Here is a 72,089-nt window from a genome sequence, read left to right on the forward strand (position 1 = left end):
ATCAGGTTTCTAACATCACCATATCCTTATGCAAAGTCCTTAGAAAGTGAAAATTCTGTCACAGGCTCTCAATGTCTTATTTGAGTAATTGTGGTCACTGGTTCTCTAATAGTGCAGATGTTCCCAGCACATCTGCCGTGGAGAGGCTGCTGATCGGGTAGAGAGTTTGAGCCTGGAAATAAGGAGACCCGAATTCTAGTCCTGGCTTTGCGACTGATTTTCAGAGTACCCTTGGGAAAGTCACAGATCCTCTAAAAATTAGCAATTTGGACTAGGTTAAGGCTCTTTCCTGCCCTCTACAGTTTATGGGTTTTCATCTGCAAAATGAGGCAACAGATACACCTCCCTACCTTTCTGCCAAAGCCTTGCATCCCTAAGCAATTCAACCAGAAACAATAGAGTTCCTTAGGGGCTCTACAGCACCCAGAACACCCAGAGAGCAAGTAATCCTCATTTAGAGAACATCTAAATCCTGTGCCCTACATTCGAATTCAGTTGTTAGGGATGTAGCAACTGTGTAACATGATCTGAACAGGCCCTTGGCAACAGAAAGTCTACCTCAGCCTCTCACGGATCACAGGCCCTCAGACTGGCAGAGTGGCTTCTAGCAGTGTGCTGGGCCCTCTGCTCTCCCATGGGTTGGCAGGTTGCCCTATTCCTTATCTCTTGAGCCAGAATGGGAGTGTTTCCAAGACAGTTATCATTCACAGCAGAAAGCCACGACTTGACATCAAAGCCAGGATCCTAAAAAGTCAACACCAACTCGATTTGGCTGAGGTCCAGATGGGAGATTCCCAAGTGAAGAACGGCACCAAGAGGTTTTAAGAAAGCCCCAGTGCACTGAGTACTAGAACCATTCAAGGGAATCAAATCCAGACCCTTTCCTCTGGAGTTAATCCCAGGTTCATTTCTTCTAAGATGATGGGAGTCAACAGTCTTTTCCATGTTTGCTTCAAATTTAAAGCCTAACGGTGCCTTCTCAATGTCTTTAGCATCATCACACTAATTCAGTAATAAATGAGAGGTGTCTGGATTCTGAAACCCAAGCAGCAAACCAGAACTTCTCACGCCTACTCTCAGATGCAGCCCTTCCAAGGTCAGAAAGTGCCTTTCTGCTTGGATTAGCACAATTCCTTTGAATTCCAGTGCAAAGTTCATTACTGATCAATAGGCTAGGTCCACAAACAAAAAGCCTCATTTGGGGGCTTAAAAAAAATCAATTTCTAAATGAGTAATCTATGGCTGCTTCCACTATATAAAGACAACTGTTAAGTGACAAAGTAAGAGTAGAGCCCTTTGAGGAGACATAGCATTAACCATTGAAGTTCTCTATGGACTGTTAAAAGTTGACGTTTAAGTTTAATCAGAGACATCACAACTATTGTCTCACAAATGACTAGATCAGTTTTTTTTTTTTTCCCCTCCACACGAACACTTCAGAACATCAGACACCATATGCTCTGGGGAAAATAATAAAAAGCTAATATTTATTAAATATTCATTATGTGCCAGTTGCTATGCTAAGCACTTTACACTTAGGTAATGCTCATAACATCCTATACTTGATAGGATTACATGCTCCTAACATGTAATCCTATTAAGTGGGGCTGTCATTTTGCAGATGGCAAAACTGAGGCACAGGTAAATAAGTTGCCTAAGATCACACAACCATTATACAGCAGAAAGATTTGAAGACAGGCTGCTGAACTCTAAAGCCCGTACTTTGCTGCACTGTTGGTCAAGCTGTAAAATTATGTGTAAAGTTAGACCCAGCTTATACTGACTCTTGGGCCACTGTAAAAATGGAAGAAGCAGTAGCTCATCACTCAGCCACTGGAAATGCTTGGCTGTGAACACATGGAGCATGTCTGTGTGCCATGGATCTCTCTGGCACTGGGCATCATGAGGTAGGGAGAGGGTCTGACTTGGAAAAAGCAAAAAGAAAAGCAATCCTTATTTTGCAGTAAAACAGTATTTGCTCAGAAAATCATCAAAGGATGATGGAGGAAAAGGCATGATCCAGTCCCCACTTGGATAGGTAGTTCCAGTCCACCACTCCAGAGATGGGAAGTGAAGCCTGCACTGAGGCTTGACGCGTGCCAAGTCATATGCTAGAAGGGGTTTAGTATATGACAATAAGGGAGAGGACCACTGGCAAACTGGGAAGCATGTGACACCAAAGGCACTCAAAAACTGTTTTAGAGTTCAAACACTTATGAGTGCTTTGCTAAGCACATCACATTTGCGGGTCAAAGTGACCCATGGGCCACAGCTTTGTCGCTCTTGGTCCCGAGTTGACTTCCTACAGTTCTCTGAAAAAGAGGTTGTGAGCAAATTCACAGCATGAAAAAGCCTGGTTTACTAAAAATACCCAGCTCTTAAGTTCAGTTAATTAATGGGGTGGTGGATAAAAACACAATATATTCAACTTAGTCAAACTACTTCACCCCATTTGGGTAATCAGTTTACTTTAGGCAAGATGGGCTTTAACGCCAACTGCTTCACAAGGGTTGCTGAGGATAAAGAGCAAGCATGTAAACAGCCTGGCACGGCCCCTAGAGTACAGTATTAAGGTGAATTTATTGGCTCACTTCTACTGTGCGAAGACAGTGGTGGATTTGGCCTGAGGGATGACTGAATCCGGGCACCAGTGCCACCGTTAAGCTTTCTCCATCTCTTGGCTTTTGCTCCTATGTTAGATTCTCTTGATCTGTCTTCTCTGAATGGCAGGAGTACATGACACTTTAGGTTTCATGCCTTACAGCATATGGCCAGTGAAGCAAAGGGCTACTTTTCCTAATTCCAGTATGAACAATACCGGATAAAGACAATTAGTCTGGCTTGGCTCAAATTCCATCTCTTAGGCAAGTGGTTCTCAAAGAGCGGTCCTTGATCAGCAGCATTAGCATCCCCTGGGAACTTGTTAGCTATACAGATTCTCAGATCCCACCTTGACCTAAAAACTGTAGGTTTGAGGCCCAGCTATCTGAGGTTTTTTTTGAGACACAGTCTCCCTCTGTCGTCCAGGCTGGATTGCAGTGACACAGTCTTGGCTCACTGCAACCTCCACCTCCCAAGTTCAAGCAATTCTCCTGTCTCAGCTTCTGGAGTAGCTGGGATTACAGGCGCCTGCCACCATGCTCAGCTAATTTTGTATTTTTAGCAAAGATGTGGTTTCACTATGTTGGTCAGGTCTCAAACTCCTGACCTCAGGTGATCCTGAGATGACATGAGCCACCATGCCCGACCACAGTCTGAGTTTTGAAAGACCGGTAGGTGGCTGGGTACAGTGGCTCATGCTTGTAATCTCAGCACTTTGGGAGGCTGAGTTGGGCGGATCACCTGAGGTCAGGAGTTTGAGACTAGCCTGGCCAACATGATGAAACCCCATCTCTACTAAAAATACAAAAATTAGCCAGGTGTGGTGGCGGGTGCCTGTAATCCCAGCTACTCGGGAGGCTGAGGCATGAGAATTGCTTGAGTCTGAGAGGCGGAGGTTGCAATGAGCCAAGATTGTGCCACTGCACTCCAGCCTGGGTGACAGAGGGAGACTGTGTCTCAAACAAACAAAGCAGACCTGCTGATGCACACTAAAGTTTGAGACCACTACCCTAGAATGGGAGTGGTGCCACAATTGGCCTACCTTCAGACATATGCTCAGTGAGTGTATTACTAAAAGGGAAGATGATGTATTGGACACACAAAAACACCACAAATCCACTATTGTCTTTCTTTTCTTTCAAAAGTTGATATACAGAAGTATGCTTACCCCATTCCCAGGAACAGGAGAGGATGAGCACAGAGACCGTACTGGTTAGAAACAAGGCTTATCAGAAAGCTGCACGTTCAGGCCAGGTGCAGTGGCTCATGCCTATAATCCCAGCATTTTGGGAGGCAGAGATGGCAGACAGCTTGAGCCCAGCTTCAGACCAGCCTGAGCAACATGGCAAAATTCCATCTCTACCAAAACACACACACACACAGGCCAGGCGTGGTAGCATGCAGCTGTGGTCCCAGCTGTTTGGGAGGATGAGGTAGGATTGCATGAGCCTGGGAGGGGAGGTTGCAGTGAGCCAAGACTGTACCACTGCACTCCAACCTGGGTGACACAGTGAGCCCCCATCTCAAAAAGAGAGCGAGAGAGGGAGAGAAAGAGAGTTAAAGAAAAAGAGAAAGAAAGAAGGGAAGAAAGAGAAGAGAAAGAAAGAAGGACAGAAGGGAGGGAGGGAGGGAGGGAGGGAGGGAGGGCAAGCTGCATGTTCGAGGAGAGCTTTGCCTTTGTCGCCCTTCTCCTGGCCATCCTCCAAACTCTTCTTTATAAGATCCCTATTTTGCAATGGGAAACTCCTTGGGATGTTAGCTCAGATTCCGTTTCCCCATTTTTTCCTTCCCTTCATTTAATACATATCTGTTGAACAGTTGAACACCTACTGTCTCGCTTTCACAGAGCTTGTTCTGAAAGTGAAGTCATAGGAGTTAACAAAGAATTAGAGCCATGGAGTAAAAGAGTCATGTGCCACGTAATGATGTTTCAGTCAACCACAGACCATACATACAATGGTGGTTTCACAAGATTATGATGGAGTTGAAAAATTCCTATGTCCTAGTGATATAGCCGTGGTAAGGTTGTAAGGCAACACATTACTCATGTTTGTGGTGATGCTAGTGTAAATACACCTACTGCATTACCAAACGTATAGATTTTTTTTTTTTTTTGAGATGGAGTTTCTCTCGTCCAGGCTGGAGTGCAGTGGCATGATCTCAGCTCACTGCAACTTCTGCCTCCCGAGTTCAAGGGATTCTTCTGCCTCTGCTTCCTGAGTAGCTGGGATTACAGGCATGCGCCACCATGCCAGCTAATTTTTTGTATTTTTAGTAGAGACAGGGTTTCACCATGTTGGCCAGGCTGGACTCGAACTCCCAACCTCAGGTGATCTGCCTGCCTTGGCCTCCCAAAGTGCTCCGATTAAAGGCATGAGCCACCATGCCTGGCCAAGTCATATAAAATTATAGCACATACAATTATATATGGTACATATTACAAAAGTTTAAAAGTTAAAAAAATTAGAAAGTTTATAAAGTTACAGTAAGCTGTTTATTATTATTATTATTTTTTGAAGTGGAGTTTTGCTCTTGTTGCCCAGGCTGGAGTGTAATGGTGTGATCTTGGCACACTGCAGCCTCCACCTTCTGGGTTCAAAGGATTCTCCTGCCTCAGCTTCCTGAGTAGCTGGAATTATAGGTGCCCGCTAGCACACTCAGCTAGTTATTTTCTATTTTTAGTAGAGATGGGGTTTCACCATGTTGGCCAGGCTGGTCTTGAACTCCTGACCTCAGGTGATCCGCCCGCCTCAGCCTCCCAAAGTGCTGGGATTACAGGCGTGAGCCACCTTGCGGGGCAGCTGTTATTGAAAAAAGAACATTTTAAATAATAAACAACGTAGCCCAAGTGTGGTGTTTATAAAGTCTACAGTAGTGTAATGTCCTTAGTCTTCACATTCATGTACCACTCACTCACTGATTCACTCAGAGCAACCTCCAGTCCTGCAAGCTCCCTTCATGCTAAGTACAGGTATACTGTTTTTATCTTTTACACTGTTTTCTATGTTTAGATGCACAAATACAAGCACTGTTACAATTGCCCGTGGTATTCAACACAGTAACATGCTCTCCAGGTCTGTAGCCTAGGAACAACAATACCATCTAGGTTTGTGCAAGTACATTCTACAATATCCCTGTGAGGACAAAATTGCCTAATACATGCTTATAAATGGGATGTATTGGTCTAGAGGATAAGAAGTCACCTATCTGAACAATGTGGAGAAGAGAGCTGCAGGGCAGAAATGGTAGCACAAAAAGACTTGCGACAGGAAAGAACTTGGCATTTTAGAAGGCACAAAAAGACGGTCCATGAGGCTAAACTGTTGATTCAAATGTAGAGGCAGAAAGTCAACTCATCCCTGTTAAGGAGTCTGGGTTTTATGCTCTGCATTATGGGAAGCTATTGAAATTTTAAGTAGGTAAATGACATCAACTTCTTTATTCACCTAAAATTATTTTAACTGCTGTGTGAAGAATGGATTATATAGGGTTAAACATGGAAGTCAGTCCCCAGCACCAATTGCTTCTGGTTTGTCTGAACCATAAAACCGCTGTATCCTTCCCTCACCAGCTACTAGACTTGAGGAAAAAAGAACGTTTCTGGCTGGGCATGGTGGCTTACACCTGTAATCCCAGCACTTTTGGACGCCTACACAGGCAGATCACTTGAGGTCAGGCGTTCGAGACCAGACTGGCCAGCATGGCAAAACCCTGTCTCTACAAAAAATACAAACTTTAACTGAGCATGGTGACAGGCACCTGTAGTCCCAGTTACTCGGGAGGCTGAGGCATGAAAATCATTTGAACCCAAGAGGCAGAGGTTACAGTGGGCCTAGGTTGTACTACTGCACTCCATCCTGGGCAACAGAGTGAGACTGTCTCAAAAAAAAAAAAAAAAAATGCTTTCAATATGCTGAGTTATAATTAGACTCAATATGAGTAGGTATTTCATGTTCTTCACAAAAAATCAGAAATCCAGTTTATTAAAATCCATGCCCAGGAACAGGATTTCAGGTAAACCTTCAAAGCCATTAACTCAAAGTTTAAGAGAGATGTGAGAGCAGAACTTGCAGAAACAGCCCATCTGAAAATCCTTACTAGAACAGCACCTGTCTCACAACCAGAAATCAGAATGCCCACAAATTCTACTTCCTCATGGCAGGATACCAGTACAGTAGTGATTATAAGCAAGCAGCCCAATCAAATCTCTTCCCTTCCCTACACCTTGCACACTGTAAAGTTGCAGTTGTTGATTTTCAATCTGTTTACAAAGTTCAGCTAAGCTTTGGATAGAGGATCATCATTCTGCATTGTTTCAAGGCTGAAGGACTGGCTGTAATTCTGGGGTTGGCAGAATGCAGTCTATTCCTGTACCTCATTTGGATAATGCTGGAAGCCAATCTCAGGGTCTTTCTGATAGCATAGTACAGGCTTTTCAAATCACACACAATGCTTAAAACTTGCTTTTGGGTCTTAACTGAGCAGATTAGCTCCTATGGTGGCCCCCAGCAAGAAGTTTTTTGCATAGCCAACCAAATCTTCTCACAGGCGTTCAGAGTACACACTGCAATGCCAAGACTATTAGGGATGCCCTTTAGTTATCTTCATCAACTTATTTTTCTTAGTGTCAAGAAATGTGGAGCCCACAAGCACTAATATTAGAGAAGGGGTTCAAAGCAACTAGGCGCTGCTCCTTCCTTTTATCACCATCAGTTTTAGATGCCCAAAACATGTACCTTATTGCTAACACTCCTTCATTCAAAGAGAAAAACTTTCTGGAAAGCAGCCAAAGATGACCAAATGTGCCAATGAACAGTAATTTTTCTCAAGAAAGAGAAATGTAATGAAAAGGTAATCTTGACCATACTTTTACTAAAAAACCGTACGTGAAGAAATGATAAATGGCTTTACTCAGTTAATATTAATCAGATGCACCCAGCTATTGTCTTAAAGCAGTGCCAGGCTGGAAGCAGTGACTCAAATCTACAGCCCCAACATGTTGGGAGGCTAAGGCAGGACAATCTCGAGGCCAGGAGTTTCAGGCCAGCCTGGGCTAGCAAGATTCTGCCTCTACAAAAAAACCCAAAACATTAGCTGGGTGTGGTAGAGCGCACCTACAGTCAGTCCTACCTACTCGGGAGGATGAGGTGGGAAAATCACCTGAGCCCAGGTGTTTGAGCTTACAGTAAGCCATGACCAAACCACTGCACTCCAGCCCAGGGGACAAAGTGAGACCCTGTCTCCAAAACAAAAGCCTGTGCCTACTGCTCAGTGTGATAAAGCAAACAAAAACAGTGTGGACAATTAAAATGTACAGATAAATCTCAAACCCTTTTTGTAATTCACTGGTGCCTCTGATGGAAAAAAGTTGTAAAATCAGGAAATAGATTGTAAAGGGACTCATCTGGATGTTCTGTATCCATGCTAAAAAGCAAGGAAATAGCAAAAGGACAAATGAAGAGCAAAAAGTCTGGATAATCATGCCTGGACAATTCATCTCTGAATAACCCAACCGCCCAATACTGCTTCAAATTTCTCAGGAAACAAAAAATGTACCAAATCCGTATTTCACAAGTTTAGGAAGGGACCATCTACCAATGGTTCCAAAACCTGCCAGTGCATCAGAATTACTTGGAGAACCTATTACAAATGACAGATGGCCAAGTGTGGTGACCCACACCTGTAACTCCAGCACTTTGGGAGGCTGAGGTGGGAGGACCATTTGAGCCCAGGGGTTCAAGACCAGCCTGGGTAACATGGCAAAAACCCATCTTTAAAAACAAAAAGTAGCCAGGTGCGGTGGCATGTGCATTTAGTCTCAGCAACTTGGGAGGATTGCTTGAGACTGGGAGATGGAGGTTGCAGTGAGCCATCATTGCGCCACTGCCCTCCAGCCTGGGAGATAGAGATCCTGTCTCAAAAATTTGTTTCTCCTCTCCCACTCTGGGAAGATAGGGGTCTCCAGTACTAATAAACATCCAGAGCCCTAGGTAATTGTGCTCTGGTTGTCCTGGCATCTGAGAACTACTGATATATCAACACTCCTGGTGGGGAAAATGTGTCTTGGAGACAAAATGAGTGAGCTGTGATCACATCATTGCACTACAGCCTGGGAGACAGAGATTGTCTCAAAAAAAAAGTACAGAAGGACGGGTCAAATTGTCTTCTCTCTTCCTGTCCAGTAAAAGGGCAGTTGATATTAAAAGAAAAAAAAAATGAAAAGTAAAAAAAAATATAATAAAAATTTAAAAAATAGAAGAATGATTATTTAAATTCAGATAGGTAAATTTAACATTACTTGAAGAGACACTAACCAAAAATCCAACTTTTCTTGTGTCCACAAATTTTCTTTTTTTTCTATTTTCTGACCTCCTTCTTCTCATTATACAATGTGTCCACAAATTTTAAACTTAGGTCTTAAAAAATTAGTTGAGGTTATTACACCAAGGTGCATTTACCCACAAATTTAATCAGTTGACTCCATGACTGCTACCCACTGCTTTTGTAAACAGAGATAGTCACCAAAATATTTTTGTGTATTATGCTGAAGAAATGTACTTTCTCTCATTTACCACCTCCAGTGTCAAGACCTTAGGCAGCTCTCCTTTTGACTACAGTATCCTCCACTTTATCTCTGGCGTGTATTTTCCAAGAACCTCCTTGCATGTCTGAAACTGAATAGTACCACATACATACCTACACATATATACCTATGACAATACAAATTAGGCACAGTAAGAGATTAGGAACAATATTGGTAAACAGAAAGTTGTTTTCTGTTTGTTTTTTTGGGGGGGGACAGTCTCACTCTCTCGCCCAGGCTGGGGTGCAGTGGTGGGATCTCAGCTCACTGCAACCTCTGCCTCACAGGTTCAAGCGATTCTTGTGCCTTGTGCATGCCACCATGCCCGGCTAATCTTTGTCTTTCTCACCATGTTGGCCAGGCTGGTTTCAAACTCCTGACCTCCAGTGATCCACCTGCCTTGACCTCCCAAAGTGTTGGGATTACAGGTGTGAGCCACCGTGCCAGCCAAGATTAAGTGTTTTAAAAAAATTTTATTTATAAATTGCAGAAACCATGGATAAGGGGGGTTTTACTGTACTTTTATAAGTGTTGCTACTTTTTAAAAATGAATACTTCCTTATGAAGAAGGTTTGTATGCAGGGAATCTGCTACCTCAATGCTTACTGTTCTGTGAAATCATACTGTTTTATATCACAAGATAAACACCAATAGTAGGGGGCAAGTCTTCTAGTACTGACTGAAGAGATTCCCTATAAAGAACACTCATAGAATCTTTTTAAAGTTTGTGTTAGCTAAACTGCAAATATCTGAAAGTATTTCAACTTACTGGGTTTTGCATTCAAAAGGATAAGATTCTTTTGTTTCTTCCTGGTTAGGCTTTTCAGAAATTTCAAATCCCACAGCAAGCTTGAACGTATCTTCCCCATATCTAGATAAAGAGGTTACAACTATTGTTTGGTTTTAGAAACTTTGATGCTATCAAGCCTAAGTATATGTTTAAATGATATTAAATGCCAAACAACAGAAAATACTTCCAACAAATGTGTGTGTGTACACACACACACACACACACACACACACACACACGTATATACCTAGAGCTATTTTAAAATAATTATCATACACAACTATTTTAAAATATATGGGGAATACTTATGTAATTAACTCTAGCCCTTCACAGCTGTATTATAACTTTATTTAACAACTTAGTAAAAGTCAAAATTGATGGTTCTTAACATTGTAGGTTGAGAATAATACAAAGTGCCTAAAAAAGACACATTCTGCCCAATGCTACTTCCTTCAATATTACCAAACTTCTGTGAAAGAAGACTTGCAATGAAAAGAAAGACTAACTGCAACATGAAAGATGATTTTAAAACACGTTCATTTACCAATTTTAACAATCTAGAAAAAAAGAAAGTCTGACTATAATACTTGATGACAGACATCATGTTTAAGTAGAAAACACAAGAATAAAAAAAGCAATTATCACAGAAAATATTGCACAACTTCAGTTGTTTCCTCCAAATTTTCTTTATGTAATTGGGTGGATATAAATTAATAAACAGAAGTTTAAGCAAGATACATGTAACAATTTAACAGAACCCGATAATCTAATTTCTTGCAATTTTTCTCAAATTCATCTTTAAGTCTTTCCATCATGGGGCTCATAAGGAAATTTGACCAACATATGGATACTACAGTTGAATGTCAAATTTTTACAAAGTACTTAATGACATACTACATTTCTCTATAATGCAATTATGAAGAAACTTCATGACACTGTTTTGTATGTGGGAAAGTGTTAAGAGTCCAATATTCAACTCAATATAAAATAATAAGAAACACTTCTGATGTTAGGTTGAGACCACTTTTCCTTTTGCTAATGAATGATTTTTTTAGCTGTAATATCACTGAGGTGAGTAAGTCACCTTTGAGTACATACGAAAAAAATAAACACATGCTAAATGGATAAAACATTACTACTACATCTTTACTAGACCATCTCTACCTCTAACACTTCAGAAGCTTAGAGATTTAAAGTATTCTTACATTAACTGCAAGAAACAAAGGAGAAATTCCTTCTTTTCTGAGATCACAACTATGAAGTCATGTGGTTATACAAATTCTGCATTTGTGTGCAAAACATAAAATACAATTATCTTTATTGTCCCTGCTTAGTTCTGTCAGTCAGCTAGCAGGATGTAATAGATTCCTTTCCAAGAAACAGAGACTGAGATGTGTTTTATAGAACTTCAATAACCTCAGCACTACAGTAATGAGAGATGCAGTATCCTTTTGCTATGGTTCAAGACAAGAGGGAAGAGGTCACAGGAAAGAGAAATCAAAATTGTTACAACTGAGTAACTATTTCTCATTAGGTCTCACCACAGTGCCACCTTCATTTTTACATAAATGTGGTGGCATAATTCAATCTCAATAAATCAGAATTCTTAATATTTTAAATTTTACTTGACTTTTCCATTATCACCATATTAACAACAAAAATAATCAGGTAAAACACATAGGAAAGGGTAATATCAAACCCCACTTTAATAGAGTTGGTTTCTTGACACATTAACTTATTTTTTATAGAAAAGGGATAGTGCATCTCAGTTTGCTTACAAGCTAGGAGATCACTTTGAATTCTGCATTTCCTAACTGCAAACAGAATATAGCACTTATAACAGGTTATAAATAAACTGGTTTTCAAGCATAGAGCCAGCCCCAACGATAATAATACACTATTTAAAAAGACCTAAGGCAATGAATTCCATTTCCAATGGAAAAAAAGAACTGTGCAAACAAGCTTAAAACTACTTTTTTTGTGTGCCAGTGTTATAAAATGTAGCTTTTAATAAAACCTTGACCCAAATGCCAGCAACTTCAGAAAAGAATTTGGGTAGGGAGGGGGAAGAGAGGAAAGTTATTTCATTTAGGAAAAAAACTACTATCTTTTTCCTAATCTTTAATACACACAATTTAAACAAATACAGCTGCTGTAACACTTTACACAATTCCTATGTACTGGAGCAATAACAAGATCTAAATACAATTATATTTTTAAACATTGGGTCAAGGCTTTACATAAAAATACCATCCTACTTTTCCCTCTAAGTTTCTAAAATATCACGTACTTTTCCCCCAACATCTGCAGCCATCCAGGAATTTTTAGGAAACTTTTGTGCATGATCTTAATTCCTAATCCCTGGCTCTTTGGGCTCAGTGACAAAAGATCAAAACCACCAAAAATGATGGTTCACTTGAAGTCAGATGAGAGACCCTGGCTCAATTAGTCTCATAGGATGAAAGCAGTGCTGCATCAACTGGCTCCATGCAGGAGGGGCACGTGAAGGATCTCATCAACCAGTCATCTATACAGTCCAGGTGATAGATGTGCATGCACGGCAGAAATCGAATTGGGTCCCCATAAACAAAGTCCATCATACAGATCACACACCTGTTGGGAGCAATGGAGAGATATCAGAAGGCATTTTCAGAAGTGTCCTATTCAGAAAATGCTTTAAATCCCATTAAAGACAGTGTTAATCTGAATAACACAGCTGAAGGCTTTGCCTGTCATCTTATCACCAAAGCATGCAAACTGATTTTTTTCCTAACATTGATCTATCCACAGTCTCTTATTTCAATCCCTGAGAATTTGCAGGACTTAGGAGCAATCAACAGAGCAAAGGGAAATGGATTCCATATGGATCACATCTACTGGTGTGCTTGTTAAACAGCTACATACTATAGCAGAAGGAGAATGGGATTACTTTAGGTAGAAAAGCATCAGTTGGATCAACTTTGTTTCCTTGTACTATTTAGTGTAATCCTAGAGTAAGATAATTTTCATTTTAATAACTACCTGTAAAAACAGAAACACTAGCTTCAGCCTACTTACTGGGCTGCTGTAAGTTAAAGCTGTCTTCATTAACTTTCCTCTTTTTGAGATGGAGTCTTGCTCTGTCGCCCAGGCTGTAGTGCAGTGGTGCAATCTTGGCTCATTGCAACCTCTGCCTTCTGGGTTCAAGCAATTCTCCTGCCTCAGCCTCCCAAGTAGCTGGGATTACAGGCGTTAGCCACATGCCCAGCTAATTTTTGTATTTTTAGTAGAGACACGGTTTTACCATGTTGGCCAGGATGGTCTTCATCTCTTGACCTTGTGATCCTCCCACCTTGGTCTCCCAAAGTGCTGGGATTACAAGCGTGAGCCACCGTGCCCAGCTTTTTATTTATTTTATTTTTGAGAAAGAGTTTCAAGTGATTCTCCCATCTCAGCCTCCCAAGTAGCTGGGATTATAGGCGCAGGCTACCATGCCTGGCTAATTTTCGTATTTTTAGTAGAGACAAGGTTTCACCATGTTGGCCAGGTTAGTCTCAATCTCCTGGCCTCAAGTGATCTGCCCACCTCAGTCTCCCAAAGTGCTGGGATTACAGGCGTGAGCCACTGTGCCCCGCCTGTGAAAATTCTTAATTACTACATTATAGCATTCTCTTGTTAGTAGCCAGTAATAAGAGCTATTAAAAAAAAATTAAATATATCCTTGCATTAAATGAAGTGTTTCAATATATTAAATGTCTTACTGTCTAAAGTGCAAGAGAAAACGCAAATTTTTTAAAAGTGAATTTCTGAAAATAAAACTTTGAAATGTACAAATTAAAACTTACTCTCGGATCTTTTTTTCTGATCCATCTCTTCCAGGGTCATAAACTCCTTTAGGCAGATGTTGTATAAGGCCTATTCTTTGAGCTATCCTAATTTGTTCCTCTTCAGTCAGCTGAGTTGCTAGCCGAGTCTGGCTAGGTGTTGGGTGGTAGACTGGAACTGGAACTTGTTCCTAAAATACAAAAATAGAGGGAAAAGATTTTTATGAAACCTTTTGTGGGTTTTTTTTTTATTTTTTGGTCAGAGATAGAAGAGAAAGGGAACTCTGGGAAGGGTAGGAAGCTGGGGTGATGCACAGCGGTGTGACTATGTTTCACTCTGCCTTAACAACAAAACATACACACACCAAAACATTCACATTTAGCTATCTACCTAAAGGATATAAACACAGACTTCACTGAAGAACTGGCATGGAATGCTAACTGAACTATTTCCACATAAGAGACCAGTCTGGGCAACATAGCAAGACCTCATCTCTAAAAATAATTTAAAAAAATTTTTTAATGGATTGGACTATGGCAAAAATAAATCTAAATGTTATCTAAGACCAACTCTTCCATTTTATAGGACCAAGCTTGCCTACAGTCAAATAATTGTCAGTACTGGAATTAGAATTCTGTGGCTCCTAATCCAGTGAATTTTTTACACAAAACAATTTTGCTCAAAGAAATCATGTTTATAACCCCCACTTTTTTTGAGACAGGGTCTCCCTTTGTTGCCCAGGCTTAAGTGCAGTGATAGATAAAAGAGGATGAGTTGATGTCCTTTGCAGGGACATGGATGAAGCTGGAAACCATTATTCTCAGCAAACTAACACAAGAATAGAAAACCAACCACCACGTGTCCTCACTCTTAAGTGGGAGCTGAACAATGAGAACACATGGACACAAGGAGGTGAACATCACACACCAGGGCCTGTTGGAGGGTGGGGGACTAGGGAGGGACAGCATTAAGAGAAATACCTAATGCAGATGATGGGATGATGGATGCAACAAACCACCATGGCATGTGTATACCTATGTAGCAAATGTGCACATTGTGCACAGGTACCCCAGAACTTAAAGTGTAATAATAATAACAATAAAGAGCTTCTTTGCCTTTAAAAACGAAAAAAAAAAAGCACAGTGGCAGAAACACAACTTAATGTAAACTCAACCTCCCGGGCTCAAGCAATCCTCCAACCTCAGCCTCCTGAGTAGTGGGACCACAGGGGTGTGCCATGGGGCCTGGCCTATAATGGTAATACTGAGCAATTCCGGTGGAATGAAGCTGGGATGGAGTGTGACCTAGGAGGGATGAGACTCCCCATCCGCGTGCCCTCACCTTGGTTACCTCTGCAGAATGCTCAGAATCAACAGAACAGTCTGAAAAACACTACTATCTTAGAAGGTGAGATTTTCAGTCTGAAGAATTAAATTATAAGATTTCAGTCTCAGCTCAGCTACTTACTATGGTTGCTTGAACCAAGTGTCTTAATGTCTTTGAATAAAGGAGATAACACCCACTTTTGAGAGTGGGTACAGTCATGAGATAACTAAGAGCTTTGTAAATGCCAATATTTGTGAATTATTCTAACATCTCATCATCATGATTCTCCCCATCATGACTCTCTGCTTTGCTAAGTGCTACTGTCCTTGGCTTTGGTCCTGGCTTTCTGGATTCTCTTTGAATACTAGAAACTCTTGGCCTCTGCTGTGATCTCTGCCAGCTGAGTTCTTCAACCCTTGAATTACCATTTCGAGTCTAGACTACCTTCCTGAAACTCAGCCCCAGCCCTATTTGACCAGTTTTGATGAGCTGCCATTCACATGCAAACTGGGAACAAATTGGTTTACAACTATGGATAATATAAAGGGTCTCTTAAATCCTTGAACCTAACGAAAAAAACTAAATTGTTTTAGAGCAAATAAACTCCAACTATGGGTTTTTCAAAGGCTAGATTTCTTGAGTCTTGTGGTTCCCATATGTGTAGAGAACACAAAAAGCAGAACAGAAAAGGAAAGCTCTACTTTATGGGGAAACATTAATAAACATTAAAGAATAAAAACTATCTTTTAATTCATGTTATGAGTGTATTTTCTCCTTTGGTATTTTTGTTGTTGTTGTTGTTAAAACAAAGGAACCCTCTCCGTATCTTTTAGATATTTAAAATGATTCAACAATCTAATTTCAGTTTACATGCAAATTTTCAGAGACCCAGAGAGGGAAGGAAATGACTAAGATCTCCTGATATTTTAAAGATGAATGTGGCCTCACCCTTCTTACCACAAATGCCTAATTTTAAATTTTAATTCCCATGATACTTGTTTAAAAATGGCTTGATATCTGAGTTATCAACTGTTTCATAACTAGAGAGCCACTGATTTTCTAGGCAGCAAAATGGGATCTTGATTCAATTGTTGGTTCAAAGTCACTGAGCGAGTAGAAGATTACACAGGGATATAAAAACAACAATTTAAAAAATATGTGATAGCTGGGCACGTTGGCTCACACCTGTAATCCTAGCACTTTGAGAGGCTGAAACTCCTCACCTGAGGTCAGGAGTTCAACACTAGTTTGGCCAACATGGTGAAAATACAAAATCTCTACTAAAAATACAAAAATTGTTGGACATGATGGTGCATGCCCATAATCCCAGCTACTCGAGAGGCTGAGGCAGAAGAACTGCTTGAACTCAGGAGGCGGAGACTGCAGTGAGCCGAGATCTTGCCACTGCACTCCAGCCTGGGCTACAGAGCGGAGCCAGACTCTTATCAACAACAACAAAAAATGGTGTGGATTTGGGGGTGGTTCCCACCAGTCACTATCTGCTGCCTCTCTATATAAACACTATATATATGGTTTACACAGTGTTCAACACCTGCTTTCCCTCTGGGAATCTGAAATTTTGTCACGTGTTAGGCAGTGGGTGCCTAATCAGTACCTGGAGCACTGAGATTCAAATGAGCGGCTCTGGCAGAAAACCTTTCATACATGTTGAAGGAATTAAGCATGTCCTTGTGACTCCACTAGGAGACGACTCTTGGAAGCTTATGCTTAGTTCCCTTTGGACCAAAGCACCTTTTCCCTTAGCTGATTTTGCTTTGATTCTTTGCTGTAACAAATCATAGCTGTAAATAAGATTATATACTAAGTCCCATGAGTCCTATTGAATCACCAAATCTGGGGATTGTTTTGAGGACCTCCAATGCCAGTGCTAGGTTGTGCTCCAACTTTGTATTTGCCAAGCTACTGTGTTTCATTCCCAGCTGAAAACAAATTGGAAAAAACAAAAAACAAAACCTAAATATTTTGATTAGCCTGTTTCAGGGCCTAAATATGGATCTAATGATAAAAAGTATACAAACAAATCTCACTACAACCTCCAACTCCTGGGCTCAAGTGATCCTCCCATCATGGCCCTTCCAGGAGCTGGGATTACAGGTATGCACCACCGCACCCAACAGTTTTTTTGGTTTTGATAGAGACAGTGTCTCACTGATCAGGCTGGTCTCAAACTCCTGGCCTCAAGCAATCTGCCAGCCTTGGCCTCCCAAAGTGGGGAGATTATAGGCAAGAGCCACTGTGCCCAGGCTATCTGGGTAGTTTGATAAGGGCAGGGGCTGTGTCTGTTTTGCTTACCAATGTTTACTACCTACTCAGCACGGTGTCTGGCAGGTAGTTGGGACTCAACATAATTATAGAACTGAATAATCTAAATCAAAGCACTTATGTTCTTGCAATATATATTATATACATATTAGAACTTTGTAAATATGCTATTAAAAATTGCTAATGGGCCTGGCACAGTGGCTCACACCTGTAAGCCTTGCAGTTTGGGAGGCCAAGACAGGTAGATAGCTTGAGCTTAGGAGTTTGAGACCAGCCGGGCAATATGGTGAAACCCGGTCTCTATAAAAGATACAAAAATCAGCCAGGCGTGGTGACGCACACCTCTAGTCCCAGCTAGTTGGAGGGCTGGGGCAGCAGGATTGCTTGAGCCCAGGAGGTTGAGCTATGGTGAGATGAGACTGCGCCACTGTACTCCAGCTTGGGTCACAAAGTGAAAGAAAAAAAGAAAAATTGCTAATGATTTGGATTAAAAAAAAATATAACAAAAAGAAAAAGAAAAATTGCTGTCTCAAAAAGAAAAAGGAAATGGCTAATTATTTGGATTATGTAACAATAAAAAAGAAAAACTTGATATAAATTACACCCAACATTGTCCAAAGTGAAAATACCTGGGTTGTTGCCTCTTTCAAAGTTCTACCTACCCATCCCACGGTAACTTCAACAGGTCCAAAACCAAACCAAATATACTTCCAGGTGCTTCTCAAACTCAGAATTTCTATGCCCCCTACCTAGGTTAATGAACAAAAAAGCATAATGGAAAGAGCATAGGCATTTCCTGGAATTTCTGCTCTGGCATTTAATTATGCATGTGGCCTTCGGCAAGCTTCTTAACATCTGAGCGTTAAGATTCCTCATCAGCAAAACAGACAAATACCCATCTTAAAGCACTGGAGGCCAGGTGCGGTGGTTTACCCCTGTAAATCCCAGCACTTTGGGAGGCTGAGGCAGGTGGATCATTTGAGGTCAGGAGTTTGAGACCAGCCTGACCAACATGGCAAAACCCCATCTCTACTAAAAATGCAAAAACAATTAGCCAGACGTAGTGGTACGTGCCTGTAATCCCAGCTACTCGGGAGGCTGAGACACAAGAATTGCTTGAACCTGGGAGGCAGAGGTTGCAGTGAGCTGAGATCACACCACTGCACTCCAGCCTGGGTGACAGAATAAGACTGTCTTAAAAAAAAAAGTGTTGGGCTGAGCTGGGCATGATGGCTCACTCCTGTAATCCTTTCTAACACTTTTGGGAGGCCAAGGAAGGTAGATCACTTGAGGTAGGGAGTTTGAGGCCAGCCTGGACAATATGGTGAAAGCCCATCTCTACTAAAAACACGGAAATTAGCCAGGCATGGTAATACATGCCTGTAATTCCAGCTACTAGGAAGGCTGAGGCATGAGAATCACTTGAACCTGGGAGTCAGAGGTTGCAGTGAGTGGAGATCATGCCACTGCACTCCAGCCTGGGCCACACAGCTAGAATCCATTTCAAAAAAAAAAAAAAAGAGTATTGTAAGAAATAAGCAGATAAGTAAAGCACTTACCAAGATAAAGGGCTCAATATATGGGCTCTTCTCTGACACCACCACCCCACTAGTCCCTGGAGATAGACATCATTCCTGATCCCTGACTTCCTCTCTTCCCTTTTCCATCATCATCTACTTAAATGTCTTATACAGTCTTATCTAACTACTATTTCCTCATTGTTGATTAGGAGACACACATGGGCTTGCCCTGTGAGTTTAAATTTTGAGAAAGATAGAATTCACAGAGAAGTAAATACATTTCAAATAAATTTAAACAATCTTTTTCTTAGTACTTTCTTTAGTTCTCCATATGTCTGCAGGCAAAAGAAAGAGAGAGAATCCAAAGGAAATCATCTGCCTTTAAGAAAAGGAGAGAAGGAATAATTTAAAATTAAAATATGCATTGTGGAAAAATGCAGCAGCATGTAAGGGGCTAGAATAGAAATGGAAGACAGGATTTTAAAATATGCTGAAGCAGGAGCGAAGATAGGGTCTCACTCTGTCACCCAGGCTGGAATGCAGTGGCGCGATCTTGGCTCACTGCAATCCAACCTCCCAGGTTCAAGCAATTCTCCTGCCTCAACCTCAAGTAGCTGAGAGTAAAAGCACGTGCCACCATGCCCGGCTAATTTTTGTATTTTTAGTAGAGACAGGATTTCATCATGTTGGCCAGCCTGGTCTCGAATTCCTGGCCTCAAGTGATCCACCGCTTCAGCCTTCCAAAGTGTTGGGATTACAGGTGTGAGCCACCGTGCCCAGCCAAAAGATAGGGTCAGACATCAAAAACCGCAAGGTCTGATCTGATGAGAAAAACCTCTGTAGCATTCCAGTTGTCTGTTAATATGTAAATGAAGCATCTATAAAATGATGGATATTGTCAAGAATGTATTGGGCCCTAATCTTAGGTGGTTTAACCCAAGAAGACACAAACAGATGAATGTGAAACGTGTCTGTCTGAAGGGCACTACATTAAAAGTTGGATTCAATTTAGGGAATATGATACCATTTCAGAAACTAAAACAATGCAGTGGGGAAGTGCCTAAATAATGTGCTGAGGCTGGAAATAGTAGTACAAGTCTGGTTTGTGGTAAAGGAAAAATAAAGTCACTACTAAAGAATGTAGCTTGTCACCAAAAGCTGTATCTTATACTCCAGTAGGAAATAAGAGCCAGCTCTTCTGATCTTTCTCTTTATATCCTTACAAGCTGCTGCTGGCACCACCTTCTTCCCAGCTGCAATCTCCTACTTGGAAATGTTTTCTCTGAATTTTGCCAGACTGACACTTAGGACCATAAAATGGAGGATTTAGAATAGTTCGTCTCAATGTATATTCTAGTTCTGATGTTCTATGAATCTTGACCAAAACAAAACCCCCCAGATTAGCTCTGATGAAGTTCCTGAACAATTACAGAGATTTAAAAGCCGGCATCACATCTATCATCCTGATAAATACGATTTTTTTTTTTTTAGATAGGGTCTCATTCTGTTACCCAGGCTGGAGTGCAGTGGCACAGTCTTGGCTCACTGCAGCCTTGACTGCCTGGGCTCAAGTGATTTTCCCACCTCACCCTCCTGAGTAGCTGGGACTACAGGCCCATGTCACCACGCCCAGTTAATTAAAAAAATAAATTCTGTAGAGACGGGTTTTCACTATGTTGCCTAGGCCGGTCTCAAATTCCTAGGCTCAAGGAATCCTCCTGCCTTGGCCTCCCAAACTGCTGGGATCCCAGGAGTGAGCAACTAAGCTCATCCTTAAAAATTACATCTCAGCATTGAGGAAATACAGTATCATGATAAGGTAAAAGGCTTCCATTAACTGTAACACTTTAGAGATATAATTCACACTTTATTTCCCTATTTAAAATACACACTTCAATGGTTTCCAGTGTGTTCAGAGTTATACAACCATCACTTATCAATTTTAGAACATTTTCATTACCCCTCAAAGAAAGGGTACTCACTAACAGTCACTCCCCCAAACTCCCCAGACCTAGGCTACTACTAATTTGCTTTTTGTCCCTGTAGATTTGCCTATCCTGGACATTTAACAGATAAGCATTACTCAGATGTGTGGGTTTCGTTGCAGACCACCCTAATAGAACTGATCACAGATCACCATAAAAGATCTAATAATGAAAGGGTTTGAAAGCATGAGAATAACCAAATGTGGCAGAGAAATGAAGTGAGCTCCTAGAAAAATGGTACCAATAGACTTGTTTCATACAGAGTTGCCACAAACCTTCAAGTTGTGTAAATATACACACCAACCTATGAAGTGCAATAAAACAAGGTATGCTTGTATATGGAATCATACTAATATGCAGTCTTTTGCGGCTAGCCTTTCACTTAGCATGTTTTCAGAGTTCACCCATGATGCAGCATTTATCAGAATTGCAATCCTTTTTATCACTGAATAACCCACCACCATTTTGTTTAGGCACTGATAGGTATGGGTTGTTTCCACTTTTTGGCTACTGTGAATACTGTTATGAAGATTCACATACAAGTTTTTGTACATGTTTTCATTTTATTGGGTAGATATACGAAGGAGAGGAACTCCGCAAAACCTTTTGCACAACTGCCAAACTTTTCCAAAGCACCTGCACCATCTTACAATCCCACTGGGAGCTGTATTGATAAGTGATGGTTGCGTAACTCTCAACACACTGGAAACCACAGAAGTGTGTATTTTAAATAGTGAAATAGAATGTTCCAGTTTCTCTACATCATTGCTTAAACTTATTTTTATTATAAGCATTCAAGTGGATAAGATGTGCTATCTCATTTGTAATTTTCATTTGCATTTCCCTGACAGCAAATTATCTTTTTGTTGTCTTCTGGACACAAGTCCTTTATCAGACAAATGATTTACAAATATTTTGAGGCTGAGGCGGGCAGATCACCTGAGGTGAGGAGTTCAAGATCAGCCTGATCAACATGGTGAAATCTCCTCTACTGAAAAAAAAAAAAAAAAAAAAAAAAAAAATTGGGCAGGGCGTGGTGGTGCATACCTGTAATCCCAGCTGCTGTACTTGGGAGGCTAAGGCACAAGAATTGCTTGAACCTGGGAGGGAGGGTTGCAATAAGCCAAGACTGTGCTGCTGCACTCCAGCCTGGATGACAGAGGGAAGACTCTGTCTCAACAAACAAACAAACAAACAAATGAACAACCCCAAATATTTTCTTGCATCCTATGGATTATCTTTTCACTTTCTTGATGGTGTTCTTTCAAAAACAAATTTTAAATTTTAATGAAATTCAACTTTGGTTACTTTTACTTTCAGTATCCTAAGAAGTTTCTACCAAACCAAAGGTCATGAGTACTTGGTCCTTTACTAAGAGGTTTACAAAGTTTTAGCTCTTACATTTTAGGCGTATAAACCACTCTGAGTTAGTTTTTGCATATAGTAAGAAAGGGGTCTAACTTCACTTTAACTATGTGGTTATATGTAGGCATCCCAGTATCATCGATTAAAAACCGTTTTGGGGCCAAGTGCAGTGGGTCACACATGTAATCCAAGCCTGGGCAATATGGCGAAACCTCATCTCTACAAAAATTTGCCAGGAGTGGTAGTACGTACGTGCCTGTAGCCTCAGCTACTTGGGAAGCCAAGGCAGGTGGATCACCTGAGGCCAGGAGTTTGAGACCAGCTTGGCCAACATAAGTGAAACGCCATCTCTACTGAAAAATAGGAAAAAAGGTAGTTGGGGGTGGCGGTGCATGCCTGTAATCCCACCTACTCAGGAGGCTAAGGCAGGAGAATCACTTGAACTGAAGAGACAATGGTTGCAGTGAGCCAGGACTGATGAGATTACAGGCATGAGCCACAGTGACAAACCATGAAATTTTTATTTAAAAATCTTATCACAGACAGGGCATGGTGGGAGACTGAGGCAGGAGAATCGCTTGAACCTGGGAGGCAGAGGCTGCAGTGAGCTAAGATCATGCCACTGCACTCCATCCTGGGCAAGAGAGCAAGACGTTGTCTCTACATAAATAAATAAATAAACAAGTAAATAAATAGGCCCATTTCACGCTGCAAATCTTAATGATGTCTGACAATTTACCTAAATGTTGGAATAGCAAAATTCAACTGAATTCCAATACCACATACCTATCAAAACTCTGTGACTCAAGAGTTCAGAGTTCAGAATTCCCAAAAGGCTTTGTGGTTTCTGGCAGCAGTGATAGGAGCTCACTCTGGGATTCTCTCATGGATTCTTAAAACTTTTTTTTTTGGGCCATAGAAACCTTATGCAATCTGATGAAAGCTATTTCAGATAACATTTTTAAATAGAACACATAAGATTACTAAGGAAATCAGTCACACTGAAAGCAGTTCTATCCCTGACCTTAAAGGGTCTATGGACCTCAATTTTAGTGCTCCTCAATCTAAAGATTACTTTGAGATTAAGAACTTATATCTTACAAGGCATTCATTAAATTATGTTTTAAGGGAGAAGCATTTTTGAGAAACAAAATCTAGGAATGTGAAAAAAGTCCAGATAATTAAACACAGAGGAGGTGGTGAGGTATATATGAAAAAGGAAACACTGATAGGCTTACATCAACATTAAAGGTTCTTTCTTTCAATTCTCAAATGCATGTGAATTTCCTGCTAAAATGGACTTTATTAAGCAAATTTGTTACAAACTTTAAAAAAAAATTTAACTTAAAAAAATGTAAGGTACCCATGTATCTAAACCCCAGAACAGAGTTGCAAGTGAAAACGCTACTTTACTCAACTGCCACTGCCTCTAGTTCTCTCTTTTGGCAGGCAATAGAAAATACTGTGATGAGCTTGAGTATCTGGTTTTCCAACATGCCAAATTATCAGAAGCAGGAAGAGGTACTTCAAGGACAGACACACTAACAGCAGATGAACTGACAATAAGAAAAAGAAAAATCAATAAAAAGTAGGTGCAAGAATCCAAAAACAGAAGACTTCGCTCACTAACACAAATAGTCCTACATAATTCAAGACTCTGGATGCACTATTCTATTACCTCCAGCATATAATAAACTTAACTGATAATAATTTTGAATCAGTAAAATAAGATGACAATTTGCTCAGAAGTCATTTCAGTGATTTCTGGGGAAGGGAGTGAAGATGAAAAGGGAGAAGCTGTGAAAGTTTAAAAGGGGGCCTAGATGAAAATCAGCCTCAGAATGAAAACACCCAAAATTGAATATTAATGCTTTACAAAACACATCCTAAAATTTTTTAATTAATGAGACAACCAGACATGAGCCTATTTAGAAAATCCCAAGGACTCTAACCAAAACCTCCCAAATGAATTCAGCAACGTTGCAGGTTAAAAGCATACACACAAATCAGTTGTACTTGTAAATACCAGCAATGAACTGGAAGCCAAAATAAGAAGTATAAACAACATTTACAATACCAAAAAATTAAAACGTTTAAAGGCATAAATTTATCTTGTACAGGATCCGTATGCTAAAAACTAATTTACAAAAAAATTAACACATCAACAATGGGCCTCAGCCAATTAACCAAACTTATAAACTCCTAATTCATAGCACCTAACACCACCTTGCAAACAGTGGTATACCATAAAAATCTAAACAATCCACAAATCTTTCACGTATGGTTTACTAGTTCTTGACAGTAATATCATTTCTTCTTTTAGGGACTTTTAAGATTACAACTATTGATGCCTTTGAAATGCTACACAAAAATAAAAGCACAAGGAGAATGGGGTAAGCTTATATCAAAACATATTTAAGAGGCAGTCTAGGAAGTTTTTGATGCTAAATACAAGAATTTCTATAACATGTAAGATTTACAGTGATAATGGATCAAAACATTTAACATGATAATTTTTGCAGGAGAATCAGGATGGATGAGAAGCTGCATTACACCACATTTTTTTAAAACCCTAATTTATTCAATCAGCAGACTGCCATTGCGTGTCAGACACTGTGCTAAATATTTCCATGCCTTAAATTCATTTATCTTTGCAACCATTTGAAAAAATACAATAACCTCCACTTTTCAGTTGAAGAAACAAACTTAAGGACCTAATTGAGGTCAGAGAGGGAAACGGTTTGCTTAGTGAAGAGTTTCTCAACCTGGGCAATGACATTTTAGTAAGACAATTCTTTGTTGTAGGGGGCTGTCCTGTATATCACAGGATGTTTGGCAGCTCTCTCTATCCACTAGATGCCAGTAGTAGCACCCTCTTCCCTGCCACGCTGTGACAACCAAAAAAAAATGTCTCTAGATTGCCAAATGTTTCCTAGAGAGCAAATTCATCCTGGTTGAGAACCACTGGCTTAGGATCTTAGAGTAAACAGGATAAAACAAGGCTGGATAGTTTCTGGCGCTTTAAGAAAGCCATAAAGGATGGGTTACACGTCCGTTTTTCTAGTTATTTTTTGAACAAGGCCTCCAGCTGTCTAACGAAAATGGGGCAGAGAGTGGTGTACAGGGCCTAGTGGACGTAATGCTAAATAAAACACAACCACATTACACTGAAATGAGCCTTAATTGATAGGAACTGGTGCCTTAGTAATCACTACACTATAAATTTAAGAGAAAGGTTAGAGAGCACAGATTTCCTATTACAGAGAATGGCAAAAGAAAGGAAATCACCACCTGAGAATAGAAAAGACATGGGGACACTGAAAACACTTTGTTAACTTGAGAAATTTGCTAAGGCAGGGCTGTTCACTTCCAAATGAAAAGAGGTGTTATACATATGGATATTTCTGATAATTTAGTGGAACGCTGTATGTGCCATATGTTGTGTCTACCTTTGGGATTTATGAAACATTTTTAGAAGACCCAATTCATTTTAAAGGAGTCTGATTACTTCAAGTATCACTATAACCTACTTCATTCCATTATCCCATTCCTCTGCTGGACTCTACTGGAAATGAAATCCTAGAGGCTCCTGTGACTGCCTTTGAGCCAAATCTAGTGTATTATGATATTTTCTGCCTCACTGTGCAGTTATCCCTATTGTCTAAATGCATTTCTCCTAGCTGCCCTGATCTACTGCCCAACCTATTTGTTCATCTTTAAAACGAAGAGGATCTCTTCTACCTAGATTTTAGAGGATGATAAAAAAAAAAAAAAAAAGAAAGAAAATGAAGAGCATCTCCAGTAGTCCCCACTTACTGCAAGGTTTCAGTTAACTGTGGTCAACCATGGTCTGAAAATATTACACAGAAAATTCCAGAAATAACTGATGTTGTAAATTTCGTGCTATTCTGAGTATCACTGATCATTAGAGAAATATAAATCAGCCGGGCATAGTGGCTCATGCCTGTAATTCCAGCACTTTGGGAGGCTGAGGCACGTGGATCACCTGAAGTCAGGATTTTGAGACCAGCCTGGCCAACAAGGTGAAACTCAGTCTCTACTATAAACACAAAAATTAGCCAGGCATGGTGGCAGGTGCCTGTAATCCCAGCTACTCAGAAGGCTAAGGCAGGAGAACTGCTTGAACCCATGAGGTGGAGCTTGCAGTGAGCTGAGATCATGCCACTACACTCCAGTCTGAGCGACAAAGCAAGACTCCGTCTCAAAAAAAAGAGAGAAATGCAAATCAAAACCACAATGAGATAACATCTCACCAGTCAGAATGGCTAATAATAATAAATAGTCAAGGCTGGGCACGGTGGTTCATGCCTGTAATTCCAGCAATTTGGGAGGCTGAGGCAGGCAGATCACTTGAGGCTAGTAGCTTGAGACCAGCCTGGGCAATGCAGCAAAACCCCATCTCCATAAAAAATACAAAATTTAGTCGGGTATGGTGGTGCACACCTGTAATCCCAGCTGCTCAAGAGAGGCTGAGTCACAAGAATGGCTTGAACCCGGCGGACAGAGGGTGAGCTGAGATTGTGCCACTATACTCCATGCTGGACCACAGAGCAAGACTCTATTTCCAAAACAAACAAACAAACAAAATAAAAAATAAATAAAATTAAAATAAAAATTTCAAGTGGATCCAATCAAATGGGGCTCCCACACTTTTGTGAATTCCACCTCCAAAACTTCTACCAGGTCCTCACATGAGGGCTTCCATGAGGTGGAGGGGAAAATAAACCATTTTAAAAATGCCAGAGTAGGCCGGGCGCGGTGGCTCAAGCCTGTAATCCCAGCACTTTGGGAGGCCGAGGCGGGTGGATCACGAGGTCAACAGATCGAGACCATCCGGTCAAGAGATCGAGACCATCCTGATCAACATGGTGAAACCCCGTCTCTACTAAAAATACAAAAAATTAGCTGGGCATGGTGGTGCGTGCCTGTAATCCCAGCTACTCAGGAGGCTGAGGCAGGAGAATTGCCTGAACCCAGGAGGCGGAGGTTGCAGTGAGCCGAGATTGCGCCATTGCACTCCAGCCTGGGTAACATGAGTGAAACTCCGTCTCAAAAAAAAAAAAAAGCCAGAGTATTCTGCTCCTAATAAGCCTATCCTTAAGCAAAACTTTTTTTTTTTTTGGCAGTTTTTAGTAGAGACAGTGGATTAAAGGCGTCAGCCACCGCGCCCAGTCAACCTTTTTAGAGTTCTGGGAGAAACTTTTACCAGAGCTTACTTAACCTACCTGGAGAAAGGGAACTACCCAACTTTAGCCCCTCAGCCATCCTATCCCAGCTAAGGTGGGTGGGAGGTGCTGAGAAGCACTGAAAACTGCAAATTAAAACAAAATACCGCTATACATCTATCAGAATGGTGAAAATTCAAAACACGGACACTAAATCCTAGCAAGGATATAGGGTAACAGAAACTCATTTACTACTACTGGTGGGAATGCAAAATGGTACGCTTGGTGGCCAGGTGTGGTGGCTCACGCCGGTAATCTCAGCACTTTGGGAGGCCAAGGCAGGTGGGTCACCTGAGATCAGGAGTTCAAAACCAGCCTGACCAACATAGTGAAACCTCATCTCTACTAAAAATGCAAAAATTAGCCGGGTGCAGTGGCACATGCTTATAATCCAAGCTACTCGGGAGGCTGAGGCATGAGAATCCCTTAAACCAGGGAGGTGGAGGTTGTGGTGAGCCGAGATCACACCACACTACACTCCAGCCTGAGTGACGGAATGAGACTCCATCTCAAAAAAACAGTAACAACAACAACAACAAAGACAAAATGGTATGCTCTGGCTGACAGTTTGCTACTTCTCTCAAAACTAAACATATTATTACCATTTAATCCAGCAATTGCATCCTTTGGTATTTACCCAAAGGAGATGAAAAATTACATCCAACCAAAACCCACAAACAAATGTTTATAGGAGCTTTATTCATAACTATCAAAATGTGGAAGCAACTATGGTGTCCTTGGGTAGGCAAATGGATAAATTATTATATCAATGCAAATGGAATATTATTCAGCACTAAGAAAGAAATGAGCCATCAAGCCATGAAAAACATGGAGGAACTTTAGATACATATTACTGCATGAAAGAAGCCAATCTGAAAAGGCTATATACTGTATGATTCCAAATATGAAACATTCTGCAAACGGCAAAACTATAGAGACAACTATCAGTGGTTGTCAGAACAGATGGAACACAGAGTTTTTAGAGCAGTGCAACTATATGTATGATACTATAATGGAGGATGCATGTCATTATACATGCCAAATCCATGTACAACACCAAGAATGAACTCTAAGGTAAACTATGGGCTTATGGTGATAATGTTTGGGCAATCGTTGAATATTTCAATGTAGGCTTATTAAAAAAAAAAAAAGTAACCCTATCAAAGTCTCAGCTGGCTCATTTACAAAAATTGACAGCTGATCCCAAATTCACATGGAAATACAAGGAACTAAGAATAGCCATAACAATCTTGAAAAGGGAGAACAAAAAGACTCACTTTCTGATTTCAAACCTTACAAAAGCTACAGTACAGTACTAGCCTAACGACAGACATACAGACCCATGGAACAGAAATGAAGAATCCAGAAATGTACTCTCACATTTATAGACAACTGATCTTTGGCAGGAATACCAAGATAATTCAATGAGAAAAGAAAAACCATTTTCACATCAGGCTAGTCACATGCAAAAGAATGAAGCTTGACCCCCTTCCTTGAAAATACCAAAAGCTCCCCCAAAGAGCCTTTATCAGCTTGGCCAACACAGTGAAATTCTGTCTCTACTAAAAATACAAAAATTAGCCGGGAGTGGTAGCTAACTGGGAGTGGTGCCATGTGCCTATATAATCCCAGCTACTTGGGAGGCAGCAGAGGCAGGCGAATCACTTGAACTCAGGGGGACAGAGCTTACAGTGAGCCAAGATCCTGCCACTGGACTCTAACCTGGATGACAGAATGAGATTCTGTCTAAAAAAAACCCCCAAAAATTAGTGGAGCATAGTGGCATGCACCAGTAGTCCCAGCTACTAGGGAGGCTGAGGCAGGAGAATTGCTTGAGCCCAGGAGGCAGAGGTTGCAGTGAGCGGAGATCACACCACTGCACTCCAGGCATGGGCAAAAGAGTGAGACTCCATTTCAAAAACAGAAAAAGAAAAGAAACTCATCCAAGGAGCTGGCAAGGGATATCTAACCCTAATCAAGGAGACCATGTTTTATTCTTTGATTCTTAAAAAAAAAAAAACCAAAAAAAAAAAAAAAAACCTATAACCTAATTAACAAAATTCTCATGAATGTGTCAACACAAAGGGGGTTAAGTTTTAGGGGGAACCCCCTCAATATTCATCAATTCCACATTTTGGTCACTAAACAGGTACGCTTTCTTGTGGAACATACTTTTCCATGGTTTAAATTATTTAGGATGATCCAATTGTTTCATTGTGTGGCTTAAAAATCCTCACATCCTCTGATTTAGCAGTTCTTTCCCTTTTTTTTAGAGATGGGATCTCACTGTGTTGTCCAAGCTAGTCTCCAAGTCCTAGGCTTAAGCAATCCTCCCGCCTCCACCTCCCAAAGTGCTAGGATTACAGGAATGAGTCACTGTGCCTGGCCAGATCCAGCAATTCCTAAGAAAATATATACTAATAAAATGTTCTAAAACAAGAAGTATTTTATCCATTAAACATTCATAGTATTATTTAAAATATCAAGAAAGCAAAAATAATGAAGTATTGAGCAAATATAGCACCCTAAACTTTCCTCTTCATAAAATTTATTGCAGTGCATTTTATATCCATTTACCTACATTCCTCTCTAGAATGTGGGTAAACTGACAACATGGAGATCATTTTATTTATCTTTGCATTCTAGGATCTAACACATTCTCTACTTTCCTTCCATTCTTTATTTCCTTTTCGTTTTTTAAGAGACAGAATTGGCCAGGCATGGTGGCTCATGCCTGTAATCCCAGCACTTTGGGAGGCTGAGGTGGGCGGATCACCTGAGGTCCAGAGTTCAAGACCAGCCTGGTCAGTATGATGGAACCCAGTCTCTACTAAAAATACAAAGCTCGGTGTGGTGGCATGCGCCTGTAATCCCAGCTACTTGGAAGGCTGAGGCAGGGAGAATTGCTTGTACCTGGGAGGCGGAAGTTGCAGTGAGCTGAGATCACGCCACTGTACTCTAGCCTGGGCAACAACAGCAAAACTCAGTCTCAACAAACAAACAAACAAAGACAGGATCTTGCTCTTGCCCAGGCTGGAGTGTAGTGGTGTGATCATATTTCACTGTAACCTTGAGCTCCTAGGCTCAAGTGACCCTCCTGCCTCACTCAGCCTTCCAAGTAGCTGGGGACTACAGGTGCACGCCACCACACCCAACATTTTTCTTATTTGTAGAGTCAGGGTCTCAGTACGCTGCCCAGACTGGTCTCAACCTCCTGGCCTTAAGGGATCCTCTCGCCTTGGCATTCCAAAGCACTGAGATTACAGGCTTGAACCACTGCACCTGGCCTTATTTTCTAAATATTATGCAGAGAACAATTACCATTCTTTTTTATTAGTAAAATACCCTTTAAACTCCTATAAATCAAGGTTTTAACGGATAACCCAATTAAAAACGACCTCAAGTGATCTGCCTACCTTGGCCTCCCAAAGTGCTGTGATTACACATGTGAGTCACCTTGCCCAGCCTTAGCTAATACTTTTGATTTTTTGTGGAAACAGTGCTGCCCAGGCTGTCTCAAACTCCTGAGCTCAAACAATCATCCTGCCTCAGCTTCCCAAAGGTCTGGGATGACAGCTATTAACCACCATGCCCAGCCCAAACTTTAATTTTTTATAATAGAGGTGTATGCTTTACGGTAGTAAATGATGTAACACACTAGCATCTACGTATTTTATGCATCCACCATGACAAAATTCCAATATATCTGACTAAACAAATCAGCATTGTAAGTAGACCCATGCTGTTCAACTCTATGTTGTTTAAGGGTCAACTGCATTTCCACACTTCTCCACACCTATCAGAATGTCTAAAATAAAACAGATCTATAATTATGGAGATCTGTTATAACGTAGTAACTACAGTATTGTATATACTTGAAAATTGCTATGGAAATACATCTTAAATATTCTCAGAATAACAAATCATAACTGTGGTGAAGGATCTGTAAATTAGCTTGTCTGTGGTAATCTTTTCACAATGTCTACGTTTATTAAAACACCATGTTGTACATCACAAGTATATATAATTATGTCAATTATATTTCAAAGCTGAAAAAAATTTCAAAAATAAAGATTGACAATATCAGGTTCTGGTGAAGATATGGCACAAATGAAACTCTCATGTCAGCACAAGCAGAAAATTAGTGCAACCACTTGGACACCTATTTGGCCAACTTTTTTTTTTTTTTTTTTTGAAGCAGATTAACAGGATAGATTGACAGGAGAATGAATAGGTATATGTGAAAGAAAATACAGCAAAATGTTTACTGCAGAATTTAGGTGGTAGGAATGAATATGGGTATTCAAACAATTCTGTCAGCTCTTCTTTATTTTTGAAAATTCCTGTAATAAAATATTGGGGGGAAAACTAAATATACACGTGGCTCCTTATCCAGTAATTCTATCCCTGGATATATACTCAAAATAGGTGCTTATATATAATGTTCACAGCATCTTTATTTATACAGCCCAAAATTGACACCACTGAAATAGAATGAATAAATAAAATGTGGTATACTTACAGAATTTTGAATACTGCATAGCAATGAGAAAGAATGTAAACTGCTGCCATTATGTCAATGCTAGAATGTATTCAGTTAGAAGTTGACCACACAAAACAAATATGGGTGATAGGAGGTCATTAACAACCAAGTAACCTTTGGAGAAAAGGTACTAACTGTTGGAGGGGGCAGGAGGGAGCCTTTTGGGGGCTTGGAAATAGACTATATTACAGTCGTGGCTATATTTTGCAAGTGCACCAGGCTATGTAATTAAGAAACTTGCAGGCTGGGCATGGCGGCTCACACCTGTAATCCCAGCACTTTGGGAGGCCGAGGTGGGCGGATCACGAGGTCAAGAGATGGAGACCATCCTGGCCAACAATGGTGAACCCCGTCTCTACTAAAAATACAAAAATTAGCCGGGTGTGTGGCACTCGCCTGTGGTCTCAGCTCCTCAGGAGGCTGAGGCGGAAGAATTGCTTGAACCCAGAAGGAAGAGGTTGCAGTGAGCCGAGGTTGCGCCACTGCACTCCAGCCTGGCGACAGAGTAAGACTCCATCTCAAAATCAAAAAAAAAAAAAAAAAAAAAAAAAGAAACTTGTTGGGTGGCTCACACCTGTAATGCCAGTGCTTCGGGAGGCTGAGGCAGGAGGATCACTTGATACCAGGTGTTCAAGGCCATACTGGGCAACACAGTCAGAGCCCATCTCAATCAATCAACCAACCAACCAATCAGTCAATCAAAAGAAAACTCAAGATATTCTGTTAAAAATATAGTAGTTTCTGTATATTACATTTTAATTAAAATTCACACACACATACTTATACTGTGCAAAATTATACAACTCAGTGACCTAAGTTCATGTCCACCATCTAATGATTAGTCCCACCCCTGATGGACTCCAAAATCCTTGAACATCAAAATCCTCAGATGCCCAAGTCCGTTATATAAAATGGCATAATATTTGCATATAAACTACATACTTTCCCATACTTTAAGTCATCTCTAAATTACTTATAATACCTAAAACAATGCTATGTAATAGTTACACTATATATATATAGTGTGTGTGTGTGTATATATGTGTGTGTATATATATATGTATGTATTTTACATTTGTGTTATCTCTTGTATTCTTTTTTATTATTTTCCTTCTCAAATATTTTCTGTCTGTGATTGGATGGAACAGAGGATGTGGAACCTGTGAACACGTAAGGCTATCCTTTTGGCTCCAAGCTCCACCACTCAGTTTAATCAAGGCAACTCTGTTGTTTTCATTTACTTTTTTATACTCAGGTTCCAAGTAAGATTATCCCAAGGATTCAGAAGCTAAAAAGTACATTTGTGATTCACTGCCCTATCACAAACTGATCACACAACTTCAAAACTATATACCAAACAATACTTGATTATGTACTATTTCACACTGATCTCATAATTGCTTCATGTCCTGTCCCTTAATTGTAGGCTCCTTAGGGGTAAGGGACTCATTTCTCCTTTCCCTGTGAAGCTTAAACCACACTTGCCAACTGATAGAAGAAACAAGGTATCAAGCATGCTGTTTCTTACCCTCAATACTCAGTTAAGGTAAACTGCTTTTCTTCCAAAAAAATAAGGGTTTAAATATGTAACTTTAGCTGGGTCAGTTATAAAAGCCTCACTCTTCTTTTTTTTTTTTTTTTTGAGACGGAGTTTCGCTCTTGTTACCCAGGCTGGAGTGCAGTGGTGCAATCTCGGCTCACCGCAACCTCCGCCTCCTGGGTTCAGGCAATTCTCCGCCTCAGCCTCCTGAATTGCTGGGATTACAGGCACGCGCCACCATGCCCAGCTAATTTGTTTGTATTTTTAGTAGAGACGGGGTTTCACCATGTTGACCAGGACGGTCTCGATCTCTTCACCTCGTGATCCACCTGCCTCGGCCTCCCAAAGTGCTGGGATTACAGGCTTGAGCCACCGCGCCCGGCCAAGCCTCACTCTTCTTAAAGCCATTCAACTTTATGAGTGTGTTCAGAAAATTTTAAGAATTTTAGAAGCAAATATATTTGGAGGGTTCCTTTCTTCATTCCCACATTTTCAGATCCTTTAGTTACCTTACAGTATGCTTTCTAGATTAAGTAATAAGATAATTACTCATTTGGCCCCTGGGAGTACACTCTAGGCTGGCAATTTAATTAAAAGCTAGGGATACATGCATTCATATGAAATTTTAAGTATCCATTGTCAAAATAAGGAACTCATCTAAGAGTTCAAAAACAATATTACCATAAGGCCAATTTGAACATAAAAATCAAAAGGTCAAGCAAATTCTCCAAGAAGATAAAATATATTTTTCCCTTATCACTTTACTTTTTGACTCTGGCCAGGCCTAGTGGCTCCTGATTCCAGCACTTCAGGAGGCTGAGGCAGGAGGATGGCTTGACGTCAGGAGTTCAAGACCAGCCTGACCAACATAATGAGATATTGTCTCTACAAAACAAACAAAAAAACCGCATACTTCCATTTAACCCAAGGAACCTAATTGAAAAAAACAAAACAAAAAAACCTGGACATTTTGACTGCATATGGTGGCATGAGCCTGTGGTCCCAGCTACTTGGGAGGCTAAGAAAGGAGTATGACTTGAGCTCAAGAGTTTGAGGCAGTAGTGTGCTATTTTCACACCTGTGAATAGTCACTGCACTCCAGCCTGGGCAACAAGGTGAAACCCTATCTCTAAAAAAAATAACTACACACTGTAGCTATCTATAAGTCAGCTCTTCCTCAATCTTTCACTTATTTCCACGGACTTCTCTACCACCTCACTCTCACTTTCATTTAGATCACAATTGAAAAAAGCCTGAATTCTGAGTGTGTTAAGAATACCGTAAATATTTGTTAATTCAATATTAGAAGTTACTGGTGAGCAATCAACTTCTGTACATTTTTACAGCCTATTATTTTTCCCATTTTTTTTTTTTTTTTTTAAAGAGACAAGGTCTCACTCTGCTGCCCAAGCTGGACTGTAGTGGCATAATCACTTTTGACTCTGTCTCAAAAAAAAAAAGCTGTCGGCTGGGCATGGTGGCTCACACCTGTAATCCCAGCACTTTGGGAAGCCGAGGTGGGTGGATTGCTTGAGCTCAGGAGTTTGAGAACAGCCTGGGCAATATAGTAAGACCCTGTCTCTACTAAAAATACAAAAAATAGCCAGGTGTGGTGGTGTGCACCTGTGGTCCCGGCAACTGAGGAGGCTGAGGTGGGAGGATGACTTGAGCCTGGGATGTTGAGGCTGTAGTGAGCTGTGATCATGCCACAGCACTCAGCCTAGGCAACAAAGCGAGAGTCTGTCTCAAAGAAAAAGAATCCCAATCTACCTAAGTATTTATATTAAAACTTTTGCTAGGTGCGGTGTCTCACGCCTGTAATTGCAGCACTTTGGGAGGCTGAGGTGGGTGGATCACCTGAGGTTGGGAGTTCAAGACCAACCTGACCAACATGGAGAAACCCTGTCTCTGCTAAAAATACAAAATTAGCTGGGTGTGGTGGCACATGCCTGTAATCCCAGCTACCGGGGAGGCTGAGGCAGGAGATATGCTTGAACCTGGGAGGCAGAGGTTGCAATGAGCCAAGATTATGCCATTGCACTACAGCCTGGGGAACAAGAGCGAAAACTCCATCTCAAAACAAATCAAAACAAAACAAACTTTTAAAGTTCTAAATTCTGCAACAGAGGTTTCTGCTATATATTAACTTATTTTAAGAAAATTAAGTGCTCAGATCTTATGTACCAAGTAACTCACTGCCTCATCTTCTCAAGTTACCCTATAATTAGCTCTAGAATTAAACTCTGAACACAGACTGTCTTACTCTTAATGATGCATACAATCTTAATGCCAAAAAAATCAGCCTTTATTAAAGCACGTTCAGAATAAGAGATCTGGTATAAACAAATAAAAAAACTGCAACAATGTGATCACGCAAATAACTGGTTATTTATTTATAAAAGTCACCTAGGCAAGCTAAACTTCCTGAACAGAAAACCATATTCAAAAAATGTATAATGAAATTAACTTTCCCAAAGCTCACATACTTTATAATTAGAGTGATAGGCCAAACACTAAAGCACAGGATTCTGGGAATGTTTTATAGACACTAACAACCCATACAATAGCACACTCTTACAGCAAAATGCTGATCGTGACATTCACCTAAGTGTAAGTGCCTGCTATGTGAAAATCATAATTCTAGCAATGTGAAAATGAACCAGCCTTGAATTCTAGCAGAGCAGATGTGACACTGTCACAAATAAATAAAATTAAAAGGGTAAAGTGTCCTAAGAATGGTGCAGATTAAGAAAAGGCTATATGTTGGAGAAATCAGAATTCATGGATTCTTGACATTTGAACTAGACCCTGAATATTAAATATTAGACTGGGAAGTATTAAAGAACATCATTCTGGGCAATGGGTGTACAATGGCCAAAGACAGGAAAGCAGAAGACATATGGAATACAGCAAACTGTTCAGAATGAGACTAGAGTACATAGGTTGTATAAAAGAAAGCACAAGGCTACAAAGAGCTGAAAAAGTATACACAGAGCCAAATCATGACTTTGAATGCTAAGTCAGATATCTTCAGTGGTTAGTTATAATAAAGAATCATTAAGGGCTGGGCATGGTGACTCACGCCTGTAATCCCAGCACTTTGAAAGGACAAGGCATGTGGATTACCTGAGGGTAGGAGTTCGAGACCAGCCTGACCAATACAGTCAAACCCCATCTCTACTAAAACTACAAAAATTAGCCAGGCATGGTGGCACATGCCTGTAATCCCAGTTACTTGGGTGGCTGAGACAGGAGGCTTGCCCGAACCCGGGAGGCAGAGGTTGCAGTGAGCCAAGGTGGCTCCGCGAACTCCAGCCTGGGCGACAGAAAGAGACTCTGTTACAAAAAAAAAAAAAAAAAGAATCATTAAGGATTATGAGACAGGCCATCTGATCTGGGATGAAATTTATCTGGCAACGTGGAATGAAATGAATGGAGGAGGAGACATTAATTAAGTTACTGTTGTAAGAACTGATGACCTCAATTATGGTGGTGACCTTACAAGGTGAAGAAGGCACAATTCTAAGTTAGTTTATCATCCAATATTCACTGGGTATCTACAATACGGAAAGTATCATTCTACTCCACTGAGAAATCTTACAGGGCTAACGTATCATTCTCATTATTGAGGAAATTGTGATGTGGAAAAACAACTGTTAAAGCAACAAAAACCAATAAGGCAATATATGGTTTCCAGATAAATGTTACAAACACACACAAAAAAACGTACATGGCAAATCAGGAGTGAGTGAGAAAAACAATGGTCAATGAAGGCTTTAACAACAAAGGTGGTTGATCTGACCCTCAATGAGAAGGCTGAACTTCTTGAACAAGAAGGGGAAGGATAAAACTTCACAAAGGTAAATTGTTAAAAGCTTAATAATTTGTATAATAAGGCCAAGATACATGAAATAAATTTGGGAATAATTTCCACCAAAATGGTAAACAAAATGCTAATAAGGAAAAAAACACAATCCTTTAATATCTAAATTTAATTTCATAAATTATCAGAAAAGTGAGGCATTAATATACCATTAAAGGGAGGGTACAGTGACTTACACCAGTAATCCCAACACTGGGAGGCATGGCCGGAGGATCACTTGAGCCCAGGAGTTCAAAACTAGCCTGGGCAAAGTGGGACTCCATCTCTAAAAAACAAACCCACCCCCCAAAAAACATTATAGCTTTGCATGTTTAAAAATAAGCATTACATTCTAGATTGTTTATAAGGAAGAGGGTTATTTTCAGTGCATTCTACAGGACAAACCAATCCTTTTAACAAAAAAGAGGGTTTTGGTTTTTATTTATTTGCTTTTTTAATAGAGATGGGGTCTCACTTTGTTACCCAGGCTGGTCTGGAACTCCCAGGGTCAAGTGACCCTCCTACCTCTGTCACCTAAGTGCCTGGATGACAGGCGTGTGCCACTGTGCCCAGCCAAAAAAAAAAAAAAAAAAAAAAAGGTATCTTGAAGAAAGCTTTATCCAGTAGCAATTTGAAATATCCAAAATGTTACACTTTCTTATTTGTCAAAAAAGCTCCACAAACAATCTGATAAATTATTTCCTTTTTCACATTTTATGTAGGTGGCAGAGCCAGAATTTGAACATATGACCATTTGACTCTAAAACCAGAGCTATACTTGTACTCAGTGCTATACGAACTTATTTTCTTAGGATTTTAAAATTTCAAATGTATTAAAAGGTATGTCAGGGAAAGAAGAGTGATGAATCTCAAACTATAGAACTATTGCAAAACTTAGAGATACCTATCCTTACTTTTATGTATTCAGATTAGAAAGTGTAACGTAGTTTGTTGTTCAATATTAAGCTCTTTTAACAGTGCCCCCCTCAAATTAGTACGTAACAGAGTTCTTAACAGTGACAAAGGGGTACTTCAAGCTGTTTTATGTATACCTTTCAGAGTTGGAATACCTACCTGGCATCCTCCTCTTATGGACCTTCTTTCTTCACCCTTTCATGGCTTATCCTCCTATTCACTGTCCTTCCAAGACTGCCTTAGGTGGGCAGATTTCCTCTATACTCTTTGTAAACATTTGGGAATAAGGGAGTTGAGTAGAGGGTGTGACAAATTTGTTTCTACCTTCTAATTTGAGAAACACCCTAAATTTCTTCCCATGCAATACATCGAGGATAGGGATCAGGTCCTTCCTTTTTCTCCCCCAAGTACTTTCCCGTTACAAAAATATCTTGTGGTGATATACATACAGGGTAAAATTAACCCCTAAATCACTTAATGCATTAGTTTACACCAATTACTATATTTAGTATTACTGGAATTTGACTTTTTAGGATTCCTTAAAACTGATCTACAACAGCCAGACATTGTGGTATACTCCCTGTAGTCCCAGCTACTCAGGAGGCTGAAGCTGCAGGATCCTGTGAGACCAGGAGGTGGACGTTGCAATGAACTATAATTGCACCTGCAAATAGCTACTGCACTCCAGCCTGGGCAACACAGCAAGACTCCATCTCTAAAGGAAATTTTTTTAAAAACCTGAGCCAGGCACAGTAGAAGTGCCCCTGTAACCCCAGCTCCTCAAGAGGCTGAGGCACAAGTATCCCTTGTGCCCAGGAGTTTGAGACTAGCAAGATAATGAGACCCTGTCTCTATTTTTTAAATTTAAAAAATATAAAGGCCAGGCTCACGCCTGTAATCCCAGAACTTTGGGATGTCAAGATGGAGAGATCACCTGAAATCAGGAGTTTGAGACCAGACTGGTCAACATAGCGAAACTCCATCTTAACCAAAAGCACAAAAATTAGATGGCCTTGGTGGCACACGCCTGTAGTGCAAGCTACTCAGGAGGCTGAGGCAGGAGCATCGCTTGAACCTGGGAGGCGGAGCTGAGATCAAACCACTGAACTCTAGCTGGGCAACAGAGTGAGACTTGGTCTCAAAAAAAAAAAAAAAAAAAAAAAAAAAAGCAAGCAAACAAACCCAATCATGCATATATATATATATATATACACACACACACACACACACACACACACACAGAGAGAGAGAGAGAGAGACAGACAGACAGACACAGACACCAGCCTGTACAGAGAGAGAGAGAGAGACAGACAGACAGACAGACACCAGCCTGGGTAACATGGAGACACCCAGGAAAATGAAGCATTAATATACCATTTTTAGTGCATACCACAGGTTTATCCTGTAAAATGCACTGAAACGAAAAACAAAAAAAAAACAACCTACGATACAGAAGCAAAAATGGCACTAGGAACATGCAGAGTTCTTATGAGATGTTCAACTATACCTGCCTCAAATACATTAGTTCATTACATCTTTTAACTGCTCACCTCAAGAGAACCTGTTCCTTTACAATTAGCTATTCCCTGTTAACTACAGTTTGTTGAAAAAGTTACTTTTATCAACTAAAAATACTATAAATTGGTTGTGTGAAGTAGCTCACACCCGTAATCCCAGTCTGTGGGAGGCTGAGGCAGGAGGATCACCTGAGGCCAGGAGTCTAAAGCTGCCAAGTCAGCAATCCACTCTAGCCTGGATGACAGAGGGAGATTCCCAACTCAAATAAATGAATAAATAACCTTGGATTGATGTTTCTCAGATCATTTAAAATAACCATTGGTAAAACAGATCTTATTTCTTTCGGGGTGAGGACAATACTTTTTCTACAATAGTTTCTTTCTACGGTTTTAAAGTAATTTTCTTCCAACTGATACTGAATTTGTATTAGTCTGTGTCATTCATTTCAGGAGAGTGCAACCACAAAAAACTCCCACTATCAGCCAGGAACGGTGGCTCACACCTGCAATCCTAGCACTTTGGGAGGCCAAGGTGGGCAGACTGCCTGAGGCCAGGAGTTCAAGATCAGCCTGGTCAACATGGTGAAACCCCATCTCTACTAAAAATACAAAAAATTAGCTGGGCATGCAATCCCAGCTACTTGGGAGGCTGAGGCAGGAGAATCACTTGAACCCAGGAGCGGAGGTTGTAGTGAGCCAAAATTGCACCACTGCACTCCAGCATGGATGACAGAGTGAGGAGACTCGTCTCAAAACAAACAAAAACCTCCCACTGTGAAAAATATAACATTTCCAAAAAAAAGTTCCCTTTTGACACCAAAAGCCACTCCTCTCTCATCATCATCTAGTCCTTCTGGAAAAAGCAAACACAGTTTCCATAAACTTTAGTACCTTTAATACTACAATTACCATAAGGGTAGGAGAAAGAGAACAAGCCAGCGATATTCAATTTGCCTGGAAACAAAGAGGGTAGGAAGCAGGAGAATTGCCTGAGGCCGAGTTCAAGACCAGCCTATGAGCAACATAGGAGCCCCTGTCTCTAATTTTTTTAAAAAGAGAAGCAGGTGAGGGAGGGTAGGGAGCATAGAGATTTAAAATAAAAACTTCAGGCCAGATTCGGTGGCACACACCTGTAATCCCAGCAATTTGGGAGGCCAAGGCAGGTGGACTGTTTGAGGTCAGGAGTTCAAGACCAGCCTGACCAACATGGTGAAATTGTGTCGACATGGCCAGGTGTGGTGGCTCATGCGTGTAATCCCAAAACTTTGGGAAGCCGAGATGGATCACCTGAGGCTGGGAGTTTGAGACGAGCCTGACCAACAAGAAGAAACTCCATTTATACTAAAAATACAAAATTATCAGGGCGTGGTGTCACAGCTACCTGGGAGGCTGAGGCGGGAGAATTCCTTGAACCCAGGAGGTAGAGGCTGTGGTGAGCCGAGATCATGCCACTGCACTCTAGCCTGGGCAACAAGACTCCATCTTAAAAAAAAAAAAAGGAAATAACCACTTTTGCTGTATAGTAAATAAGGGAGGGAAAGAGAGTGAAACATAAACACAGCTTGCTTGCTTCACTCAAAGGTACCTGTAAAGACATCTAGATTCAGCTTTTTTTTTTTTGAGACAAAGTTTTGCTCTTTGTTGCCCAGACTGGAGTGCAGTGGGGCAATCTCGGCTCACTGCAACCTCCACCTCCCAGGTTCAAGCGATTCTCCTGCCTCAGCCTCCCAAGTAGCTGGGATACATGTGCCACCATGCCTAGCTAATTTTGTATTTTTAGTAGAGACTGGGTTTCTCCATTTTGTCAGGTTGGCCTCAAACTCCCAACCTCAGGTGATCCTCCCACCTCAGCCTCCCAAAGTGCTGGGATTACAGGCATGAGCCACTGTACCCGGCCCAGATTAAGCTTTTTTGAGACTATCCTTGTGACAATGTACTTTGGAAAAAACAGTTGTGTAAATACAGAAAATACTGAATTCAACTTCATTAATCCATTCATTTAGGTGCTTATGTGTCAGAAATTGAGTGAGGGCAGAGTCCCTGTTTTCAAGGGCTTTTACTCATAATTTGTCTCCCAGTTACTACCTACTGAGGCAGATGTGAGGGATACAACAGCAAACCAGAAACAGATTCCCTACCTTCATGCAGCTTGCACTGAAGAAGGCGAATATAAAGATGAGACACACATCTAACAAAGATACAACACTGAATGCTATAGATATTGCTTATGGAAGTGTAGTGGTTTCAGTGGGGACACAAACAAGGGATTCCAGCTGGGAGGGAAGGGAATGCTGGGACTTCAGATATGAAAGCTTGAGTTCTCAAAGAGGATTAGACGTCCACCTGGCTGACCAGGGGGAAGGGCTCCAAGCAGACAGCAACTGGAGCAAAACAAAGGTGTGAACAGCCTGGTGTATTTGGCAGGCCTGGAATATAGAACGTAAGAGAGAGAAGCCACGGAGGCTTCTGTATGCCACAATTAAGACTGGACTTTACTGGTATACATGAAATGCCCCAGAAGAATTTTATTCAGAAAACCAGCATATATGATCAGGTTTTTCTTGTGTGATGAGACACTGGTTTGCACAGGAATAAGAAAAGAAAACACTAGGTAATGATGTCACCACATGAAACAAAGGAGAATGCCCAGTCAGAAAACTAAACTCTTCAGGAAAAAATTAAGTACTACTACTGAAGCCCTCTGAAAGATTGTATTCAATATCATCTAAAATGGAAAAAGTACAGGAAATGTTTTTACATATATATTATGGATTAAACATCCACATACCTATTTTGAGTTTAAGAAGTAGTCACTCTAATTCTGTAACACATCTGGGACTACTGATTGTCGTACAAAAAGCAGTAAAACCTATTTAGGAGTCTTTGGTACAAAGGAAGAATACCACGAGTAACCGAAGGAATTTCCCAAGTCAGGCTTAAAGGTTTCCAAAGTTCAAGCTAATCAAGTTTTCTTAAGTCAGCACGTTTAAAAGGTGTGTCATATGGGTGGAGCAAAAGGAGGAGGGATTAAAATTTATATATATGTATATATATAAACAAGTAACTCGATGTCGCTAGCGCTAAAATCACTTGGAGATCAGTCTCCGAAGCTGAGGAAGAAATGAAGACCTGCCAGATCCAATTAACAAAGACGAGGGAGGGGGTAAGAGAATGACCACACATGAAAACATAAATGGGGCGGGGTGGGGGGTGCTTGGCAACCACCTATCCAGAACCCAGAACCCATAATCCAGTTGGCGGTGCGACGAGGAAATCACACGATTCAGACATAAAGGCAGGAAAATGTCACTCCCAAACTCCACAAGCGAACCACCAGACATTGGCCTAGGGGATGTGATCACAAATTCTCTGATCCCAGAACTCAAGGGCAGAGGGTACCATACCCACACGGTGTCAGAGGGGAGGCGAAGAACCAACCCTATTCTGCGAACAGAGCGCAAATGTCCTCAGATCCAGCCCTAAGGGGGTCAATGCCGCCCAGGCCAGGCCTTGCGGAAGCCAGGGGCAGAGACCGCCCGAAGCCCCCTCAGTCTCCGTCAGAGCTGCCTCTACTCCTCGATCCCTCCAACACACACCCTCCCCTACCTGATATGGCGGCGGCGGCTCCTGATCCGGCTCCGTCCCCTCGCCAAAGCTAGCCCGGTCGGACTGAGACTCGTGAAGCAGGGAGATGTCATCCGAGGTGGGTGATTTGAGGCAGTTCCCCATCTTCCGGAGCTGCGGTGCGTGATCTGGGGGAGGAGAAAGCAGCGGTGGGGTCGTTCGCACGCTCCGCGGTCAGCCTCGGTCGGCGAGGTCGGGTCGGGCGGCAGGCCGACGATCAGGCGGAGGTGACTCCACCGCCCCGCGGTGCCGCCGAAGGGCCGCTCATGCCAGCCCCCGGGGGTGGGGGCTCAAGACTGGGCCGCGGGCTCCGCTGGGGTCGCGGCGGTTGCCTCCTGCGAGGCGGTGATGGGGGGGGGGGCGGGGAGACGAAGCACTTCCCCACCCCGCCCCCCCGCGGGGCGGCGGCGGCCACGGAGCTGCTGGGCCTAATCCAGGTCAGGAGGGGGGGGCGCGGCCGTCGCGGCTGCCTCAGCTGCTGCCTCAGCTGCTGCTGCCCCCGCCGACGCCGGAGCCACGGCCGCGGGCCTCATCCTACTCCGCCTCAGCGCGGCGGCGGCAGCCACAACTAGGCAGGCTCGGGCCCTACGTCATCGCGCCGTGCGTGCTCTGGTCCCGCCCCCGGCGCCAGGAGGCGCGGGTGGCTCGGGCGGCGCCCATCCCCCCCACCCCCAGCCGCTGTTCCTGGGGCTGCGTCAATTTTCGCTTCTCTGACTGCTTGGCTCCGTACCTGTCTCCGAAACCTATCTCCCATCTCCGGCGCCTCACCCAGACACTGCGCCTGCCCGGTCTAGGTCTCAGCTCATACCTGTGCACTGTCTGACAGTCTTCTCACCACCCTTTGCCAAGCGGTCTATTTACATAAACCCATATCGGAATGGATCAGTCTCAAGACTAAAACTGTTAAAAGGCGTCCCCTTTATCTCTTCAAAATAAAGTCCTAGCTCGTTAATGAACCCACCCTACCGCTCCAATCACTTCCTTATCCTCCCACATCACAGCCAGAGAGATTGTTCTTCCAGTTGTGTATCAGATTGTTCCATTTCTTTGCAGTCCCACCACCGAAGTCCAAGCCACCATCATCCCTCACTCACTCTTCTGCAATAGACTCTCAGCTGCTCCTGAGTTGATCATTGCCCACATCCAATCCACTGTTTGCACAGTTGACAGAGTTATCTTTTTAAAAATTAAATTGGATCATGTTATTCTCCTGTTAAAACCTTCAATGTCTCCTCAAGGCTGTCCTTAAAACAATCCTTAAGCAGGGCACGGTGGCTCACGCCTGTAATACCAGCATTTTGGGAGGCCGAGGCGGGCGGATCATGAGATCAGGAGATCGAGACCATCCTGGCTAAGGCGGTGAAACGCCGTCTCCACTAAAAATGCAAAAAATTAGTCGGGCATGGTGGCGCGCGCCTGTAGTCCCAGCTACTCGGGAGGCTGAGGCAGAAGAATCGCTTGAACCCGGAAGGCGGAGGTCACAGTGAGCCGAGATCACGCCACTGCACTCCCAGCCTGGGCGACAGAGAGAGACTCCATCTCCATCACCAAAAAAAAAAAAAAAAAAAAAAAAAAAAAAAAAAATCCTTAAATGGTTTACAAATCTGACTCCCTTTTCAACCTCATTAGAAGCATTGTCCCCTCCTTCACAAATTCTAAACTAGGCTCTTTAAAGTGATTTTCGTTATCTGGCTCTGCCTGGGGCCTTTGTTTCTCTCACAGAAACCAGCTTCTCCCCAATCCCAAACTTTCTGCTTCTTTTCAGGCGGACACAACTTCATTTCCCCTAGGAAGCCTCACCTGACCCTGCAGTCTGGGCTAGTCGCTTCCTCTGCGTTCTCAGACCCTGAGCTTTTCTCTGTCACAGCCTGATCAAGCTGAATCATCTGTCCCTCTGTGCAAGGCTGGCACACTGCCCAAGGTAGAGTATGCTCTCTCCTTGGTTGAATGAACAGCTCAAACAACATATGCAAAAGAAGGAAGCAAGAAGGATGACAGTGCTACTGATAGACGTTGATTCAGCAGGTGGATCTTGACTGCCTTTCGTTTTACTCACCATTTACTGACTTTATGTGTGCATGTGCATACCAGACCCCACGCTAAGCACTGGGGAAAATAATGATCACACCTGGGTTGTTCCTGATAGAGCCCAGAGACCACTTGGGAAGACAAGTAATCAGATTAGTCCTAAGCCCACACCCTGCCACGGCCCCCAAGGTTTTTAGAGGAACCAGTAGACAGCGATTAGTTCATTTGGGTGAGGATCAGAAAGGATTCTTAGAGGTAGGGCTATATTAAACCCCTATGGGTCTGAGCACTCTTACTCTGCAGTCCCTATTCTATGAAGTCACTATCTTATTTAAATACACTCAAATTCAATATTAAATATCACCTTTTTGATATAAAATTTTTGAAAAGACTTATAATTTTGGGCCGAGCATGGTGGCTAACGTCTGTAATCTCAGCACTTAGGGAGGTCGAGGGTGGGCAGATCACTTGAGATCAGGGGTTCAAGACCAGGCTGGCCAACATGTTGAAACCCCATGTCTACTAAAAATATAAAAACTAGCCAAGTGTGGTGGTGCATGCCTGTAGTCCCAGCTACTTGGGAGACTGAGGCAGCCAGATAGCTTGAACCCTGGAGGTGGAGGTTGCAGTGCAGTGAGCTGAGATTGTGCCACTGTGCTCTAGCCTGGGTGAAGGAGTAAGACTAGTCTCAAAAAAAAAAAAAAAAAGAAAAGAAGGAAGGAAGAGAGAGAGAAAGAGAGAAAGGAAAGGAAAGAAAAGGAAAAAGGAAAGGAAAGGACTAGGACTCATGATTTTGGTTTTGGAATTGTTGGGCTTCCAGGAACTCATTTAATTTATGATTGGCTAAATTTACCAGAAATCAGAGGTACTCTGAAATTTTTGCAAAGTGAGAAAATTTACCCCACAAATTATTTTCACACCTAATGAAATTTTTATAAATAAAAATTATTTGACATAATATTTACACGTGCTAGAATTTGTAGACATCGTTTCTTTGTTTGTTTTGGAGACAGGGTCTCACTGTGTCACCCAGGCTGGCTTCATCGAGACTCACTGCAGCCTCAACCTCCTGGGCTCAGGTGATCCTCCTGCCTTGGGCCTCTCTAGTAACTAGAACTACAGGTGTGTGCCACCATGCCTTGCAATTTTTTTTTTTTTTTTTGTAGAGATAAGGTCTTGCCATGTTACCCAGACTGGTCTCAAACTCCTGGGCTCAAGTGATCCTCCCGCCTCAGCCTCCCAAATTGCTGGGATTACAGATGTGAGCCACTGTATGCCTGGCCAGACATAGTTTTATTTATTTATTTTATTTTCATTTTTATTTTTTGAGATGGAGTTTCGCTTGTGTTGCACAGGCTAGAGTACAATGGTGCAATCTCGGCTCACTGCAATTTCCACCTTCCTGGTTCTCCTGCCTCAGCCTTCTGAGTAGCTGGGATTACAGGCACCTGCCCCCATGCCTGGCTAATTTTTTGTGTTTTTACTAGAGACAGAATTTCACCATGTTGGCCAGGCTGGTCTCAGACTCCTGACCTCAGGTGATCCACCTGCCTCAGCCTCCCAAAGTGCTGGGATTACAGGTGTGAGCCACCTCACCAGGCCAGATTTATTTTTTAAGTTTTGTTTTTCATACTTCTTTTCCACAGGTGGATAACACTGACACAAGCCCTTGAAAAGTCCTATAGTACCTTATGAAAAGAAGTGATATCACTAAATCTAAAACTAGCTTGGTTGTTTGCCAAAGATGAGAGGAGCATTTGAAGCCTGTTAATGGCTTGGACATGGTCCCTGCCTTCAAATAGTTGAAAGTCAAGTAAATGAGACAAGTTGGTGAACAATTAGCAGGACTACATTCAGAACTTTATCTTTATTCTACCATTATTTTTGATGCTAATTAAATGATCTTCTGCTTCCATGAGCGCGCGCGTGCGCGCGCACACACACACACACACACACACACACACACACACACACACACACACACACATATATCACTGCCTCACAAAGGTACAGCTTTAGACCTCTGTGCCTGGTAAGAGAATAACTGTTACATATTCCCCTGAACTCAGGGGAAATGATATTTTAGAAAAGGGGAATGGTTATTGACCATTATTTCCTTGTGGATGAGTAAAACACCAGCTACAATTTTAAAAAAAGAAATAGTCTTTTTTTTTGAGATGGCGTCTCGCTCTGTCACATAGGCTGGAATGCAGTGGTACAATCTTGGCTCACTGCAACCTCCACCTCCTGGGTTCAAGTGATTCTCGAGCCTCAGCCTCCCAAGTAGCTGGAATTACAGGCGGGTGCCACCACGCCCAGCTAATTTTTTGAATTTTTAGTAGAGTTGGTGTTTCGCCATGTTGGTCAGGCTGGTCTTGAACTCCTGACCTCAAATGATCCACCCGCCGTGGCCTCCCAAAGTGCAGGGATTACAGGCATTAGCTATCACACCCGGCCATGTGGTCTTGATAATAATGAATAAAACTACTACAATAAAATTGTATCTTTTATTTATGTAGTGCTTCCTGTGTGTCAAGCACCATCCTAACTGCTTTACTTCTGTTCATTTAATGCTAATTAAGTAATCTACAGAGTGACTAGGGCCTAACACAAAGTCATGGCTCTTTTGGATACTCTCAAACTAATCAGATGTGAAAATGACATTGTTTTTGGCTCAAGTTGAATAACAACATCATAGCAAACACCTATAAAACACTCTCTGTATGACAGCATGCATTTTATTTGCCCTTTCTAGTAATCCATTCAACCCTGAAGACTCTGTGAAATGGACACTGCTGATATCCCCATATTACAGATGATGTAAGATATAAACAGATGTGCTAGTACTAGTTCGTATGAGCCAATTGTTAAAATTTTGGGGATTGTGTGACCTAGTTGTTAAACATAGTCATCATTAAAAATTACATTACATAAACTCACAGTTAAATAGGTATATTAAAGACAAACATAATAAATACCCCAAACTCGTGGCTTTCTAACTACTTTACTATATTTCACTAATATCTGTGTTATTGAGGTTATTTCCTTCTACTGTATCTCTGTGGTAGAAATACTTTATAATGACAGGCCACTGAACATCTCTCCCTAATTCTGTGTTTAGTGATGCCAGATTGGTAGCTTGGAATTGCCTGTGGTGACAGCATTTCTGCCTAGGAAATCAGCAAATGTTACAGGACTTGATTAATTGTTTTGTTGATTGTCTACCCTTAACTAAGTGACTCCAACTCCAACCTGGCATCTTACATTCCAGCCACATCACACTGCTTTCCATAGCCTCAATTTTCAGTATGCCTTTCCACCTCTATCCTCTAACCTTTTGCCATGCTGTTCCCTTCTGTTGAAATCAACATCTTTTAAGAATCTTAGATCCTTTTGTAATTCATAAGCATGAAGACTGGGTATTTATGTGCATGTGTGAGATGTGCCACCCTGGAACCTTGTTACGACGTCATCACATTACTGGTCTGACTTGAAAAAAAATTATCCTGAAATATCACTTTCTTCATGAGGTTGTCTCTGATTTCATTCAGTTGGAATATATACAATGATTAAAAATGGGATATATTATTATGTTACATTATATATATCTACTGCTAATCATATATGAATATTTTAACACAATTATTTTTCTTATTTTTTAATTTAATTTTAGAGGCAGGGTCTCCCTCCATCACCCAGGCTGGAGTGCAGTAGAAAGATCATAGCTCACTGCAACATTGAACTCTTGGGCTCAAGGAATCCTTCCGCCTCTGCGTCCCAGGTAGCTGGGACCACAGACATGCACCACAACACCTGGCTAATTTTTTAAATTTTTGTAGAGCCAGGCGTGGTGGCCCACACTTGCATTCCCAGCCTCCCAAAGTGCGGGGTATACAGGCATGAGCTACCTTACCCTGCCACAGTTGTTAGTGTGTATAAACACAACTGCCATTTATTAGAAAGAACTAGACACATAAGAGACCTGGAAGGTATAGTGATAGTCATCTTTTACAGAAATACAAATATGGCTTCAGAGAGATTAAGTAACTTGCCCGATATCACATGGCTATTCACAGGTAATGAGCATGGGACAAGGCTTATCTTGAATGCCTTTGGCATAAACATGTATTCCCATGTAAGGAAGTAGCTATTCAGTGATCTTCCTAACCTGGTTTTGAAAACGAGCCCTTGGGAAGTGCCCTTAGACGAAAGAGTGTGACCTAATTATAAAACGTAATTTTGGAATATTGGGGCCAGGCGTGGTGGGTGGCTCATGCCTGTAATCCCAGCACTTTGGGAGGCTAAGGTGAGCCGGGAGTTTGAGACTAGCCTGGCCAACAGGGTGAAACCTTTTCTCTACTAAAAATACAAAAAATGCTGGGCGTGGTGGGGCTTGCCTGTAGTCTCAGCTATTTGGGAGGCTGAGGCATGAGAATCGCTTGGACTTGGGAGGTGGAGGTTGCAGTGAGCTGAGATTGTGCCACTGCACTCTAGCCTGGGCAACAGAGCCAGACTCTGTCTCAAAAAAAAAAAAAAAAAAAGAAAAAGAAGGCACCAGGCACAGTGGCTCATGAGGGCAGATCACTTGAGGTCAGGAGTTCGAGACCAGCCTAGCCAATATGGTGAAACCCCATCTCTACTAAAAATACAAAAATCAGCTGGGCATGGTGGCACACGCCTGTAATCCCAGCTACTCAGGAAGCTAAGGCAGGAGAATCGCTGAAACCTGGGAGGCAGAGGTGGCAGTGAGCCAAATCACACCACTGCACTCAAGCCTGGGTGAGACTTCATCTCAAAGGAAAAAAAAAGGGTTTGAGAAACATTGGTCTAGAGGGGTTAAAAAGACTTGGAGGAGATGATACTCAAGTTTTGTTTGAGGAGGAGGAAGAGCAGCTGGGTGGGGTGGGACTGACTGTAGACAGAGGAGGACTCAGGGAGAGGAGAGCTTGGATGAAGGCATGTAGAGAGAAATGTATTAATACACTGGAAAACTACACATAGAACATATTTAGATTCTTGGTAACATTTAGACATCTAAAATATTAATTGTGATTATAGTATTCTACAGAAAAATAAGGAGTTAAAACTGTCTGTAGTCCTTGTCCTGGAGAAAATAATTACTTTTCATCTTCAGCTCCCCAAATGGGATAAAATTTTAAAATAAAAACAAAATGAAGAAGAAGTATGTATAGTTATATATATAGATGTTCACTGAAGACAATCTCAAAAATAGCTATCTGTTTAATCATAGAGAAATGATTAAGTACAGTAATCATATATTCACTCCATGAGGTTATTTTCTGAAATGGTCATACTCCACAATGTCAGTTTCTATGCTCTTACAGTGCTTTGTTTTTCTTGATAACACCTGACATTTTACTATACATGAATTGTTCATTGCATGTCTCTTCCACTGGAATTAAGCTCACAGGGCAAGGGCCTTCTCTTATTCACTACGAGCAATCCTCAGCATCTAAAATAGAGTCTAAGCTGGGCACAGTGGCTACTCAGGACACTGAGGATCGCCTGAGCCCAGGAGTTGAAGGCCACAGTGAGCTATGATTCTGCCACTGCACTCTAGCCTGGACAATAGAGCGAGACCCTAGCTTCAAAAAATGTATAAAAATAAAACAAGAGGCTGGGCACTGTAGTAACTCATGCCTAATAATCCCAGCACTTTAGGAGGCCAAACCAGAAGTATAGTTTGAGTCCCAGGGTTGTGGACAAGCTTGAGCAACACAGGGAGACCCAGTCTCTACAAATAATAATTAAAAAAAAATTAGTGAAGCGTGGTGGCACGTGCTTGTGGTTTCAGCTACTCTGGAGGCTGAAACAGGTGGATTGTTTGAACCCTAGAGTTTGAACTTGAGAGCTTGAGACTGCAGTGAGCTGTGATCACACCACTGCATTCCAGCCTGGGCAACAGAGAGAGACCCTGTCTCTTTATTTTATTTTATTTTTTCTGTTGGTGATGAGCTTCAATAGACCCTGTCTCAAAAGAAAAAAAAAGTCTAGCACATTGTAGGAACTGTATAATTGTTGGCTATATGCATGAATGAAACATGAAAATTTTGTTCTTGACAGCCAGTATAGAAAAAAAAAAAAAAGAAAGAAAATTTATTGGGATATAATACTTAGTTAACAATCCAGAAAATACAACGAAATGTGTTCTCTCATTAAAACAATGGAAAAATGACATGCTGATAGAGACTAGAATTATGGAACCTGGAGACAATGGTCACCAAGGTAATACAGAAAAATCAAAATGATTCAATAGGAGAGGATTGTCAGCAATGTTCTCTTTCTTGCTTGCTTAATATTATTGTTTCAAAAACGGTTTTTGCAATGAAAAAAATTAGAAAAATGAGGGTGAAGTTATGGATAGAATAGTATGTTTGTCAAGCTTATTTTTGACAAATGGGGCTCCGTATTCCAAGACAGAGGGACAGTCAGCGCTTTCAGAGAAAGAAAAGTATGGAGAAGTAGAATGATTTGCTTAGTGTATGAACAATAGGTAACAGAACACTGGGCAATTTTTGTATTTTTTGTAGAGACAAGGTTTCGCCATGTTAGCCAGGCTGGTCTCAAACTCCTAAGCTCAAGTGATCTGCCTGCCCTGGCCTCCCAAAGTCCTGGGATTACAGTCATTAGCCATCACCCCCAGTGTTCTTCATCTTTTAAAACTCAACACTACAGTCATTTCTCTGGGAAGCCCACCCTGATCCTCCCTTTTCCCCACTATAGATATTTTCTAGTCACACCTATACAGTGTTCTGCCAGCATTTGGTACACCTCCCTATTAACATCTAGGGTTATCTTTGAAGGTATCTACTCACCTTATTAGACTGTTGGCTATCCCAGTTAGTTATCCTTTCCCCTTGAATCTGAGCAGACCCTGTAACTGCTTTGATGAATAAAACATGGCGGAAATGATGCTCTTTCAGTTTCCAAACCCAGACCCTAAAAGACTGAAAGCTTCCACATCCTATTTCCTGGAACACTGCTTCTTGAGGTCCTTAGGTGTCATGTAAGATATCTGACATTTCTTCTGGAGAGACCTCATGGATAGGCATTGAGACTAGAAGGACCTGGATGAGCCTAGCCTTCATGAGAGGATAAAGGGCCCTGCTGAGTCAGCCTTTTCAATTGTCCTTGCCAATATGTCAATCATGGAAGTGGAGCAGTCTTGGAATCTCCAGACTGTCCCAACTGCTAGCTGAATACCATCAACTGACCCCAGTTAATTCCAGGTGGAGCAGAAGAATTGGCAATCTAAGCCTCACCCCTAATATTAGCCCACAAAATTGAGAGAAATAATGCATTTTTAAAAATAAAGCAATTAAGTTTGGGGATAGTTTGTTACACAACTGATAACTGGAACAGAATTTGATACCTGGAAATGGTGTGCTTCAGTAATTGTAAGCACCCAGTTGGTTCACCTTGCCTGCTGCCTAGACAGAGCCGATTTATCAAGACAGGGGAATTGCAATAGAGAAAGAGTAATTCACACAGAGTCAGCTGTGCGGAAGACTGGAGTTTTATTATTACTCAAATCAGTCTCCCCAAGCATTCAGGGATCATAGTTTTTAAGAACAACTTGGTAGGTGAGGGGAAGCCAGTGAGCTGGGAGTGCTGATTGGTCTGGTCAGAGATGAAATCATAGGGAGTTGAAGCTGTCTTCTTGTGCTGAGTCAGTTCCTGGGTGGGGGCCACAAGATCAGATGAGCCATTTTATCGATCTGAGTGGTGCCAGCTGATCCATCAAGCGCAGGGTCTGCAAAATATCTCAAGCACTGATCTTAGGAACAGTTTAGGGAGGGTCAGAATCTTACAGCCTCCAGCCGCAGGACTCCCAAACAATAATTTCTAATCTTGTGGTTAATCTGTTACTCCTACAAAGGCAGTCCAGTGTCCAGGCAAAAAGGAGGTTTGTTTTGGGAAAGGGCTGTTATCATCTTTGTTTTAAACTATAAACCATGGCCAGGTGCAGTGGCTCATGTCTGTAGTCCCAGCATTTTGGGAGACCGAGGCAGGCAGAGCACTTGAGGTCAGGAGTTTGAGACCAGCCTGGCCAACATGGTGAAACCCCACCTTTACTAAAAATACAAAAATTAGCCGGGTGTGGTGGCGTGCACCTGTAATCCCAGCTACTCAGGAGGCTGAGGCAGGATAGTCGCTTGAACCCACGAGGTACAGGTTGCAGTGAGCTGAGATTGCACCATTGCATTCCATCCTGGGTGACAGAGAAGGCTCTCAAAACAAAACTATAAACTAAGTTCCTCCCAAAGTTAGTTCAGCCTATGCCCAGGAATGAATAACTAAGATATCTGACCTAACTAACTCCATCTTGCTTGGAGGTTAGAAGCAAGATGGAGTTGGTTAGGTCAGATCTCTTTCATTGTCTCAGTTACAATTTTGCAATGGTGATTTCATAACAACCCAAAATATATGACATTGGCTTTGGGACTGAGCAATGGGTGGAGATTTGAAGGGTCTTAAGGAGTGTATTACTGTAAGCTGGAAGGGCCTAGAGGAGATTGTTGGTGAGGACTCGTTATTGGAAGCTGGAGGAAAGTTTGGCAATTGCTGTCCCTTGAGGTAACATGGGAAATAGAAAGGTACCTAATGAACTCATGGATCTGGCTGGGGAGATTCCAGGCAGAAAATGCAGTGTCAGCTGGCTTTTCCTAGTTGGCTATGATGAGATATGAGAAGGGGCCAGGGTAGTATTTCTAGTTAGAATAAGAATCTCAAAGGAGCTGGGTGTGGTGCCTCACACCTGTAATCTTAGCACTTTGGGAGGCCGAGGCAGGTGGATCACCTGAGGTCAGGAGTTCAAGACCAACCTGGGCAACCTGGTGAAACCCCGTCTCTACCAAATACAAAAAATTAGCCAGGTGTGGTGGTGCATGCCTGTACTCCCAGATAACCAGGAGGGTGAGGCACGAGAATTGCTTGAACCTAGCAGGCAGAGGTTGCACTGAGCCAAGATTGCACTACTGTACTCCAGCCTGGGCAACAGATTGAGACTCTGTCTTCAAAAAAAAAAAAAAAAATCAAAGGAAGAAATGGCCTTAGGGTAACAATTATGACCATAGTTGTGCCAGTAAAGTGATATCACAGGGCAAAGACCAATTAAGCATGCAATGTAAAACATTTTGTTAAGATCTCAGAAGGATTTAAGTCAGTGTCTCATAGACACTTTCAAAATCATTTCTAGCCAGATGTGGTCGCCCACACCTGTAATCCCAGCATTCTGGGAGGCCAAGGCGGGTGGATCACAGGTCAGGAGATCGAGACCATCCTGGCTAACAGGGTGAAGCCCCGTCTCTATTAAAAATACAAAAATTAGCTGAGTGTGGTGATGCATGCCTGTAATCCCAACTACTCAGGAGGCTAAGGCATGAGAATCGCTTAGACCTGGGAGGCAGTGGTTGCAGTGAGCCAAGATTGTGCCACTGCCCTCCAGCCTGGGCAATAGAGTAAGACTCCGTTTAAAAAAAAAAATCATTTCCAAGGAAAAAATTCTAAGGATCTTAATTTTGTGCCTTATATACCTTCTGTGCTAAACAATTGGGTTCCTCAGAGTCTTACTGCTGTGGTGCCCCAGCAGCTTTACAGGGGGCCCAAGGTAGAGAAAGGCTATCTAAAAGAGATTTGTGAGTGTGGTGCTTTGCCAGTGGAGTGAAGTATAGCTTGACACATGGGAAACTCCCCAAATTTTAGAAAGATTACATTAGCTTGGCCTGAAACCTACTGAGATAGTACAAAATGAAGAGGTCTTTAGACCCCACCCCTGGCCTAGAAGGGCGGAAAGCAGACTAAGGAAACTGCTCAGCTACAAAAATGGGCTATTTCTTATGGAAAAGGAGGGATGACTCAGAGGGCAGAATCAGAATTCACAGAGAATCATTTGTAGGGAGCAGAACTGGCAAAATATGCCGAGCTAGATTTCAGATCCTGAGTCTTGATCCTGAGTCTGATGCTGTAATGTGCTGAGTTTTGCTGAGTAGGTCCTTTGAAGATGTGAATATATTTTGCATGTGGGAGGAATGTAAATAATTTGCAACCAGAGGGCAGAGTGTTACAGGTTAAAAATGGCTGTAGGCCGGGCGCGGTGGGTCACGCCTGTAATCCTAGCACTTTGGGAGGCCGAGGCGGGTGGATCACGAGGTCAAGAGATCGAGACCATCCTGGTCAACATGGTGAAACCCCGTCTCTACTAAAAATACAAAAAATCAGCTGGGCAGGGTGGTGCGTGCCTGTAATCCCAGCTACTCAGGAGGCTGAGGCAGGAGAATTGCCTGAACTCAGGAGGCGGAGGTTGCAGTGAGCCGAGATCGCGCCATTGCACTCCAGCCTGGGTAACAAGAGCGAAACTCCGTCTCAAAAAAAAAAAAAAAAATGGCTGTAAATTATTTGATACTCTTACCATTGACAGGTGGGTGAGAGTATAAAGAATGTCTCCTCTTGAGTCTGGGTGGCCTCTGTGATTGCTTTGACTGGTAGAATACTGCAAAAGTATTCTATTAACTAGAAGTAAACTGTGCTAGTTTCCAAGCCTAGGAAATTCAGACTGGTAACTACTATTTCATGTCTCTTGGGAACACTGTCTGTTGGAGCCTACCACCTAATCTGCTGGAGGGATCTATATGGAGAGCTAGAGGGGCCTAAATGAAGCTAGCCTTCCAGCCATTCCTGCCAAGGCTTAAGGCATGTGAGTCAATACCACTGAGTGACTCCAACTGACTTCATATGGAACACCAGAAGTGACTAGCCTAGCCCTGACTGAATACCTGACCCACAAAATTATGAGAAATAATAAAATGGTTGTTGGGTTAAGCCACTAAGCTTTAGGGTAGTTTTTTACACAGCATTAGATGACTGAAATACTCTATGACTTTGGGTCAGCATCTCCTCTGTGGAACTACTTCCCCAACTTCAGCAGTGTTAGGCCAGGTTAGGTGAACTCTATAAGGGCCTTTATAGCTCTGATTTTCAGTTTCAATGAAGACTAGTTGAAATAGGTTGGGCTACTTCAGAGGGCATGTAAACATTTGTTGGATGACCAGAGGAACACAGAATTTATATAACTAGTTATGCAGGCTGGGTGTGGTGGCACATTCCTGTAATCCCAACACTTTGGGAGACTGAAGTGGGCAGACCAGGAGTTTGAGACCAGCCTGGGAAAGATGGTGAAACCCCGTTTCTACAAAAATTACAAAAACTAGCTGGGTGTGGTGGTGCACACCTGTAGTCCCAGGTGGGCAGAGGTAGGAGGATTGCTTGAGCCTGGGAGGCAGAGGTTACAGTGAACTGAGATTAGGCCACTGCACTCCAGCCTGGAAGACAGAGTAAGACCCTGTCTCAAAAAAAAAAAAAAGTATGCAATAAATATTTTAATGAGGGTGAAACAGAGCTGAGTAAGTAGAAGTGAAGGGAAGGAGACTTTAGGAAGAATGAACAGTACGTGCAGACTCAAAAGCCTGAAAAGTTTAGGAAATTGTAATAATTTCAGAATTGTTGAAGTAGCAAGTACAAGAGAAAATGGGGAAGATGACACTGGAAAGTTAGGCAAGGGCCAGGTTGTGAAGAGACTTGTGTGCCTAGCTGAGGGTTTTAGGCTTTATTTGTAGACCATGAGAGTGTCATTGAACACAAAATTGTCATTAAATTATCTTATCAGAAAAGCTATATATATATAAAACATATATATATATATACACAAACACACATATATATGTATCATGTATATATATATATAGTTTTTGTTTTTGAGACAGAGTCTTGCACTGTCACCCAGGCTGGAGCGCAGTGGCACGATCTAGGCTCACTGCAACCTCTGTCTCCCTTGTTCAGTAATTCTCACGCCTCAGCTTCCTGAGTGGTGGGATTACAGGTGCGCACCACCATGCCTGGCTACTTTTTGTATTTTTAGTAGAGATGGGGTTTCACCATGTTGGTCAGACCGGTCTTGAACTCCTGACTTCAGCCTCCCAAAGTGCTGGGATTACAGGCGTGAGCCACCGCACCTGACCTTTTTTTTTTTTTCAAGCTAGTCAGGTGAAGCTGCAGGAGTGGAGAGGGAACAAAGAAATCTCTAACTGGTTGTGACATTAGCTGTAAACACTACCACACTCAGGCAACCAGATCAGCAATCTTATCCCTCTTTTTATAGATATGGAAAATGAGGCTTTTGCAGGTTTTGTCACCTGTCCAAGATCACATAACTAGTAGGTGACTAATACAGGATTTGGATCCATGTCTAATAGCTCCGAAACTATAGCTTAAAAACTTGGCCAGAGGTTGGGTGTGGTGGCCTATAATCCCAGCAGTTTGGTAGGCTGAGGCTAGCCTCACTTGAGGTTACTTGAGGTCAAGAGTTTGTGACCAGTCTGGCCAACATGGTGAAACCCCATCTCTACTAATAATATAAAAATTAGATGGGCATGGTGGTGAGTACCTGTAATCCCAGCGACTCAGGAGGCTGAGGCAGAAGAATTGCTTGAACCTGCAAGGCAGAGGCTGGAGTGAGTTGAGATTGCATCTCTGCACTCCAACCTGGGTGACAGAGCGAGATTCCCTCTCAAAAAAAAAAACAAACAAAAAAAACTTGGCCAAGCATGGTAACTCAAGTTTATAATCCCAACATTTTGGGAGCCAAGACAGGGGGATCACTTGGGGCCAGAAGATTGAGACAAGCCTGGTCAACAAAGAGAGACCCTGTCGCTAGGAAAAAAAATAAAAAAAAAATGAGTCAGTGTGGTGTGTACACTTGCCCAGCAGCTCAGGAGGCTGGGGTAGAAGGATTGCTTGAGCCCAGGAGCTTGAGGCTGCTATGAGCTATGATCATGCCACTGCATTCCAGCCTGGGTGACACAGTGAGACTTTGTCTCTACAAAAAGAAAAAAATGCTGGGCTCGGTGGCTCATGCCTGTAATCCCAGCACTTTGGGAGGCCAAAGTGGGCAGATCATGAGGTCAGGAGATTAAGACCATCCTGGCCAACATGGTGAAACCTTGTTGCTACTAAAAATACAAGAATTAGCTGGGCATGGTGGCAAGTACCTGTAATCCCAGCTACTTGGGAGACTGGGACAGGAGAATGGCTTGAACCAGGTAGTTGGAGGTTGCAGTGAGCTGAGGTGGCGCCACTGCCCTCCAGCCTAGCCACAGAGCGAGACACCGTCTCAAAACAAAAACAAAAACCTTGAATAGTAAATATGACCTCATTTTAAACAAATAATTTTTGAACACATCCTGTCTTCCAGAAATTGTATGAAGAGATGTCAAAATAAATATTATAAGCAGTATAAACTATGAATGTATTGTGGTAGAAATGATTAATTTTCTTTGGGGAAATAAGAAAAGCTTCTCAGGACATTTATGTATTTATTTCTTTATTCATTATTAATTTATCATTATTTTAAATCAGAGCTAACACTCATTGAGCTCTAATCCGATGCCTGGCATTGTTCTAAATGTTTTACATGCATTATTTGGTTTATGACCTACAACAACTCTAAGAAGTAAGCACTATTGGGCCGGGTGAGGTGGCTCACGCCTGTACTCCCAGCACTTTGGGAGGCCCAGGCAGGTGGATCACGAGGTCAGGAGTTCAAGACCAGCCTGACCAACACGGTGAAACCCCGTCTCTACTAAAAACACAAAAATTAGCCAGGCGTGGTGGCGCATGCCTGTAATCCCAGCTACTCAGGAGGCTGAAGCAAAAGAATCTCTTGAACCCTGGAGGCGAAGTTTGCTGTGAGCCAAGATTTCGCCATTGCACTTCAGCCTGGGTGACAAAGAGACACTCTGTTTCAAAAAAAAAAAAAAAAAAGTAAGTCCTATTATTTCCCATATTATATACATGAGGAAACTAAAGTAAAGAGAGTTGAGGTAACTTGCTCGAGGTCACCCATTAAGTAATCCTGGATTGGACCCAGGTGCACCAGACATCATGATTTTAACCATTAGAAGGAACATTTAAACTAGATCTTTTTCTTTTTTTTTTTCTCCCTGTGAAACTGCAGTAAAATAAACTGAGCCCTTTTTTTTTTTTTTTTTTTTTTTTTTTTGAGACTGGTCTCACTCTGTCGTCCAGGCTGGAGTGCACTTCCCAGTTTCAAGCAATCCCCCTGCCTCAGCCTCCAGAGTAGCTGGGACTGCAGGCTCAGGCTACCACGTCCAGCTAATTTTTGTATTAGTGCCCAGCCTAAACTGGGTCTTAAAAAGAGAAGACTTGGGCCAGGCGCAGTGGCTCACGCCTATAATCCCAGCACTTTGAGAGTCTGAGGGTGGTGGATCACTTGAGATCAGCCTGGCCAACATAGCAAAACTCTGACTCTGCTAAAAAAAAAAACCACAAAAATTAGCCAGGCATGGTGGCATGTACCTGTACTCCCAGCTACTTGGGAGGCTGAGGCAGGAGAATTGCTTTAATTTGGGAGGCAGAGGTTGCAGGGAGCCAAGATGGTGCCACTGCACTCCAGCCTGTGTGACAGGGTGAGACTTGTCTCAAAAAATAAAAAATAAAATAAAAAGGAGAGACAGAAGACTGGTGGGCCAAAGGGCATTTTAGAGAGAAAAACACATGCAAATATTTGATGACGTGAAAGTTCACTGTGTTCTAAGAATGACATTCAGGGAAGCTGAAATTTGAGTGTGTGTGTGTGTGTGTGCGCGCGTGTGTGTATTGGGAAGTAGTTTGGAGCCAGTTAATGGAGGACTTTGAATACTAGACAAAGGAGTTTGGACTTGATCCAGTAGGCTGTGGGGAGCTGCTGAAGTTGTTTTTCTTAATCAAGAGAGTGATATGATTAGATATGTTTTAGAAACAGCAATCTGGTGGCAAGGGGCAATGGGCTAATGGAAGAGGCTGGAGACAGAGAAAAGGTAGTTAGGAGTCACTTGCAATGGTTTAATATTTGGGCCTGAACTAGGATGGTGGCAGTGGGAATCAATGCATGCATGGCCTAGTGCTTACTTTTATAACTAATATTTCCTATAGGACATTCTATTTTGAAAGATTATTCAGTGATGCCTGTTTTTTGCTTGGAGAGGCTTGGGTTAAAAAGCTTGTTTTTATGATTTGAAAGGTCAGGAACTCTGTCTACAACTCAGTGGTCCTTCTCACAGAGGATACACTGAGGCTTAAGGGGTCAAGGGGAACCTCCCCTCTTCCCTCCAAAGGTTCACTGAAGAATCAGCTCACCAAAGGCAGATTAATTGGAGAAAAGGCATACACATTTATTTAATGTGCATACATGGGGAGGACATAAGGTGATTGCTCACCCCGCAGTGTGATTCAGAAGATTGCACAGCATTCTGGCAAAACAGGCTGTGAGAGGGGGAAGAGGAATTCCATTGAGGACATTACCAGGGAGAATAAACGGATCAGAGAACAGAGATTAACTTGTACATTATCTTGTGAAGGGGTAGCTTCAGGTGTGATTACATTCTCGGTCTTATAGGAAAGGAAAGAAAGAATAATTGTTCCTTTTGGAGCGTCTGGATGTTAGGCAGATAGAGACTTTGGGAGAGACAGTGTATGTGCACATCAAGGGAAGGTCAGAAAGACCTTGCGGCTTCTTTAGTTCAGCATGTCAGAATGCCCTATATTTGTGGCCTTGGTTTCCCTAGAAGTTTTACACACTAAAAGCTGCTCATATCAGAAGATGACATCGCAGATTGGCTTTCAAACAGAAGAAAAACAAAGGTTGTTTGGTATGATCTATAAACCAGTTTCCTTAGAGTGTAGAGGGCAGTCGAGTGAGTTGCCTGAATGTAAGACTTAAACCATCTTCAGTTAAAGTGGAAGTAGACGCTGGCAATCCAACAGGTTTTTCTTGCCTGTAGTTTGTATGTCGCAACATATGAGCTTCAGCCTGGAGGGCCTCAGGAAAAACAGTAGCGATTATATTGAGTCGAAGTCAGAAAAGTGGAAGACAAATTTGGAAATGTTAGTATAGGGACTTATAGCCAGGAAAGAATTTATGATTTAGTCCATATTGTAGGCAAATAACAAAAACTCACAATGAACAGGGCTAGAATCAAATAGCAGGTGGACTATAGTTTTCTTCTAAAACATAATTTTTCTTCTAAAATGTAATTTTTCTCTCTAGTTTCGCATTTTAGCAAGGATGAATCATATCATAGCAGTACCAATTTATTCACAAAATAAGTTTTAGTCTTGGCTGGGTGCAGTGGCTCACTCCTGTAATCCCAGCACTATGTGAGGCCAAGGTGGGCAGATCACGAGGTCAGGAGATCAAGACCATCCTGGCTAACACGGTGAAAACCCATCTCTACTAAATGAACAAAAAATCAGCTTGGTGTGGTGACACATGCCTGTAGTCCCAGCTACTCAGGAGGCCGAGGCAGGAGAATCACTTGAACCTGGGAGGCAGAGGTTGCAGAGAGCCGGGATAGCACCACTGCACTCTAGCCTGGATGACAGAGGGAGACTGTCTCAAAAAAAAGTTTTAGTATTCATATACTTGGCCTAATTATTTGCATAAAGTGCAGCAAGGATAGTGATTGGCCATATAGGTTCTTTTAAATTGGTTTTGCTAGAACTTTTTTCTTTTTCCTTTTTTTTGAGACAGAGTTTTGCTTGTCACCAGGCTGGAGAGTGCAGTGGCATGATCTTGGCTCACTGCAACCTCCGCCGCCTCAGTTCAAGCAATTCTCCTGCCTCAGCCTCCCAAGTAGCTGGGATTACAGGCATGCACAACCACCCCCCTAATTTTTGTATTTTTAGAGACGGGGTCTCACCATGTTGACCATGATCTCCTGACCTCATGATCCGCCCACCTTGGCCTCCCAAAGTGCTGGATTACAGGTATGAGCCACCAAGCCCAGCATTTTTTTCTTTTTGTAGAGACAAAGTCTCACTGTGTCACCCAGGCTGGAATGCAGTGGCATGATCATAGCTCATAGCAGCCTCAAGCTCCTGGGCTCAAGCAGTCCTTCTACCCCAGCCTCCTGAGCTACTGGGCTAATCTCGAACTCTTGGACTCACCCACCTCGGCCTCCCAAAGTGCTGGATTACAGGCGCTAGCCACCGTGTCTCGCCAGAAAGTGACATTCTTTTATTGCTGCAAGGACAGAAAACTTGTAAAGGAGCTGCACAGACAAGATACCATGCCAGTCTTCTCAGATTTTTTATTGGCTCTATAAAGTCAACTTCTAGTCCGTTAAAATATTTTTAAAAATATTTAAAAAGTTATTATTTTTCTTTTCTTTTTTTTTTTTTTGAGATGGAGTCTTGCTCTGTCACCCAGGCTGGAGTGCAATGGTGTGATTTGAGCTCACTGCAGCCTCTACCTCCAGGGTTCAAGTGATTTTCCTGCCTCAGCCTTCTAGTAGCTGGGATTATAGGCACATGCCACCACACCTGGCTAATTTTTGTATTTTTAATAGAGACAGGGTTTCACCATGCTGCCCATACTGGTCTTGAACTCCTGACCTCAAGTGATCTGCCTACATCGGCCTCCTAAAGTGCTGGGATTACAGGCATGAGCCACTGTGCCCAGACTTATTTTTCGTTTTGAGACAGGGTCTCACTCTTTCACCCAGGCAGGAGTGCAGTAGCATGATCATGGTTCACTGCAGCCTCAAACTCCTAGGCTCAAGTGATCTTCCCACCTCTGCTTCCTGAGTAGCTGGGACCATCGGCCTGTGACACAGCTATTTTAAAATTTTATTTGTAGAGATGAGATCTCACTTTGTTGCCTAGGCTGGTCTCAAACTCCTGGGCTCCAGTGATCATCCTGTTTGGCCTCCCAAAGTACTGGGATTACAAGTATGAGCCACTGTGCCCAGCCTAAATTAATTTTTGAGTAGACATGGGGTCTCGCTATGTTGCTCAGGCTGGTCTTGAACTCCTAATCTCATGTGATTGTCCTGCCTCAGCCTCCCAAAGGGATTACAGGCATGGGCCCATGCCTGGCCTTAACTTCTATTCCTTAAAGCAGTCTGGGAATATCTAAAAATATGGTATTCTTATCAAAGCCTTGGTAAATCCAGTGCCTCCAATTGTGTCCTATTACAAAATAAAACAGATTCCTATTGAGTTTATGAAAATAACTGTATGGAAATAAATTAAGGATACTCATGGCCGGGTGTAGTGGCTCACGCCTATAATTCCAGCATTTTGGGAGGCCAAGGAGGGCGGATCACCTGAGGTCAGGACTTTGAGACTAGCCTGGCCAACATGGCAAAACTTGTTTCTACTAAAAATAAAAAAATTAATCAGGCATGGTGGCATGAGCCTGTAGTCCTAGCTACTCGGAAGGCTGAGGCAGGAGAATCACTTGAACCTGGGAGGCAGAGGTGGCAGTGAGCTGAGGTTACGCCATTGCACTCCAGCCTGGGCGACAGAATAAGACTCCATCTCAAAAAACAAAACAAAACAAAACAAAGTCCCAGCTACTTGGGAGGCTGAGGCTGGAGAATCGCTTGAACCCTGAAGGAGGAGGTTACAATGAGCCAAGGTGGCACCACTGTACTCCAGCCTGGGCAACAGAGCAAAACTCCATCTCCAAAAAAAAAAAAAGCAAAGCTATGATTGTCTGTTGATGACAAAAGTCTTAGATTAGCTGTGGCTAAAGACACAATTGATTAGGAAATTTGGTTATCTTGGCAGGGCATGGTGACTCATGCATATAATCCCAGGACTTTGGGAGGCTGAGGCTGGTGGATCACTGGAGGTCAGGAGTTCAAAACCAGACTGGCCAACATTGTGAAACCCGTCTCTGCTAAAAAAAATACAAAAATTAGCCGGGTGTGGTGGCCAGTGCCTGTAATCCCAGCTACTTGGGAGGCTAAGGCAGGGAGAATTGCTTGAACCCTGGAGGCGGAGATTGCAGTGAGCCAAGCTGGTGTCACTGCACTCCAGCCTGGGCAACAGAGCTAGACTCCGTCTAAAAAAAAACAAAAAAAAAAAAAGAAGAAGAAGAAATTTGCTTATCTCTGTGGCATATAACAATTTAACATAATAATCACAATTATTCTGATAACACATACTGACATACCAGAATCTTAGGAATCTCTTGGAATTTTGGAACACATATTAATAATACAGTTATACAAGTATAACCTGAAGAAAGAAAGTTTTTTTTTTTTTGAGACAGAGTCTCTGTCACCCAAGCTGGAGCAATGGCACAATCTTGGCTCACTGCAACTCTCCTGTCTCAGCCCCCTGAGTAGCTGGGATTACAGGTGCCCACCACCACACCCTGCTAATTTTTATATTTTTAGTAGATATGGGGTTTCACCATGTTGGCCAGGTTTCTCTCAAACTCCTGACCTCAGGTGATCCACCCACAGCCTCCCAAAGTGCTGGGATAACAGGTGTAAGCCACCGTGCCCAGCCAACCTGAAGAAGTTAAACACCATTTCATATTTGACAATGCTTCCTGTGTGATTTTTACATACCAAGTAAGCCTGATATGGACTTCTGGGGCCCTAATATCCAAAAAAATTAGCTGGAGGTCAAAAGTCTGAAAAAAGTTTGTCAAATGGCAAAGGTTTAAGACATTTACTCAAAATAGGATCACAAGTTATTATAAAATAATAGTGATTCATTTAGCCAAGGTGATAATTCAAAGTTTTTTTTTTTTTTTTTTGAGACAGAATATCGCTTTGTTGCCCAGGCTAGGCTGCACTGGCACAATCTTGGCTTACTGCAACCTTCACCTCTTGGGTTCAAGCGATTCTTCCACCTCAGCCTCCAAATAGCTGAGATTACAGGTGCGTACCACCATGACTGGCTAATATTTTTTTGTAGTTTCCTAGAGGCAGGGTTTTGCCTTGTTGGCCAGGCTGGTCTTGAACTCCTGACCTCAGGTGATCTGCCCACCTTGGCCTCCCAAAGTGCTGGGTCAAAGGTTTTAAAAAGCAAAAATCTTTACTCTTGGCCATTAGAGGACACACATATGAAAAGAGTTTAAATGCTTGAGTGTTTTCCTGGCCTTCGCATTTGTGACGCTGCACCATCTACAGTCGTTTGCATTATTTCCACCTCAAAGCCAGAACCCCAGCTGCATTTTAAGAACAGACACATCTCTGAGATTTTAAAATGTCCACGTGTAGCATTATATATATCAGTTTTTATCCATGGTCCTAGCTCATAATTCCCATTGCCCTTGTTACAGTCTTCTCTATAATAAAATTGTGGGTGTTTCAGGAAACAAAATATTTCTGACTTTCTCCTGCCCTCCTTTCACCTGCCCCTAGACAGGACTCTCATATTCCCATACCTTTCTGATTGTGGTTCTTAAGACCCTCATTTCAGAGAGGGTCATGTTCCATACTCTGGAGGAAGGACTACTGCACAGAGAGGCCAAGAAGAATCTGAACAGATAGGCCTTGTTGTGTTTAGATCATATCTTTTTTGTCCAATCACATTTTGACATGCTTCAGTCATAGATAACCAATGAAGTTTACATAAAAGGCCCAAAGGACAAGGTTCAGGGAGCTTCCAGAGAGCTGAACATGTGAGGACTGACAGGAAGGTGCAGAAGTACTTATCCATGTGCCAGGAGGGTGATCAACACCAACTCCATGGGGACAAAAGCTCCTGTGCTCAGGACCCTTACAGACCTCACTCTGTGTATGTCTTCGTTTGGCTGTTTATTTTCATTCTTTAAAATATCCTTCCTAATAAACTGGTAAATGTGTTTCCCTGAGTTCTGTGAACCACTCTAGCAAATTAATCAAACCCAAAATGGAGATTGTGGGAACCCCAACTTGAAGTCAGTTGGTCAGAAGTTTCAGAGAGCTGGACGTAGAACTAGGAGGAAGGAGAGGACAGTTTTGTGGGACTGAGCCCTCAATCTGTGGGATCTGACACTGTCTCTGGGTAGACAGTATTACAGGATACCCAGCTGGTATCTGCTGCTTGGTGTGTGGGGAAACCCTCCACACCTTTGGTCACAGAAGTCTTCTCTGTTGATAATTGCTGTGGTGGTGTGAGAGCAGAGGAAAAACGTGGTTTGACAACATTTTTCCTACACACCACAGCAGGCCACAAAAGTTGGCTCAACTCAAATAAAACTGAACAAAGGATGAGATAAATCCCACATTACATAAATGTGGCCTTCACAAACTTGGCAAAGGAAATTTGTTGACCCCTCCAATACATTTCACATCAAGTCCATTTGCCTAGGAAGCTCTCCCTAAGAAGAGCTGAGAGAGCTAAGCTAAGCTTGTCCTCCTCTAAGATGCAGCTCAGATCCACTTCTCCCAAGGTAAAGCCAGATAGGTCTTCCTTTCTGCTCCTGTAATGCCCTCTATATTTCTCACATATTTTTTGCACTTGTCATCTGTTTAATAACTATCTGATTACTTATTGTTCTCTCCCACCTTTAAGGGTAAAGATTTACTTTTACTCATTTAATTATCTCCCATACTGGGCAAAACAACCAATAGGTACAAAAATGCTTGTTAATTAATTTATAGTCAGTATGTAAACACATGGTAAAAATCTTCAGTTAAGCAAATTCAAATGAATGATATAACATTTAAAAGTTATTTTTAAAGTTTGAAAATCAAAGTAATATACTGACATGGTTTAAAAAGTCAGATGATACCGTAAGGCTTATGAGTAAAAAATGTGATTCCTTATCCTTGCTCGTCTTTAACCTCAAACCCCCTCCCCAAACATTTTAGCCATTCTGGCATTTATTTATTTATTTATTTATTTATTTTTGAGACGGAGTTTCACTCATGTTACCCAGGCTGGAGTGCAATGGCGCAATCTCGGCTCACCACAACCTCCGCCTCCTGGGTTCAGGCAATTCTCCTGCCTCAGCCTCCTGAGTATCTGGGATTACAGGCACGCACCACCATGCCCAGCTAATGTTTTGTATTTTTTTAGTAGAGACGGGGTTTCACCATGTTGACCAGGATGGTCTCGATCTCTTGACCTCGTGATCCACCCGCCTCGGCCTCCCAAAGTGCTGGGATTACAGGCGTGACCCACCGCGCCCGGCTATTTTCATTAAATAGATAATTTGCTTGTATACTTACTGTTTTCAACCTATCAATTTTAGACATGATCTTTTGAATTTCCACTATGAAAGATGAGGATTTAGCCTCTTTCATCACTCTAGATCTCTACTTTTCCCCTAATCTAGTTAAAATATATTTTTTGACTGAATCAAAATTTACTGAGTTATTATGAATGTTGTTTACTGCTAAGCTAAGTAATATACCATAATTACATTTCCTTGTATACATTTTTCTTGCTGGAGATATTATTTTTCTATTTTTCTTTTCTTTTTTTTGTTATACAGTTGCTTTTAATTGTTCTTGATGAGATATTAATTTTCTTTTTTGCCGAATTCTCTCTCTCTCTCTCTTTTTTTTTTTTTTCGATGGAGTCTCACTCTGTACCCAGGCTAGAGTACAGTGGCACAGTCTCGGCCCACTGCAACCTCCTTTCCTCCCCATGTAGTTCAAGCAATTCTCCTGCCTCAGCCTCCCAAGTACCTGGGATTACAGGTGTGCACCACCATGCCTGGCTAATTTTTGTCTTTTTAGTAAAAATAGTGTTTTGCCATGTTAGTGAGGCTGGTCTCAAACTCCTGACCTCAGGTGATCTGCCACCTCAGCCTCCCAAAGTGTTGGGATTACAGGCGTGAGCCACCATGCCCCACTAATTTGCTCAATTCTCTATATCACTTTTTCTACATGATTAAATATAGTCAGATAATTTATCTGTTCCATTTATTTTCCTGAACCGGTAGCTCTGGAAGCCCTCTACTTTCCTAGTCTAATGTTTTTTTTTTTTTTTTTTTTTTTGGATTGCAGCCATTTATTGAAATTGGAGACATTTTTAATCTTCTTGAGACTCCATATCAGGCTGTCTACAAAGTCCACTGGGAGGCCAAGGATCATTTAAGCCCAGGAGTTTGAGGCTGTGGTGAGCCTCAAAGGGCTACCGCACTACAGCCTGGGTGAGGAAAGACCCTTTCAAGGGCCAAACTGCATGCTTGCTTGCTGTGGTCATTAAAAACTCTAGTTTTTAGGTTAGCAGGTCTGCCTGCATTTCTTCAAGCATGAATCCCAACCTTTCCTTCTTTAAAAGTTGCCCCACAACTTGCTCCACACAGTGTAGTCAAACCAACTCTCCATACCTTTAAAAGGTCTCCAACATCTGCACCCAAGCAAGCCATCCATGGATAAAAACGTTACCAGCAGAACCCATAAAGCTGGTCCAGGCAAGTTGGACTCCACCATTTCAACTTCCAGCTTTCTGTGTAATGCCTGTGTGCCAACAGCTTGAGTTAGGCTTGCTCTTTAGGACTTCAGCAGCTATTCTCATCCTTCCTTTGGGACACAACTACCCATAAGGTGCTATCGAGAGCCACATTGCATCCGCACCTAGCTCCAAGCCTGACGAGAGCGGCCTCCTACCTCGAAAGGCTAGTCTAATCTTTATTCATGCCAAACAGCTGTCATTCTAGGATTACCCTTTATCACCATCGTGAGGATTCTCTTAGACTCTGCTGTTTATTTCCTCTTTTTACCTTTTTGTTATTTTTTTTTCTCGTTTATATTTCCATGAAAAATATATTTTCTCCTTTAAGAATCCAAGCTGTTTCTGTTTTTTGAGTTTACTCTTTTTCTTTTTCCTTTTTTTTTGAGACAGGGTCTCACTCTGTTGCCCAGGCTGGAGCGCAGTGGCACAATTATAGCTCCCTGACACCTCCAACTCTGACTGAAGGGATCCTCCTGCCTCAGCCTCCTGAATAACTACGACTGCTGGCACATGCCACTATGCCTAGCTATTTATTATTGTTGCTGTTGTTTTTTTTTTTTTTTTTTTGAGACGGAGTTTCGCTCTTGTTACCCAGGCTGGAGTGCAATGGCACGATCTCGGCTCACCGCAATCTCCGCCTCCTAGGTTCAGGCAATTCTCCTGCCTCAGCCTCCTGAGTAGCTGGGACTACAGGCACGCGCCACCATGCCCAGCTAATTTTTTGTATTTTTAGTAGAGATGGGGTTTCACCATGTTGACCAGGATGGTCTTGATCTCTTGACCTCGTGATCCACCCGCCTCAGCCTCCCAAAGTGCTGGGATTACAGGCTTGAGCCACCGCGCCCGGCCTATTGTTGTTTTTTTTGTGTAGAGACAGGGTCTCCCTATATTGCTCAGGCTGGTCTCGAACTCCTGGGTTCAAGTGATCCTCCTGCTTTGGACTCCCAAAGTTCTGGGGTTACATGTGTGAGCCTCTGTGTCCAGCCTCGGTTTACTCTCTCATTTTGGTGGCACACTTTCTATAGTAGCTTTCCAAAACAAAGTTATGCAAAGTAATTTTTTGGAGACTTTGCAAATCTCAGTATGTCTTAATTTCCCTTTCACACTTGATTGGTAGTTCTCAAGATATAGAATTCTAAATTTAAAAAAAAGTTTTACACAGGATTTTTAAGGCATTGCTACTTTATATTTCTAGTGTTTGTTGTTAAGGCATTTAATATCATTCCAATTATCTCTCTATACCTTGTATGATACTATTATTTTTCCCTTAAAGCTGGAGCATACTTTCTTTATCTCCTAGTGTTCTTTTTTTCCTTCCTTTCCTTTCCTTTCTTTTTTTTTTTTGAGACAGGATCTTGCTCTGTTGTCCAGGCTGGAGTGCAGTGGTGCCATCTTAACTCACTGCAATGTCCACCTCCCAGGCTCAAGCCACTCTCCTACCTCAGCCTCCTGAGGGGCTGGGATTACAGGCTCCTGCCACCACATCAGGCTAATTTTTGTATTTTTTTAGTAGAGGTAGGGTTTCACCATGTTGGCCAGGCTGAATTGAACTCCTGATCTCAAATGATCCTCCGATCTCTGTCTTCCAAAGTGCTGGGATTACAGACATGAGCCACCATGCCCAGCCAGTTTTGGTCTTTTTAAATGGGGTCTTCCTATGTTGCTCAGCCTGGTTTCAAACTCCTGGACTTGAGTGAGGCTTCTGCTTCAGCCTCCCAAAGTGCTGGGATTACAGTTGTGAGCCACCATGCCCAGGTGAGTATATACTTTTAAAACAATCATTTGTTCTCATTGGGGCCAGGTGTAGTGGCCTGTAATCCCAGCACTTTGGGAGGGTGAGGTAGGTGGATCACTTGAGAACAGGAGTTCGAGACTCACCTGGTCAACATGGTGAAACCTCATCTCTACCAAAAAATACCGCCCCCCTCCAAAAAAAAATTAGCCAGGCGTGGTTGTGCATGGCTGTAGTCCCAGTTACTCAGGAAGCTGAGGTGGGAGAATCACTTGAACCCAGGAGATAGAGGTTGCAGTGAGCTGAGATCTTGCCACTGCACTGCAGCATGGGTGATAGAGTGAGACCCTGTCAAAAAGATTAAAAAAACCACAATCATTTATTCTCATTGTATTGATGTTTTGGGAGAGGAGAAGGGATAGATATATAGTTATATATATTATGTTAGAACTGGCTCAATTGGCCAGAAATTAAAACATTGAAATGATAACACCAATGGTGATAAGATTGTGGTGAAATCTTATGTGGGAAGTCTATTGTGGGAACACATACATTGTTGATATCAGTTTAAAGTAGTATAATTCATTTGCAATATAGAAATATGTTGCTATTTTTTTTGTTCTTTTTTGTTTGTCTGTTTTGAGACAGAGTCTCGCTCTGTTGCCCAAGCTGGAGTGCAATGGTGTGATCTCGGCTCAGAGCACCCGCTGCCTCCCAAGTTCAAATGGTTCTCCTGCCTCAGTCTTCCAAGTAGCTGGGATTATAGGTGCCTGCCACCACACACTGGCTAATTTTTATATTTTCAATAGAGACGGGGTTTCATCACGTTGGCCAGGCTGGTCTCCAACACCTGAACTCAGGTGATCCACCCGTCTTTGCCTCCCAAAGTGCTGGGATTACAGGGGTGAGCCACCATGCCCAGCCTGTTGCTATGGTTTTAATATGTCTCCCAAAAAGCGTGTTTTGGAAACTTAATCCTCAGTACAAGTGTTGGGAGGTGGGGTCTAATAGGAAGCATTTAGGTCATGAGGGCCCCAAACTCATGAATGAGTTAACGCCAATTATAACAGGGTTTGACGCTGCAAGTTTGCTCTCTTGCTCTCTCTCGTCCTCTCCTGCCCTTCCGTCTTCTGCCAAAAGATGATGCAGCACAAAGACCCTCTTCAGATGCTGAATCCTCAGTCTTGGACTTCCTAGCCTCAAAATTGTGAAAACTAAATCTCTGTACTTTATAAATTACCCAGTATCAGGTATTCTGCTGTAGCAGCACAAAATGAATTAAGACATCTTGAGTTATGAAAATGCTTTGACTTTTATTTTATTATTATCATGATTATTTTTTGAGAGGGAGTTTTGCTCTTGTTGCCCAGGCTGGAGTGCAATGGCACGATCTCTGCTCACTGCAACCTTGGCCTCCTGGGTTTAGGCGATTCTTCTGCCTCAGCCTCTGGAGTAGCAGGGATTACAGGTGCATGCCACCATGACCAGCTAATTTTTTTTTTTTTTCGTATTTTTAGTACAGACAAGGTTTCACGATGTTGGCCAGGCTAGTCTCAA

At 42.1% G+C, this 72,089-nt stretch overlaps 1 protein-coding gene, 2 long non-coding RNA genes and 1 other non-coding gene across 4 annotated transcripts in view; 2 read left to right on the forward strand and 2 right to left on the reverse strand.

Moving 5' to 3' along the window:
* Positions 1-10,502: 10,502 nt before the first annotated feature.
* On the reverse strand, positions 10,503-44,086 carry RNF11 (ring finger protein 11). The gene is made up of 3 exons (XM_032297069.1): positions 43,487-44,086; positions 13,799-13,968; positions 10,503-12,587 (listed from the first exon to the last, which is right to left on the reverse strand). The coding sequence occupies exons 1-3, from the start codon at positions 43,607-43,609 to the stop codon at positions 12,416-12,418; spliced, it is 465 nt and encodes a 154-aa protein (XP_032152960.1). The 5' UTR covers positions 43,610-44,086; the 3' UTR covers positions 10,503-12,415.
* Positions 32,247-36,767, forward strand: LOC116564071. Its single transcript, XR_004274706.1, has 2 exons — positions 32,247-32,339; positions 36,700-36,767. It is a non-coding gene; the product is annotated as an uncharacterized LOC116564071 (long non-coding RNA).
* A 4,833-nt stretch (positions 44,087-48,919) lies between the features above and the next one.
* On the forward strand, positions 48,920-49,023 carry LOC116564158. Its single transcript, XR_004274752.1, has one exon. It is a non-coding gene; the product is annotated as a small nucleolar RNA U13 (small nucleolar RNA).
* A 19,689-nt stretch (positions 49,024-68,712) lies between these two features.
* LOC116564072 overlaps positions 68,713-72,089 on the reverse strand; it is a 6,658-nt gene continuing 3,281 nt past the window's right edge. Inside the window, exons 2-3 of the long non-coding RNA XR_004274707.1 lie at positions 71,237-71,239; positions 68,713-68,934 (exon numbers count right to left, since the gene is read on the reverse strand). This is a non-coding gene — a long non-coding RNA (uncharacterized LOC116564072). The remainder of the gene's footprint in view (positions 68,935-71,236; positions 71,240-72,089) is intronic.

Source organism: Sapajus apella, unplaced genomic scaffold, assembly GCF_009761245.1.
Source record: "Sapajus apella isolate SASKATOON/1434 unplaced genomic scaffold, GSC_monkey_1.0 scaffold36, whole genome shotgun sequence".
NCBI lineage: Eukaryota > Metazoa > Chordata > Mammalia > Primates > Cebidae > Sapajus > Sapajus apella.

Excerpts from the sequence above, each read along its gene's own strand:
- RNF11 (XM_032297069.1), bottom strand. The coding sequence starts at position 43,609 with ATGGGGAACTGCCTCAAATCACCCACCTCGGATGACATCTCCCTGCTT. Across the intron at positions 13,969-43,486 it reads AGCCGCCGCCGCCATATCAG|GAACAAGTTCCAGTTCCAGT; the intron begins GTAGGGGAGGGT and ends TTTGTATTTTAG. Across the intron at positions 12,588-13,798 it reads TCAGAAAAAAAGATCCGAGA|GTGTGTGATCTGTATGATGG; the intron begins GTAAGTTTTAAT and ends TGCTCCCAACAG.